The sequence below is a fragment of the Misgurnus anguillicaudatus genome, chromosome 21 (genome assembly GCF_027580225.2).
Source record: "Misgurnus anguillicaudatus chromosome 21, ASM2758022v2, whole genome shotgun sequence".
NCBI lineage: Eukaryota > Metazoa > Chordata > Actinopteri > Cypriniformes > Cobitidae > Misgurnus > Misgurnus anguillicaudatus.
In genome coordinates this window covers 25,188,389-25,260,477 of record NC_073357.2, presented here as the reverse complement: position 1 = coordinate 25,260,477, position 72,089 = coordinate 25,188,389, and the positions used below count along the sequence as shown (strand labels likewise).

Below are 72,089 nucleotides of genomic sequence, written 5' to 3'. Positions count from 1 at the left end.
AGACTCTCATTGGTTTATTAAATGTTACGCCCAAAACACACCCATTACTCATTACGAGAATAGGAACAACCCTTTTAGACTGTGTGCCAGGCCAAATAGACAAATTTTCTCTGTCATTAAACTAGCAAAAGTTGAATAGGAAACACAAGCACAGTGCGCTTTAGAACATGCACTTAGATTGTTAAATTAGGGCCCTCTGGGCTATTTTCAACCCATCGTTGGGTCAAAAAGGCCCCAAAAAATTATATTTGAACCAAAAAATATATTATTTGACCCATCAATTACGATTATTGTTATTAGCTCTTTTATCAATAAGAAAAACAAAAATGTGATTGATGCTGGGTGTTTGTTACTCAACCATAGGTTGTAATAACCCAGCAGTTTGGTTAAAACAACCCAGCCAGCATTGGGTTAAAACTAGGCATGGGCCGGTTACCGGTTTCAAGATATACCGAGGTTTAAAACAGTCAGGGCCCTATTTTAACGATCTGAAACGCAATTGCGAAGCGCAAAGCGCAAGTGACTTTGTGGGCGGATCTTGGGCGCTGTTGCTGTTTTCCCGGCGGGAGAAATAAGTCTTGCACCAGGCGCAAATCAATAAGGGGTTGGTCTGAAGTAGGTTCATTATTCATAGGTGTGGTTTGGGCGTAACGTCAAATAAACCAATCAGAACGCTATCCAACATTCCCTTTAAACGCAAGTGCGCAAGTTCAATGGCGGGTTGGTATTATTATGACGGATTTACCAGGCGCACGCCAGGAGCGGTTCACAGCCGAGGAGTCCCATGTTCTTGTAAGAGCAGTCAAAGACAAAGAAGTTGTTTTGTATGGGGATAGGAGAAACCCGCCCAAATCAGCGTCAGTTAAACAGGCGTGAGAGGAAATAGCCACAATTGTCTCATCAGCTGGCATCCCCATTGTTGCGCCAAGCGCTACAATGATGTCAGGAGACGGGGAATCCCAAGTTTGCCAGCATAAATCGGGCACGCCGTGTAACGGGAGGTGGATCTGCCTCTACACATGACCTGACGCCAGCAGAGGACATCGCTGCGTCCACCCTCACCGCTGAAAGGGTTTGGGGACTTTGAAATCGGACCCAAGAAACGCAAGCAAGATCCAACCCCAAAGTACACTTACAAATCAAGTTCATATACATTGAGGTTTCTTATGAAAACATTTGAATTATTATTTACATAAAATAAACGTAATACAGCCACACAACAAACTTATGAAAATATTTTAATCGTTATTTGCATTTTTTAACGCAGCCACACAATAAATAAAAACTATCACCACAATGCTCACCACAATGATTTCCCTTATCTCATGTGTTAATATTTGTTATTGTAACAATTTATGATTTGCAAAAATAACTGTTGCATCTGTGTAGATTAGATAAGCAAAGTGTGTGCACGTTGTGCACGCTATACATTATGGTCAAGCATGCGCCCTTAAAATAGCATAATAAACCACGCGCAACGCGCCACTGACTTTAGACTACTTTTTTTGCCAGTGGCGCAATAGTTTTTTGAAACTGCAAAATAGCATCAGGGATGGTTTGCGCCGGAACACGCCTCCTTTTTTGCGCTGAACCGCCCAGGGAGTGCAAGTTCATTCCCTAGTTTGCCGACGTGCGTCTGTGGAGGGAAAAACCCGCTGTGGGCCGGTGCAAATACGAATGATACATGCGTCACTGACAAAGTCAATTGCGCTGGGTGCCAGATAGGGCCCTCAAGGTTTCAAAACCACTAACATTTTCTGTAATACCGTTTGCAAGGCATGAGCTGGGTTTACACAAAATTAATTAAATCATTAAGTCATGTTATTGACATTTATTATATATTACAAAAATATATTTTTATATAATTTAAAAGCTTTATTTTCACCCAACATACATGTTGTATGTTTTTTAAAAATAAAATGCATTGTGTCCAGTTAAAAAGTTGTCGGTATATGTAGATGTCTGAAAATAACACGATTGTTACAATTGCAAAAGCGCGATACTTTGAAACCGTGGTATTTTTGCTTAAGGTTATCATACCGCCAAAATCTCATACCGGCCCATGCTAAAACAACCCAGCATTTTTTTAGATTGTGGATTAAAGGCTGTAACTGACATGATTAGTAAATGGTTATTGAAATCTTGATTTATTTATTTATTAATTGTGTACTCATACAGACTTATGTATAATAATTTGGCTAAGCAATTCATTCGTTTAGATCAGTGGTTCTCAAACTTTTTCAGCGTGCGGCCCCCCTTGTGTCCAGTGCATTTCTTCGCGGCCCCCCCAAAGAAAATTTATGACAAATTTGTGCTAAAATGTATATAAACATATAAAATGATTCAAAGTAGTTCTGTTGGTTAGTAACCTTAATTTTTTTGGTTTAATTATACAGAATTCATGATAAATTAATGTATTTTATAAAATCTCATAAAACTGGGGCCCCCCTGGCACCATCTCACAACCACCCAGTTTGAGAACCACTGGTTTAGATCATCACAGGGTCATGACAAATGGCTTTACTTATTCATAACATTCACCAGCAAGTCATTTCATGATAGTCAAGCTTTAATAGATTTTACAATTTTCGTACTGTACATGTTTACTCAAGCACGTTTTCTGTTAATATGCCTGTTCACAGTGTAAGTGTCTTTCCTTACAATTGTCAAGTCTTAACATGGTTCAAACTTAACTTCTGCAAAGTGTCATTGTGCTGTAAGTTTGAACCCAGACAACAGTCCCCACATCGTACATGACATAGAGAATGTGTGATTAAAATAATCATGACATGGGTGGATATTATCAGCCTAGGATGAGTCAAGTGGATCTGATTTGTGAGAAGGTCAGTGAGTTCACAAAGTCAGGTATGATTGACAGGACCCTGCGCCGTAACTGTCTGCACGTCGTTGCCCATTAGCTTTTATGTAAAAAGCAACAGGCCAATCTTAGACTTACAGAGGCGGAGCAGAAGGGTCAGATTTATCTTCAATCATGCAATCCCTGTTGTCATCTCTGATGGTGTGTATCTGTGTGTGGGTGTGTTTTGCATAAACCAATGTACGAAAGCACCTAGTGTCACTGTCGGACATTTTTGTCATTAGTGTCACTGCTGATGGGTTTGTGTAGTTATCCATCTTGTTTTGAACAATACAACATGACACTGAGAGACTAATTCGCTTACACACTTTGTACTGGCAAACTTTTAAGATGACAGAGAGTTTGTATACTTTATTGAAACTTAACTAGATTAAAGTGTGAAATCAAGAAAAAAAAATAGAAATAAAATTCACAAACTGGATTACAAATTAGGAGTATTCTTAAAATAGATTATTACTTTAAAGGGGACATATTTAGAAACTCTGTCTTTTTCCATGTTTTAGTGTTATAATGGGGTCCCCAGTGCTTCTATCAGCCTAGAAAATGTGAAAAAGATCAACCCAGTAACTTAGTTTTGGTAAACCATTCTCTGTAAGCATGTGAAAAAATAGGTAATTGAAATTTGGCCTCCCTTCTAATGTCAGAAGGAGATAATACCACCCCTTAATCTGCACTATCCAACCACAGCACTGCCATTTAGTGCAAAGATCAACCTATTTGCATTTTAAAGGACACACCCAAAAATGGGACATTTTTGCTCACACCTAAAAAAAGTATATTTTAACATGTTATAATAATGATCTATATGGTATTTTGAGCTAGAACTTCACATAGGCATTCTGTGGACACCAAAGATCTTAAAAAAGTCTTGTGAAATGTCCCCTTTAAGCCAATGTTAACCATAAAATGCATTTTGTATTTAGATAAATATGTATTTATTGACATAATCATTTAAATTAGGCCTTGCAATATACAGGAGAGACTAAATATAAATATGCTTCCGAGTAAATCAAGTTTACCAACAGTTCAACGATACAAACACACGCACACACATATAGTAGCCTATCTAATATATAATATATATAGCCTAAATCTTTTAAATGCCCTGTATGTTGCTTCTTGAAATGTGCTTACAAACATGTTTTATTACATTCACTCGTCTCTTGATATTGCGTAATTTCATAATTTAACACAGTTTCACACATGCTTGTGTTAACTGGTGCAGATCCCCTTATGTGCAGATTTGATTATATGAATATTCATATAACCCTGTGATTGCAGAGATGTAAATAAGTGGAAAGATCCAAAATTGCAAGCATCTGTCCGTGTGTGTGTGTGTGTGTGTGCGCGCGCATGCGTGGGCGTGCATGTGTACGGGAGGGAGAGTGAAACCATGATTGTGAAAAATTATTCTCATAATTTTCCACTAACGCCGAAGCTATGGGGTACATTCCCCTCCCTCCCCCTGAGGTTATACTTTAATGACAATGATCAAATACATACATGTAAACAGAAGGAGTAAGACATGAGTAGATATGTGCAGTGATATGTCCTTCTTGCTGTGTTTGTACGTGTGTGTTCTGAGGTGATTTATGTAGCCTTAACAGAGCAAGAGGTAGAGGATACTGTAGACTGACCTTAACAGAGCTCTTTCTTTTTCACAGTTTCTCACCAGGTGGCTCAGCTGTGTATCATGTTCAGTTTTTCGGTACGCTCACTGAAACACAGACACAGAAGAGATAAAGCACATGATCAAAGCCTTGTGATGGTTTCAGGGGAAACAACATAAACAAACAGCTTTTGTGGCCCAAACTTAAAAAACAAAAAACTTTTGGAAACTAAAACATTTTAATTTTTGTTTATTATTAATTTTGATATTTGTTCCAGAGATCAGTTTAGTCACTAGCCAGACCGATAAACAAACACAGATTTCAGGGCAGGTGTGTGATTCACGCCTCCACCCTAAAACACACAGGGGCGGTTTCCTGGACAGGGATTAGCTTAATCCAGGACTAGGCCTTGGTTTAATTAGGAAAAATAACTAGTTTTAACAAACATGCTTTACTAAAAACATTACCTGTGTGCATTTTGAGGCAAAACAAAGGGCACTGGTGTATTTTAAGATATGTCCGTTCAAATTGTTTTTAGTTTGGACAGCTCTTAAAAATGTTTTAGTCTAGGACTAGTCTAATCCCTGTCCGGGAAACCGCCCCCCATTTTTTAAAGGAGTCATATAATGTGGCTAAAAAGCACATTACGTTGTGTATTTGGTGTAATACAATGTGTTCGTGTGGTCTATGGTTAAAAAAAGCATTATTTTCCACATACCATACATTTTTTTAGCTCCTCTAAGTCCCGCCCATCTAAAACAGGTCTTTTGGTACAAAGCTCATCGTTATGAGAAAGCACGGTGTCAACGGGTGTGAACTGATTGGCCAGCTATCCAGTGCGTTGTGATTGGCCCAATACCTCAATAACGTAAACGGAAATATGAATTTTGGAAGATGAGCTCCCAAAACAAAAGTGAAAGCCACGAGATACTATCGTATTTACTACTACCTTATAAACACAAGCCTGAATCTGACCCAGAAAACACAGATGGCTAAGCTAGTCGATCAACTTTGCCAGCGCGATGTGAGCAGAAACACGAGATACTATCGTATTTTCTACTACCTTATCAACACGAGCCAGAATCTGACTCAGAAAACACTTTGCCAGCGCGATGTGAGCAGAACGCAACAGATTGGTAAGGTAAGGATACTAAAACATAAACCATGTTTGCAGTTGTGAACGTAGAAACAACAAACAAGCACTAATCTGCACTTTTCAAATCTCGCGTTTGGATCATCATTAGTAAATGCATTAACTTATATATGAAAACACAGGCGTGTCTCTGCTCAAAACTCGTCTTTGTATCGTCAGTGGGGAAATTAATTAAATATGAAAACATTGGCTACTTACAGGATGTCGGTGTAGTTGCAAAGTTGCAATTGCTCCACTTTTTAGACGAAGCCTTTGTGTACATCCAGCAGTGTACTCCCCGATGTTTACAAAGTAATCCTCCTTAAAATGTGCAGCACACAATCGAACATTTGGGCTGTACTGTTCTGAAACAGTGTTGCAAATAAAACCTAACCACTGGTTTCTTTATGTTTACTCTATTGGAATGCCAACCAAAGTAGTTTTGCAACGAAACACAGTGTCTGCTCGACATGGCGGAAACAACAATACTACAGCGTGATTGAAAGTTACACCCTCTGTCTTTGCGTATATATGAGGGCGGTGTTATGAAAATGTTCAAACCAGTATGACGTCTAACTGCATGGGCGTGTTAAACAAGCAACTTTTGTTGCAGTTTTCAGCTTAATCACTCCTCAACTTGGCCCATCTTTGTTCTCACCGTCACAAACGAAAATACCTATGACGCAGTTTTTTACACCTGACGGGAGGGGTTCTAGTGGACCAATCACAGCGATTGTGCTCCGTGTAGAACTGACGTGCTGTTAAAAATTTGCCGAGGTACATGTCAGGCTACGCAGAGGCTACGGATAACCTACGGCATAGCTACGGTTAGGGTGGCCATTCGTGCCAGTTCCACCGGACACGTCCCGAACATGTTTTCGGGTGCGTTCTCCGAAAGTCGTGTTGCTCGACCCCATACATTATCGAGGTTCTCACATTTCAGTTAAAATACATTAGAAAATTAAGATTTATTTCTTTTAAGACATACAATCATTGTAGTTTCATTCTTACCTTGAAATTTAATGGTTGCTTTTCTGAAATTAAACCCGAAATATTAAACCTTGATGACGTATGCGGTCGAGCAATGCAACTTCCAGAGAACGAACCAGAAAACATGTTCGGGACGTGTCCGGCGGAACTGGCACGAATGGCCACCCTAGCTACGGTGTAGACCTTACGCACGACTATAATTGGACTTAAGATCCATGAGATGGAATGATATTTTTTATTTCACGAATTTTCATTAAGACAGTATTTTTATTAAGCTGAAAATAGAAAATAATCCTATTCTATCATTTCTATTCCTAAGGTCAAGTTTCATCATCACAACATAAAGCGTAATTTTAAGTCCCTCGTAGGATCTACACCATAGGCTACGGGTGGGCTGTGTGTAGCTCTGCGTAGCCTGATGCGCACCTTTGCAAAAAATGTGACAGCGTGTCCATTCTATGTGGACCGCAAATGCTGTGATTGGTCCACTAGAACCTCTCCCATCAGGTCTAATAAAGCAAAACCCACAGTCATTTCCACACATGCGCACACACATGCAGACACCATTTGTTCTCAAGGTCACACTGCTTGTACGAAAGCAGAAGATAACTTCATAAGTTGTGATTCTGACATCTGCCACCCCCACATACAGTCCACACACATATAAACACACTGCTCAGTTGTTAAATCTTCACCAGCTCAACGAGCTTTGAGGTCAAACTACCTGATCACTGAGAAATACATAGATAAACAGCATAACAAGTCACATTCATATGCACAAACACACCTACCTTATATCATTTATTTATGTGTTTGTTGTATATGCTGGTGTACTCCTCCTAAACACCTTTACATTGACATTTATGGCCAATTCAGAATGAAGGACCTATTGATTGATTCAGTGGTCGAGTGATTTTAGCCACTGGGTCTGTGCACTACAGGTCATGTGAGTAACCCTGTCCTCTTCTGTATATGAGCATGAACCATACAAAGAGTTGTGTTTCTTGTCTATGTGGCATTTGAGCTATAACTATAGCCTGCAGTGTGTGTTTATGTGTGTGTGTGCTTGAGGCATTACCATCTACGGCCTTGGATACATTGTGAGATATATGTATATCAGAATGGGGGATGACAGTCAGAACTAGTGCACTCACTTATCTGATGGCCGGCCGGCCGGCCACACACACACACACACACACACACACACACACACACACACACACACATATAACTTCAACTACTGTTTCAAGCAACTAAAGCTCTCTGATTTCTTAGACTGGTCCCCAGGCTCGGTACCAACCATTACCTGTGCAGTAATAAGTAAGATGAGTCACTGTACTGTGCCAAACACAAGAGACAGTGCTTTCTCGTGCTGTGTCTTTAAATATCAAGGTAAAAGTTGTGCTCTGTATGCCCTTGTGTCTTATACACATATTGTTTCTGTAGTGAACTTATTTATGGTGCTTTGCCATTGCATAGTACCCCATGGTTTGGTTTGGGTCAGGTCGGCAGTGTTGGGAAACTTCACTTTCTAACTAATTCATTCAAAGTTCAGTTCACAAATTTTAAAAAATGAACTAGTTCAGTTCATAGTTCATATTTCCAACTAGTTAACAGTTCCAAAAATGAACTAATTTATAGTTATTTTTTCCCATATTATTATTTTTTAATTATTGCCATATAGAACCACAGATTATTATAGGGCTTATTCGCAAACACTGGAAGTCGCTAGCCGTGGCCATCTTGTTGACATGACATCTGTCCTGCTCATAGCCGCACGTAGATTTGAGTCGAGGGGAGCAGTAGCCTAATGGCTTAATCTCGTCTGTATTAAGAGAAGATGAGCTTGATTATTGTGGAACAATATCAAATAGACCCAATAGCCTTAAGTAAAGATCCGTCCTTATTGCCAGCCGTAACTTATCCGGATATTTATTACTATATCGTTCATACAGTATCCGCATTCATCATACAAGCACTGAAGGGCCGTTCACATTATAACTATAACGATAACTATAATGATAACTATATCATCGTCCACATCACCAAATAATACGTTTATGCTAATTCGCTCACGGCACTCGCGCAAATCACTTGCCTTTAATATTGCTTGTAATAAAAACTTTTGCAGATGTCCTCAACGCGCTGCGTTTCGCGTAACTCTAAACAGTGAATCTAATAGTTTGTGTAATCTCTTACCTTTTGGCATAACAGTTAGTTAATGTAATAGATTAAAAAGCATTACGTAGTCAATTTTCACAGCAACTGGAGGTAATCTAATGTTATAGACTTCAGCAATGAGCTTCACTGTCATTTTAAGTGGCCGTGCACTTGAAGTTCAAATAGATTTTAATGCTATCAATGGTTTATCCTTCATCAGCTGGGAAAAATCGCTCAGAAAGTGATCCCAATGATGTCGTTCATTGTATCTGTACCGTTATAGTTTTGGTGTGAGCTCCGCTATTCTGTTTAATATAAAACGATTTTCAAAACTATGTGACGGGCCTTAATTCCCTACCTAGTATCAATGCCAGACCTATTATTATGTTCATATAGTTATTAATACTAATTTAGTAACTGTCTCAATGTGGCAGCTTATTTGAAAGAGCAGTTTCAGCCACTGCTTACAGCTAACCATATGTGATCAAATTATGGGGACAGACTTTGCTGTGAGCATATATCCCTAATGTTACCTGTGGTAAAATGATGGGGACAGACTTTGCTGTTGGGAGTCTCTCCTTCGCTGGTTCAACTCCTCTGTCTCCTTCCTTTCATGTTTTCTGACAGTCGGTATCGCATAAAAACTAATTCCGGGATTCTTTTTGCTGTTGTTAGAACATCCGTGTATTACACCACACACCATCGCGCGGTTTTAAAAAAAATACACCGAGAATACCATGCATAATACCCACGCTGCCTTGCTTGTCAATTGACAGACTGACAGATTTATGTCAACAATATGGCCGCCGCGAACATTGATGACGTAGATCGAATAAGCCCTATACAGCAATTATTTTAATTTTGTGCCAGTTCCGCCGGACACGTCCCGAACATGTTTTCGGGTTCGTTCTCCGGAAGTCGCGTTGGTCGACCGCATACGTCATCAAGATTTAATATTTCGGGTTCAATTTCAGAAAAACAACCGTTACATTTCAAGGTAAGAATGAAACTACAATGATTGTATGTCTTAAAAGAAATAAATCTTAATTTTCTAATGTATTTATGTGAGAACCTCAATGGCATATGTAGTCGAGCAGCGTGGCTTCCGGAGAACGAACCCGAAAACATGTTCAGGACGGGTCCGGCGGAACTGGCACGAATGGCCTACGCACACCAGGCGAGAAGCGCTGCGCGGCATCGCATGTAGGACAACTCGCAGGTATCACACACCGCACGTGCACAATAAATAGTGGAGCTTAGTCAGAGTCTATTTCAAGATCCAGAATATGCGTTAGCAGCCTATGTTAATCGTTAACCATTTGGGACAAATGTGATGTTATTTAATGTAAAACTATGTGAGTGGCACGCTGTGGTGCGGCGGGGATTTCATTAGTGTCCAGAGCTGCGTCACCTCCATGCTGCTTTTTGTTTTGATGACGCATGCAGCTGTGAAACACTGATGGCTGGTGTTGCCAGATTGGGTGTTTTTTCCACTACACTTACAGTGTGTGTTTTAGCCGGGTTTTCGCCTGGAAGACTACAGAAATCTGGCACTCTATTGAACGACGTTAAATTGAGAAAGCGTGCCGTTTACAAACACCAGAATGAACGAGTTCACAGTAACGTTAAAAAGGCAGTAATACAGTATGTTCAGTTCACGTTGCCCAAAATATGCAGGTCGGGTCAGCTCACCTCACTTTGGCTTGGTTAGCTTTTCCATCGCGTTCAGTAACACTTATAGGCGTGTCGTTATATTTGCGCTGCCTACTGATGTGACATCATACTAGTGAGAGCATCATTGTACATTCCCATACATTCCATTATTTGTCAGTCCGCCACAAATGTAAAATTGACCACCACAAATAGATGTTTGCACATCCCATTTATCACTACCTCTGTCTCACATGACAGGTTCTGTACAAACACCCGTGGCGTCAGTCAGGGGCGGCGTTTGCGTATGGCAGGGTATGGCAGTTGCCATACCCTAGCATTCAGACAAAACACCAGAAATCAACAGGCTATAATGATGCTCATTAAAGATAATTTTTAATATTTTCAGTAGAACATATCTGAATATTGGTACATCACTAATATGGATAATTTACACGTGTGCTCGACTTCATGCTATAATACAGAAACCGAAATGCGGATGACATCAACGTGCCGCGAGAGCGGTTTGAAAGCAAACTCTTCCGATGATTTCTCGCCTCACCCTCGCGGTAATTTGATGTCATCAGCCTGTCGTTCTTGCTTGCAGCACAGCTTGAAGTCCTTGCAGGAGGTTTCATGATGACCGCTGCTGTTATCTTTATTTTCGCAAGTAAACTCCTTTTTTTGTTTTAACATTCAAACAGACTCACGGTTCTCCCCCACACTCGCGCAATAATATTGCATACATTATTCCAGAAGTAAAATGATTTGTTCTCTGTGGATAAACAAACATGTTCCACTAGGAAATTGTAGCGCAGTCGAAGTGTATTAATTATTTGCGCGCGTTTTTGAATATGGCGACTTGTGCAATAAAAACTGCACGACGACAAAAGGTAAGACTTGTTTTTGCATTAAGCCCTGTTTTACTAAGAGTTTTATTTAGTGTTTTAGTCTTAGTTGGTTAGCTGGCTGAGTAAACTACGTGTGCTCTATCACATCATTAAAAGTCTTCATTGTGTTTAGTGTTTATTGGCGGCTGTCATGACAAGATTTCTGAAGGGATGTTACAGCATGTTTTGATATTATCTTGTTTTAGTTCAATTGTATTGCTTCCGAATTGTTGTCAGTACATCCGTGCAATCATAGTATGATTTTGTACAGGTTGGTGGAGTATGTACACATATGGATATAATGTGGTTTCATAGATTCGTTATTTGAATGGCCTTCTTGTACAAATATAATTTTTGCCATACCCTAGGTTTTCGTGAAACGCCGCCACTGGCGTCAGTCGACACGCTCTGCTGAGCCTCATTTAAGTTGCATTTAAGCATAAATGCAGACGTCCCTGCTGAAAAAAACAATAAAACTATTACAGAAAATTGTAATGTCCATTAAAATACCAATAGGAACCATTAGCTTTTACCATTAAAGGCTCTCTAAGCGAAATAATGTGCGACGTCACTTCCTGTTGATGTTTGAACTGTTTTCAAACAAACGGAGCGTAGCTAACGCCTCCCCCTCCCTCACCCCTCCCTGCTTTCATGAACACGCCCAACCTTTGTTGTGCTAGGTTTGGCCACTATGTTGTCTACGTTTGTCGAGCCTGAGGTGTCTACAGAGATCGCATTTTTTACAGTTTGATCAGCGGACAGGCAGCAAGCAGATAGTGAGGGGATGTTTGCTGTATGTAACAAAAAATATTTTATGGTCTAAAACACGTCAATTCGCTTAGAGCGCCTTTAAAACCACTACACTGCAGTGTGTTTTGGGGCATATTCCATTAGAACCAATACATATTCCAATAGAACCAATACATAGAACAAATAGAACCAATACATACCATTAGAGACCAACAAAAACCAATACACTGTAGTGTGTTTTGGGCCATATTCCATTAGAACCAATAAAGTTCCCAATAAAACCATTAGAATTTTCTGTAATGGTTTTATTGTTTTTTTCAGCAGGGGTGAGCTTCGCAAATGTGCTGCCACAAACTGCAAAAAAAAAACTGGTATGGTGTTCCTGATTCTCAACCTGTAGATGTTTTTCATTGCTAAAAGAGAGTTTGGGAACTCATAGCAGAGCACAGAGACAGTGCAAGCATCTTTTACATTATAGGGAGGCTGGTAGTGACGATTCTCTAAGACCAATCAGTGATCTGCAGTGTTTTTGTGTAATGCTTTGGTATCAGCTCGGCTCACTTGGAATCCCGACTGAGGGGATACTAAACAAAGTATCTGGTACTACGTACTTCACCCAGTGGAAAAGCTCACAAAAGTAAGCTGACCAAACCAAACCGTGAGGTACTATGCAATGGAAAATTACGCCATTATTTATAAACAAACCCAGCATAATGTAGGTTAATTAAACAAATGCATAGTGCGTAGTGGCAAAGTCCGCTTGACCAATTAAATCAAGTATTTCAAATGATTATAGTTGCTATACATATTGTTCATATTGCTTCAATGGTAGTACATTGCACTAGCAACACAAAAGTCATGGGTTTGAGTCTGAGATAAAGCATGGATTTTTAGATACTTTTACCAATTGCAACTTTATCAGTATTAAAGGGGTATTGCATGCCATACCTTAGGACGTACAGTGCACACCTTCCCAAAACAACCCAATATCAAAGTTTCAAGACTGAATTTTAGGTTAAAACTACAAAACTGTCATGTATGTGATGTAAATTCACAGTTTTTCAATAAACAATAACAGATGCTGCTCTACCACATCACTGCTCCAACCAGTCTCTGCGTCCATTCCTATTTGCCTCCATCCTGTCTCTTCCTGTCTTCTCCTCTCTGCTCAATGTCAGGTAAAGGGCAGCGATGACGGCTCTGTCTACCATTACATGGTTCAGGGTTTGGCCACCCCATTACAGACTCCATTTTTCACTGACAACCATCTCGTTTCAATTACGGTGTGCATGTTTGTTTTTTGTGCACCGTAATGAACCGCTGTGTGTATTTGTGTGTATGAATGCCACGGGAGTGTGTGTATCCATTTAGTGTGTACTGTATGTGGATTCATGCACATAAATTGAGTGCTTTTTCATTTCTTCTCAATGACTTTCCCTTCGTGGAATCAATTTCACCAGTGAGGTGGCCAGAAAGAAATGCAATTGGTGGGAGGAGCATGTTCACCGGTTCAGAGAAAAGGATGGTAGGATGGAGGGATGGAAGACACAAATAAGTGATATCCCATCATGTCTCTCTCTCTCTCTCTCTCTCTCTCTCTCTCTCTCTCTCTCTCTCTCTCTCTCTCTGGCTCCAAAACGCAGCCCTATTATCCTAAGTGCAATAATAAATACAGCAATGATCCAGAATTAGTCATGTTTTCCTACGTCCACAGGAGAGAGAGAGTATAAAGTGAGTTCAGAAAGAGATGAAGGACAGAATAAAGAAGCAGAGAGGAAATACAAACGATGGCAGTGGTTTCAAAATATAATATCCAGTACTATTTATGGATGGATTTTAACCCTATAAGCTAAAAATCTAAATGAGCACAACTGAATCCAATCTGATTGGCTGCTGTTGTCTATATGCAACCTGCTTTTCTTACATACATGCACTTCTCTCAGACTCAAAGCTCTTTATTTACACCTGGGGAATTTCCTTAATCTCCACCGGTGTCCACTATGCAACTGGATAATGTTGACAACTAAATCCAGATACTTACCGAAGAAACCAGAGCTGTAGGGTGTTAGCAATTGTGGTGTCATTGATTTCAGATTTCCCTAATAAATCTGAAAGACATGGCTTCAGACATGCACCTGTCTGCTGTCTGAGATGTCTGATCTAGTTCAATATGATTAGGGTTATGGGTGGGTTTAGAGGCGTGATCACGGATATTATACGGGTGTAGGTGGCTGAATGTGCAGGAAGCTAAGAATACAAATTTGGAGCCAGTCTCAATTCATCTGCTCCTACATATCACATAAAAACAACTGTGGTTGGTCAATTCACATTTTGACCCCGAGGTAATTGAGCTATTTTAACATATAAGTATTTTGAGAGTGTCAGTAAAATCATTCGTATTTGAAAGGTCTAAGTCTTGCCCTTTACCCTGCAGGCTGATGGTTGTAATGGACTAATCAATAGTGGCAGCCATGATAAATCCAAGCAATAATAGCTGTTAATAAACAACAAATGATTGATAAACAAACAGCACGGTAACCGGATTTCTGCTTGGGCTGAGGTTGATTAGGGACATTGTTGTAAATTACTGTGGCATAATATTTTAAAGGGATAAAGTCTATGGCACCCATTTCACTGGTTCTTAGCATTACATTCTAATTGGTGCACTGCTGTTCCTCTAGCTCAGTTGTTGGAGTATTGTATTAGTAATGGGTTTGATCCACAGGGTTCACACATACTGAGCTTACAGTAAATTCCCTGTAAGTCGCTTTGGACAAAAGCATCTAATTTATAAAAAAATTATACTCTTGCCTACATTAAGGGATAAACTAGGGTGACCATACGTGCCATTTTCCTGGCCAGGATTTCGGGTGCGTCTTCCGGAAGTCGTACTTTTTGACAACATACGTCATTGAGGTTCTCACATTTTAGTTTAAAACATCTACAATCATTGTAGTTTCATTCTTACCTTGAAATGTACGGATTGCTTTTCTGAAATAAAACCTTAAATAATAAACCTCGATGACGTATGCGGTTGACAAATACGACTTGCGAAAGACGCACCCGAAATCCTAGATAAACAATGGGTCTCATTTACTAAGCATGCGTACGCACACGTTTGTGCGTGAGATGTGCGTACGGATGTTTTTACGAACAAATCGTGATTAAGCAAAAACTTTCATATCAAAATGTCTTCTACATGTACGCAAAATTCAAGAAAACCTAAAACCACTCGTACGCAATAATCACGAACATTACATTTAGTCTCAGCCTTAAACGTCACGCCCACAGAATGTTGGCTAAATGTCTGATGTTTATCGTACACTTTCCTGGAAAGCCTGTGGGAATGTCGTCTTTTGATTGGTTGAAAAAAAAAAGATTTCCAGGAGACGCGAGTGTCGCGATTAGTTTTGGTCCCTGGAAAACAAAGCTATGACGTTCCATTGAGGAAGAGAATCAGTCGTGTTCACGTGGATAATAATGACCAGTTATCATGATCAGCTAAACATTGGATTCTCAAAAATATGTAAAGTTCGCAGCATAGACTCTCTAAAAGACGTCCAAGAGTTTTGCTTGAGGCAGTTAGTGGAGTCAAAAAGTTTGGTTCTCCTGAATTGCTTGTAGGTGTTAAAAGTGGAGAGATATGCTTCAAACAGATGTTTAACGGGAGTGTCTCATTGGTGTGGCTGTTGATGAAGTGGACAACGTTGTTCTATGGTGAGTAATGTTGTATATTTAGATGCTATTCGATTGCGGCTGGTTATTTCAATAACTGACCTGTTACCAGCTGGCTCGTTATTGTGGGGAGTCCGAAATGTGACGAAACATGCGACGACACAAACTGTGATTGGTCAAACAGCTTGTGGGCGGGCTGTGTCCAGAAAAAGCAGCGAAAAAACACTAGACCTTCAGTATTGAACGTCTGGCTACGCGAGACTACATTACATTCAAATACTAGGCTATAATTTTAATGTTTATAATAATGTTGATATATAAAATTTATATGATTATATTTGAAATTATAATATTTTCTGTATTATATATTACATGATTTATATTATTATTATATACATTAAATTATACATTATTATAGACTACTTATGACAAATCACGTGTTGTGATTTAGGAAGAACGTTTTCGTGAGAAGTTTAAGTGTGCGTATAAATACGAAAAACGTACACAATTATTAGTGAATGACACCCAGTGTTTGTAATTAAATCAAACTTAACAGTGTTTTGTATGAAAGTTATATAATAAGTAAAAATGTTAGATGTACACAAATCTTAATTCATATTCATTTAGTTCCCAGTCTGTTTTTTCCTTAAGCCAAAGAGCACTGTGTGATACTTGTCTGCCTCAGGTCCCTAACAATGCAAGGCTCAATAGCTGGAACGTGCAACGCTGTGCTTTACCAGCTAATGCAGCATGAAGCCATTATTTGTAAACACAGCAAGTGTATTTGATGTCCGCAGGGAGCTAGCATGGTTAGCGTTAACGTTAGCGTATTGATTGTAACATTTGCACGTTCAGTCCATTAGCCACTGCTGGTGCAGGTGGACTCGTCACCAGTCTCACATGGCAATAGGTTGTTTGTGTTTGCTCTTGAAACAGATTTACTGTTCAGGTAAAGAAGTAGCCTGCCCATGAGTGTGATTATAACAAGCATGTGTCAATACGTAAATATATATCCAACTATGTTAAAATTTGGATATTATACAACATACACAAGCAATAATGGGGTCCTTTGATTTGTTAAAATCAAGGGTAGCAAGAAATTAGTAACAGGGGGCACAGGTCAAAAACAAACCTGTGCCAACAGCTCCAACTACACACACTATTTAACTCTAATATTGGCAGTTGGTGGTACCCATTGACTTTCATAGTATTTGTGTTTTCTATTATGGAAGCCAATGGGCATCAACTGTGTGTTTACAAAATATCTTCTTTAGTGTTCATCAGAATAAAGAAATGAATACAGGTTTAGAACAACATAAGGTGAGTAAATTATGACTTAAAGGGACACCATGAAACTTTTTGGCCACTAGGGGGTGCTAGACACGTATTTTTCACTTCTAGCGCCCCTAGAGCCCACAAGCGCCGCAGCACTGTCGCAAAGGAAAGGAACTGGCCAACCTTAAAACTAAACTAAAAACTAAACATTTAAAATGCTAAACGATCAACATTTTGAGACAACAGGGAGAAACGCAGTCATGTTACAACTTTCTGATGAGGAACTCGTCGTGGCAGAAGCCATTTCTCAATCTGAAGGTTGCAGCCTCCGGATGTCGTATTTCTAAGCTGTATACGTCATCAAGACTGTCTTATTTCACAATATTAACAATTACAAAGTTGACTATTATACTTAGTTAATCGTAAATTGTTGCAGTATGCTTATGACTTGCGAATGTTATGCTCAGTTTACCTTAATAAACCAGGCTTGATGACGTGTGCAGCCTGCATATTTGACCTCTGGAGGCTGCAGCCTTCCAATTCAGAAACGACCAGACGTATTTCCTTGCCTTTTTCCAAACAAATATTGTTGCATCCTCTCTCTCTCCCCCTCGCCATCAGGATTTTCCGCAATGGCGCTCGTTATTCCTCTTTTTTGTGTGAAAATCACTCCAAATCCAAGTAAACCGATGCGTTTAGGTCTGCCGCTTTGTAATACGTCACGCGAGTGACAGCGGAACGCAGCAAATGAGGAAGAGAGAAGAGAGAAACGCTCGGATCTGATTGGTGAATGAATAGGGTTTGGTTTTACACTGTGAGCAAGTTTGAGTGCTATAGCATCCTGGATTGTAATGTAAATATATCATAGACACAGTAAAAGAAAGGTAAATACGTGAACACAGCATCTGAATACAGGGAACTATATGCAATATAATCGCCGTAATTTATAAAGAACATCGCATTTATGTATGAATCAACAGTTTATATAAAAAATTGCCTTAAAGGGGAATCGAACCCGGGTCGCCCGTGTCATAGGTCCGTGACACTAAAGACTGTGCCACAGAGTCACATAATAGAAACTGCTCTCTACACTCCTTAAGTAGCTTCCAGCAAAATTCACGTTAAAAACAAATTGTGTGGAGGAAGTGACGTATGCCGTAAAGCAGTCGAATTTTGTAGTTTTTTTTGTGCTCTGGTTACTACCAGAAACCCTAAGTTTTAAAATACGAGTAAAAGTGATACAGACCCCGTCAGGCTATGGTAGACATGTCATTCAACCTATTTAAAGTCGATGTACTATCACAAGGGTCTTGAAAATTTATTATGAAGGTTGAAAAATTACATGGTGTCGCTTTAAAGGCGGAGTGCACAATGTTTGAAAAATGCTTTGGAAAGGGAGTCGGGCCGATTACCAAAACACACTTGTAGCCAATCAGCAGTAAGGGGCGTGTCTACTAACCGTCATCCTTGCATGGGTTGCGTATGTGTGGGACGGGTCTATCAAAAGTAGGTCCAGATTCTATTGGCGTAGGGGCGTGTTTGTTTAGGTGATTTCAAATATCAACATTGGCTTTCAAACATTGTGCACTCCTCCTTTAATTAAAATTTTAGGGTGAACTATCCCTTTAAGTGTAAGTGTGTGTATTTGTTTATGGATAGGAACAGTGTTCCCTTGTCTTTATCTACATAGCATGAGGCAAATGTTGTGTGTGCATGAGCATTCATGGTACGTCTGCTGCGGCTCAGGCGACAGGAGCAACAGAAGGCACAGACTGATGCTTCATGTCTCAGCAGCCTCGCCCTTCTTCTTGGGATGATATTAACGTTTTAAACGCACACTAAAGCAACCAGGCAGGATTTAATGAGCGCAATGAGCATCTTCTTTCGCCCAGAACTTTACATTCATACCACACTTTCCACATCTCGCATCTGTAAATAAATCAGAACTTCTTGTGATGCCCAGTTGAATTTGTTTTGTTGGCAAAATTATTCAGTCTGGAGATTCATTATGGGTTATGCAATAATATTGTGTTTTTTAATAAAATCAGCACATTTTACCTACCAATCTTTGTATCATAGTGTCCCATTAAATTACATTTTCAAGAATATTTAAGTGGTACACCCCATAAACTCATACAGACAGGGGCTGCGTCCAAAAGCTCTAAAATGCCGCCTTCGGAGGCAGCATTCCAAGGCATGAAGGCATCAAGGCACGTCCAAATCCAATGTTTAGTTTACTTCCTGTCTCCTGACATACCTAATTCAATGTGTGGGTGTGCCCAGGGAATGTGATTTGTCGAGCCTGGTCGAGTTCAAAAATTAGAATGGCGGTCAAGAAAGCACAAATTTAGTGTAAATAAGACCACAAATTGTTTGGAAGAAAAAAGCATCTACTCTCATCCAGAAACAAATTCAACTGTATTCAGTTTGCCAGACACAATTGGAACATAAAATGTGATCTGGTTCGATGATCAGATCAAACCAAATAGAGCTTTGTGTCAATAAACACAAGAGGTGGGTTTGGCGCACACAGAGATTTAGCCATATGGAAAGTAACTGATGCCCACAGTTAAATATGGTGGTGGGTCTTTAATGTTTTGAGGCTGTTTTACTTCCACAGGGTCTGGCCATAGTTTTAGGATACATGGCATCAAGAAATATTAAAGGCAAGGTATCTCATTTGATCCAGAAACATTTTAGTTATGCTGGTTAAAAGTCTCCTCACATCCTGATAACAATCACTATGTTAAGTTGTTTAAATGTATTTGTAGAAATTTATGTCATCTGTGAAAGGCGTAGGACCAAAAAATGTTCAACCAATCATAGATCTCGGTCCGAACATCTGTTGCCTTTTTTGTCCCTCATTTGTAAGCGTAATTTGAATGCCACCGCGCAGCTTGTTCACGCAGACACCATACGTCATCACCGCGTTCACGTGCCCTCACCTCCCATCTGTAAACAGACTTCCTGATGAATAACCTGCACATGAGCCACAAAACGTAAGACATCTTTTTAAACAACAACAGCAAAAACTGCCTGGATCACCAAAGAGCAAAAACCCAAATTAATATCGGTAACTTTACTGCTTTGCCACAAGATGCAAACAGCTGCAGGAGGCAAAGGGTCTGAAAGGGTCGTTGCACTGTTTATTTTGGTAAGGTAGGCCGAGCCGGCGCCAGACCATAACTGACAGGGGAAGGGGGCACGCGGCTTCCAACGGGGGGGCACGCAATTAGAAACAATAACTTGCAAAAACAAGGCATTAAAACAACAAATACAGTGCAAGCACACACTTATACAACCGTTACAGACTGTCAGCTCATTACAGACTCGTTACAGACTGTCGCTGCGCTCGCACTTTGCTCGATGCAACAACAAACCGCCCTCACACGGCGCAAGCCATTGAAATGAATGGGTTTCATAGCGCAGCCCAGCGCACATCGCGTCCTAAGTAAAAGCCGTTATGAAAGCCGCTTTACCATAATCACGTCGCGATGCTGTTAACGGTCTATAGCCACACTTCACATTTAAGCTTACGTAAATTAAAACAACGCTAACTTACTTTTAGAAAAGCTGAAGCCGGCATGTACGAACATTAAACTTCCCTAAAACAGTGTCCTGTAGATTTGAAAATTCCACCTCAACCTCTAATCTCCGAGTTTGAGCCAATTGGTGTTTGCATGAAGTTAGATGGAGCAGGCGGTGCTGGTTAATTCTAAATGTTCTAATATCCATATTTTACACGATCCATAAAATGCCGCGAAAAAACACGTTGCTAGTATCAAGTCACAAATATGCTAAAGCCTAATGATGCATGAGACCCGGCAATACAACCAATCAGAGAAACGGGTCTATTTTTATCAAAGAAAACCTATATCAACTATATTTTCCTCATTTGATTACATTAAAAGTCATGAAACATTCAATGTTTAATTTATTTGAAATATTCTTGATATATATTAAATCAAAAACTGTGTAGGGGGCACAGCAACCTGTTTGGGGGGGGGCACAGCCCGCGAATGCCCCCCCTTGACGCCGGCCCTGAAGGTAGGTATGTGATATGTTTGTATTTAGATGGATTTAAATATTCTTCTTTGATGAAACATTGTTTTGCTTATGAAATTATGTGTTCGTTTACGGATTAGCGTAGCGATATAGTTACTACGTCTACCAAACCGAAAGTGCGTCATATTTGTAGTTGAAATGTAACATACATTTTGAATTTGGTGCCTATTTGACAGAGAAAAAGTGTTTGTAGTCTTACTCCTTCAACAAAGATATTGGACTTCCTTCTTTCAATGATGCAAAATGATGATTTTTACATCATTGAAATAAGGAAGTGCAACACTGAAATCTGTATTTCTCCGGTCTCAGTGGCAACTGAGAAAATTATGCATGACCATTCAAAAACATGACTGGGGTTCTAACTAAAGCTTAATGCAAATGGTGAAGATTCCCTTTAACTAATTTTGATGTAAACCAGTTGTTTATGTTGGTTATTATAATGTTTTTCACTTTGTACTGCAAAGTTTTCTCACTGGTGAATGAGACATGAGATGTGGACATCTGATCTGTTCGTGTTCATGTGTTTTGAAAGAGGCATGACTTTGGATGGAGATTTGAAATGGAGGGTGGGATCATGATTTCATTGCTAGTCAGCTACAATTTGCATTTTTCTAAATAGATACCCTACCTTTAAATGAACACCTGATTGCCTCTGCCAGAAAGCTTAAAATGGGCCATGGTTGGATCTTCCAGCATACATACAGTACATGCATCAAAACACACCAAAAGCAACATAAAAATGGTTTTGGGGTGAACTGAGGAGAGGAGAGTCCACCAGAGTGGAATTTGAATTCTGAAGGATCTAGAAAGATTCTGTATTAAGTAATGGTCTCAGATCCCTTGCCATGTATTCTTCAACCCTATCACCCATTATAGGAGAAGACTCAGAGCAGTTATCTTGGCAAAGCGAGGCAGCACAAAGTATTGCCTAAAAGGGTGCCAAAAATTGTGGCAGACAAATATTTAACAAAGCTTTTTTTATATAACTATGTTGTGATTAGGGTTGCAAAATTCAGTGAATTTTCAATGCTGAAAACAATCCATTGGAATTAACAGGAATATATGGGACTTTGAATTGCCTATAAGAGGGAACGTACAGTTGTGTTCAAAATTATTCAACCCCCCAATGCTGTTAAGGGTTTTAGGGAATTTAGTGTACATTTGTAATTGTATTCAGAATGAAATCCTACAATGACTTCTTAAAGAACCATATGCAACTAAAATGACATCAATTGGTTTTGTAATATAGTAGTAAATGTTTCTTTTGTGAATTCTTCATTGACACAATTATTCAACCCCTTAAAGAACTACCACTCTGAAGAACAGAGGTTCATTGAAGTGTTTTCAATCAGGTATTGAAAACACCTGTGGATGTCAGGGAACAGCAATAAAGCCTAATAAGCACAAATTAGGCAGCTTTAAAATGACTGTGATACTCAACTCCTTCTAAACATTTACTGGTGTGGTTACAAACATGGTGAAGTCAAAAGAATGGTCCAGGAAGACAAGAGAAGAGGTGATTAATCTTCACAGGAAGGGCAATGGCTATAAGAAGATTGCAAAGATGTTAAACATACCAAGAGACACCATAGGAAGCATCATTCGCAAATTCAAGGCAAAGGGCACTGTTGAAACGCTTCCTGGTCGTGGCAGAAAAAAGATGCTAACTGCGACTGCTGTGCGCTATCTGAAGCGTAGAGTGGAAAAAAGTCCCCGTGTGACTGCTGAGGAACTGAGAAAAGATTTGTCAGATGTGGGTACTGAAGTTTCTGCTCAGACAATACGGCGCACCCTGCGTACTGAAGGCCTCTATGCCAGAACTCCCAGGCGCACCCCCTTGCTGTCTCCAAAGAATAAGAAGAGTCGACTGCAGTATGCCAAAAGTCATGTGGACAAACCACAGAAGTTTTTGGATAGTGTTCTGTGGACTGATGAAACAAAATTAGAACTGTTTGGGCCCATGGATCAACGCTATGTTTGGAGGAGGAAAAACAAGGCCTATGAAGAAAAGAACACCTTGCCTACTGTGAAGCATGGTGGGGGGTCAATCATGCTTTGGGGCTGTTTTGCTTCTGCAGGTACAGGGAAACTTCAGCGTGTGCAAGGTACCATGAATTCTCTTCAGTACCAGGAGATATTGGATGACAATGTGTTGCAGTCCGTCCCAAACCTGAGGCTTGGGAGACGTTGGACCTTTCAACAGGACAATGATCCCAAGCATACCTCCAAATCCACTAGAGCATGGTTGCAGAAAAAAGGCTGGAACATTTTGAAGTGGCAATCGCAGTCACCAGACTTAAATCCGATTGAGAACCTCTGGTGGGACTTAAAGAAAGCAGTTGCAGTGCGCAAGCCTAAGAATGTGACTGAACTGGAGGCTTTTGCCCATGATGACCTACACATGCCTCTTTGATGTAATTGTAAGCAGGATGACTGAATGATCAAAATCAATGTCAAACCGGCCAAAACAATCAATTTCAGTTGGGGTTGAATAATTTTGAACACAACTGTAAATGTAGTTAAAAAAATCTTGCAGCATAATAATGTTTAAAACAAGATTTAATGCAATTCCAGTTCAATTTCTACCCTGGACATACCTGTCACATGCAGACAGCACACTGCTTACTGAAGGACCATTGAGGCCACACTCCTTGCATAGTACTTGCATTCTTCCATAACATGCACAGATAATTTCTTGAATCTTGCACACAAAATAATGTCAAAATGTCATTATTATAATAACTATAATAATGTTTATATGCTTTTGTGTTTTGCAATGAAAGAATCAATAAAGTTCTATTACAATTAAATCAATCAAGACGTCTTTTTTAAAAATGTTGTATTACCTAGCATGCATGTCTGCTTATGATCAAACAAAATGTTTATTTATATTTGTATAAGATAAAGTTTATATAAATTTCCCTAAATTTCCAAATAATTCCCATAAATTCCAGAATATTTACAAAATTCTCATGGAAAGTTTCCGGAAATTTACCGGAGAGTTTCCGCTCCTTTGCAACCTAGTTGTTTTTGCAATTGTTATTTTTAAATGAAAGCAAAGTTCATTTATTTTTTGTTAATATTTTGAGCAAAAGATCAAAAGGATAAACAATAAAGACATTTTTTCACAGCCTTCGTTGCTCATATTTACCAATTAGTGGAGGGCACTGTATGAACACTTTCCAACGTTCCATCATGTAAAGGTAAACAAAACGCAATTTCAATTTGTATAATATGATATACCACCAGGGGTTTTCAAACCTGTCCTGGAGGACCACTAGTACTGCACAATTTGCATGTCTCCCTCATTAGACACACCTGGTTTAAAGCTTCAGCTCATTAGTAGAGACTGGAAGACCTGTGCTGAGTCCCAATTCGCATACTATCCGTCCTAAATAGTATGCAAAACTAGAATTAGTACGTCCCAAATCGTAGTATGTTGAAATGAGTATCCCAAAGATACCCGGATGGTCTATTATTTCCGGTTAGAATTCAAAGTGCAGATCAATGCAAACGGCTAATATTGCCCACAACCCATTGCGGGAGGGAGGGAGGAGCTTAACCACACTGACTTATTTGCAGTAATACTGTGGCTGTACAAATGTTAACTTTATTAGTCCAACCAAAGAAACATGGTTACTAGACTTTTACTATAGTTAAAGCATGGTTGATTTTCATCGGGGTATTTTTGAGTTATATATATAAGTATAAAATACGTTAAACAGTAGTTATACTATAAACTTTAAATATTTTGACATTAAAATAAGTAGCTTTCATTACACACATTGAACATGAACGTCAGAACCAGCCGCCTCACAAACGACCTGAGTCTTTTGGTAGAACACATTGTAAAATGCATTGTAAAAAAAAGAAGAAATAAAGATGGGAATAGTAAATACAGTTATATTGGACATAAGTTATATAAGAATGAATGAATATTGTTAACAGTCATGGTGTGCGTAACCAGGCAACCACGTTTTCATTCATGTTGCATGATGTCATGGAAGTATGTCCCAGAACGTGCATACTCTTTTGCTACACACTCAAAAGTATGTACGTTTTACTAACAAAAACAGTACATACTTTTAGGTCGTAGTATAAGTAGGCGAATTGAGACTCAGCACTGGGTGTGTAAGGTAACTGAATGAGGTGTGTCACAAAATGGAAACATGCAAAATGTGCAGTACTAGTGGTCCTGCAGGACAGGTTTGAAAACCCCTGTGATATACAATATAGGATATACATGCACAGCAGTGTTTCCCACAGATCTGAAATTTACTTGTGGTGGTAGCTCGTGAAAAGGGCAATCATTATATCCACCGACAAAAAATGGTCTATATGTGACAAAGAACTAATATTGTGTGACACAACACAATACTTTGATTTATTAAACATTAATATTAATTTCACATTATAGTTCATTAATCTAACCACCCCAAACTTTCTTTGCCATAAACAAAGCTGACACTGTTTGTTAAAGCACCACGAAAACACTATGTTTTTGCACTGATATATGAAGCAATTTGATGACCCCTTTTATCAAACTCAATTATATACAATACTATGTACAGTATATTAATAGACAGTGCAGGTCTATAGATTATAAATGTGACTGATGTTATAATGTTAATAATTTCTATTAGTTAGGCAATTTTACTGCTTCTGCTTTCTATTTCCCTTTTGCCGATTAAAAAAGCTTAATCCACTCATTATTTCAGATTTAAAAGTCTACTTGCTGTCCGAATGACAGACTTTACATTACAGCTTTGCGTTTTTTATATCCTGAGTCAGCTAGAGCTTTGCTCATTCAGTATTAGCACTGCTTTTTGCTACAATCTCTGTTCAAACTGTTTAGATTTTAGTAAAGATATGGTCTATTAATTGTAAGATTATAAAAAAATGGGATAAAGAAAAAAATGAAGCGGCGCGTGGTCGTGACAAGAGCCAGCTGTTATCGCCAAAGAAACCGGAGGCACGCTGAAACAGCACTCGAGCTTTGCGCTAGCGGCCGTTCTCCGATCGACTCGGGTTTTACACACAATATTAATCAGACTTGGGACCCGAAGTAATGAACTAGGACCGACCCGGCTGACCATTTAAAATATAAACCCGGAACCGTACGGGTCCCGCGTCCTCAGTGAAGAAAGACCTCTAATGGTAAAACTCTGCTCAAGTTCAGAAACATGAAAGGATACAATGTGACACTGAGGTTGCTTCGCGTCGCACCCAATTCATTGAGAAACAGAGAGCACGTGAACGGACACTCAACGGGAGAGACACAACGTGCTTGCACGCAAAATGAAGCCAACTTGGATGCTATAAACACATATGCACATCAGCATATGCGACCATTTTGGTCGCAGTGTAGTTCCCTGGCTGCTCAGTTACCTCAGTATGTGCTGCAGTTGATCCAGTTTGCCGCGCTGGATGATGAGTTTATGACGCGTGCATCATCTTCACGCGGTCACCCGGCCCCCACCTTTATATCTCTCGCTCGCGCGCGCTCTCTCTCTCTCTCGCGCTCTCCAAAACACGGGTCATCCAGTCGAGTTCAGAAAATACGGAAATTCGTAAAGTGATTTTTTTTACCTGGGCGGGTCGCAATTTACTTGGGCGCACCGCCCAAGTAAAGCCTATGTATGGGAAACACTGCACAGTGACTATTCCATAGACGGTAAAAAAAGATGGACAATGCGACGTCACTTCCTTCTATTGTACTGAATTAAAGCCAAAAATGTCCGACTATGGGCGCTGCCATGTTACGTAAAAACGTCAGTTTGGAACCAGGGCATAGAAGGAATCATCTATGGAGCCAGAGGCGGAGCAGCGGTATCAAACTTCTGCCCAAATGCTCCCATGCCCAATTCAACCACGCCAATCATAACGACACGCCCCATTTCTATAGCATCAAATTACTGCCTAAAATGAAGCTTATCACAAATGAACAATTGAACATATATCAGCATTATAACAACTACCTTAAAGGGACACTCCACATTTTTTGAAAATATGCTCATTGTCCAGCTTCCCTAGAGTTCAAAAATTTAGTTTTACTGTTTTGGAATCCATTCAGCCGATCTCTGGGTGTGGCAGTAGCACTTTTAGCATAGCTTAGCATAATTCATTGAATCTGATAAGACCATTAGCATCACGCTAAAAATTAACCAAAGAGTTTTGAATTTTTTCCTATTTAAAACTTGACTCTTCTGTAGTTACAGAAAATTAAAAGTTGTGATTTTCTAGTCAGATATGGCTAGGAACTATACTCTCATTCTGGGGTAATAATCAAGGACCTTGCTGCTGTAACATGATGGCTGCGGGAGGCGCAATTATATTACGCACTGCTCTCTGGTTATTTTTTAGCGCGATGCTAATGGTCTAAGCAGATTCAATGGATTATGCTAAACTATGCTGAAAGTGGTGCCGCCAGACCCGGAGATCCAGACTGTCCTCCAAAAATTACGACCTAATAGTTTGTTTATGCATACCCCATAATACGACAGATAGGGACGTAGTGCCCTCTTAGCAGCCAAAGCTTATACGACATCTGGTTACGTTACTTTGCCTTATACGTCAGATTAGATTCATTTTATTTTCTACATTTTTAAAACATTTATGGTTTTAAAGATATTTTGGTTTTAAAGCATCTAAACTCACCCTTTCTCTAAACCCAACCAGTTTTTAACCTTATAAAACACAACACGTACGCAAAAATACAGTCACCGGTGTTTATTGGATAAATTGACCAAAAAAACAGCAGTATAAAAGTATTAAAAACAATTTGCGTTGCAAACCTTGTGAACTGAAGCTATACGATCACTTTATATGAAGAAATCCATGAATGCAAGGCAAACAGTCTGATCTCATTCAAATATAAACCGGAACATAGATCATGACGGAGTCGCTCACTTCCGTTTCATAGCTAACGTAATGATGCAATCGGTCACAAGACACATGAGAGCCAATGCTATTTTACAATCAAAGATCGTATGGGTTGGAGGAAATGTTGCGGAGATCAGCTGAATGGATTCCAAAAAGGTAAAAATGAAATGTTTCACTCTAGGGGAGCTGGAAAATTAGCAATTTAAAAAAGTGGAGTGTCCCTTTAAAGGACCAAAACCATCTTTCGGAAAATTTTATTGGAAGTGTAAATATTTTTTATTTAGAGCCGAGACACTTTCATTTGCATGGAGAGGGTGGGGCTTATGACTTGTACTGCAGCCAGCCACCAGGGGGCGATCAAAGAGCCAGCAGCTTCACTTTTCAAGATGTATGATGCATACCCGAACTGCATACCTGTAAAGTATCCCGTTTTGGCCGGGAAAGTCCCGTATTTTACCCTTCTTTCCCGGCGTCCTCCCGTATTAGTATTTTCCCGTAAATCTCCCGTATTTTAACCTCCGTAATTTCGCACGCAAAGGTTGTGATCTATAAAAAAGATCCTAAAAATCGCTAAAGATCCACTGATTCCACTAATCCACTTCGTGTTTTCCCGCCCGCACCGCAGCATCTCTGTGTGCACTCTCTGCCTGGAGAGCGAAGACGACAGTTTCTGAAGTTCGTTGCATTAACAGGTGGATTTATTACATTATATCAGTTGTTAAACCGCAGAATTACTCATTTGAAAGTTTGTTTATGTATTTCTTCCGGTAATGATTTGCTTTCGGTGTTCTAAAAGTGCTAACAACTTAGCAAGCAAACAACAACAAAATATCCACATTCTTACTATTATCGCTTGTCTAATGGATTTAATGTTCCCAATCAGATCTAAGTTAATATAAACACTAAATTTGCTGTTGTTGGCACACTTTGTAGGCAAAAAATAAAAAAACACAAATGCCTTCACAAAATAAAGACAGAGAACGGAAAGGGAGGCTGCTTCTAAAGGCAGTTCAACATTGCAAACATGGATTCAAAGCTCCATCAAGCCAGCAGGTAAATCATATTGGAAAATTTCCCTTATTTTCAAATCTAAAACTTGACAGGTATGCCAAACTATTCTCATTCAGTACTCAATCTAAACCCTGCCTCCAGAGACAAAGGGGAGTTTAGATGTTCGAAAAAGTATCAACATCCAGCATACAGCCATTGAGAATTTCTTTCTCCCCTCAGACGAAGTTCATTCTTCTACTGCGACTAACATATATCGGGGCCTTAAGACATTGCTGTTATATTCTGTGTGATTAATGACTAGTCAAAAGTTAAGAGTCTATTCTCCAGCTACCAACATTTTGGTCCTAAACCTTCTTTAAAGGTGGTCAATTACAAAAGTCCATAGCACAAATGTGCTGAACCAAAAGTTTATGTTTTATAATACTGATGTAACATATCCGGCATCTCTAATAAATGGAATTTTTGGGAGTTACTATAAAACAACAAAGCCATATTAACGGTGACTCACACATTGACTAATGATACATAACAAAAATGCTGCATCAGTAGTGCTGCCTAGATACAGATAAGACCAGGGACGTGCACAGACATTTTGAGGGGCAGGGGCTCAAGTGAAATAAAGGGCACCTTTTATAATTATGTATTTTTTTTTAAACAAAAAGTATATATATTAACACAATTCTGACTTCCTTTTTAAAAAAAAAAATATTTAAAAAGTTAATTAATTTTATCTTCCTCAAACTCACGCAATTGTTTAAATTTCAAAAGATGTCTACAAAATAATCAGTTCACACAGACACCATGGTCTCCTTAGTAGTCTAGGTTTATAGAGCAGCAAAGTAAGCCATTACACAATGTGCATGTTTTGAAAACATTAAATTACACATTAATTACAAATTTGTTAAAATGCTAATAACAGAGTTGTGACTGCTGAGTTAGTGCTACATGCCAATAAATGCTATATCATATGCTAGCGTTTAGCTGATTAGTTGTTAATCAAAACATATTTTTGTCTGATAAGGGCTCAAAATACAGTATAAGGTCTGTTTACTAATGTGAGCTTCTGGCATGAGCCTCAGAGCAGAGCAATCAGAGCAGAGCTCAACATTATTATTCATGACCCTTTCAAATAGGGCAAAAATAGACCATTTAATTAAAATGACAAATTCTAGAGTTGTAAATAGACATGTAAAAACGTTTCTGGATAATTTTTGCACTTAATAAAGCAACATACCTTCTATGTAATTGTCAAAGAACAATTTAACATATTATGGCAACACCTCCTATGGCACCTTTAATCTTAGGTTTCATATTTATTAGGGTTACACATGTCAAAAACAACAAATATAGATTAGGCCTATTTTATTTGTATTTTATATTTTACTTTTTTGTGATGTCAGTGAAAATTCTGACTGGGCAAGTAAAATACTGAACCATCAGATTTCTTCCCAATCTACTCCAGCACTCCAGTATAACACATTATACTTATTTAACAGACATTGCAAAAAACGCAAACAAAAAAGCTTACTACTGCAGTTAGCAATTATTTTATTGTTTGTGCTTTTATTATTTTATGAGCAGTCTGTTTAAACTACATAGGCTACACTATACTGTTACAAGTTTGTAACCCTTCAGCTTAATATGGGATTGCCATGGAAAACAATGTCCCTGAATCGTTATGTGTAACAACGTGTCCCATATTTTGTGCATAAAACTGTTAATATAAGAATGCTTTCTTACTCACACACTTACCGGTAGCTGCCTGCATAATCATGCACATCGCGTCTCCTTCAGGCTGACTTTTGGCGCTTGAAGCGCGAATGATGCAGCACGAGTGTAGAGAAGCCAATCATAAAGCGAAGTAAGTTAGAAAGGCGGGACTAAGGAAAGGTAAAGCCAATCATAATAGCGATGTGAATTTTGGAGGCGGGACTCATCTGTTAACCGTTTGTGTGCCACAAATAGCGCTATTTTTCTTTATATAAGAGTTTAAATCTCATTTAAATGATTCCTGAATAAATTCATGTTAAATTAAATAAGCAACAAGTAAAAAACACAAGAAACAGACAGACATCAGTTGTTATATGAATAAAGATCATATTATTATTATTTTTTAAAACACCCCAGAAAAAAAGGGCACTTTCTCTCTAGGAATAAAAAGGGCAGGTGCTCAAGCCCCCTTTGATGTCTATCTGTGCACGTGCCTGGATAAGACAAGGTGTCACTTTATCCAGCAACTGAGATAATGAACTAAGTAACTACAGATGGGCCGACAGTGATAATGATCAAAATGGCCAAGCAGTAGAAAAACAGAGGAAATGTAATTCAAGTAAGTCCTGTTTTGTCCCCTAGGAAAAAGAATGAAAGAGACAAGTCTGCGAAAAACAAGCAATCACCAGGACAGAAGATGAAAAAGAGGAAGGAGAGAGAGAGAGAGAGAGAGAGAGAGAGATAGTAACCTACAGCAGCTCACCCCAGGACAGGGACAGATAGGGCAATGGTCTGATCAATAAACTTTAATTGCATTCAGTGAAAGAAATGATCCACATCACCATGCTCATCAATGGCACCTTCCATCTTTTTTTATCTTATCTCCATCACATGACCTCTGACCACCGATCAGGGGCCACAACAGCTGGGTTAAATATAATTGGTCTATAGAAGAAAGTAAAGTGTTTTCAGTAAACACACACACATACACATAATGTATGACTGCAAAAAATGCAAGAAAAGGTAAAGATCTTGAAACAACAGACACACATTCTCATACATTAAAAGTAACACAAGCACACTATTCCAAAGGGGAGCCCGGCTAGAGGACAGTGATTAATATCACTTTCATTCTTCCCTAAAAAAAAATTATATAAATGCTAAATCAACTATACCACCAAACATAATGACAACTTTAAAATGATGATAAGAAACTCAAGCAGAAAGATAGAGACGTAAGACAGTTCTAAATAAGGTTACGAGGAGGAAATAAAACAAAAGTAGGAGTTTAAGAGTGGGAGGAAAGCCCCACAGCCTTGTTGAGCATCTTTGAAAGTAAACGGGGGGTGGGGGGGAGGAAACACTTTCTATTCAGACCCTCACTATATATAATACATGTGCATTTCTAATAGAGATAAATGTAGACTTTTATACCAGCAAGTATGGGGGCGGGGAGTAAAAGAAAAAAGAGAGAGATAGAGAGGGAGTAAAGAGATGGGGTGGTGGGGTGGGGGGCACTACAGAAACAGAGAAGGATAAAAGATGGATGGAGGGAATTAGCAGAAATTGTTGTGGGAGTAAAGGAAAGATTGCTGTGGAGGTGGAGAAACACAAGTATCTCCGTCTAGCACGATAAAAGAACAACACTTAAAATAGATGCTCACTATATGACACACGCATGCATGCACTCCACTTTCCCAAACTACATTAGCTTAAACTTTAAACAAGTCTCAAGACTGCAGCTAAATATCTCTGCAGAGGATTTTATGTATAGCAGCATTTAAGTAAAAACAGTCAATAGCTATATTATAAAGTGCCACGGGAAATTGCCATAAAGTGCCGCAGGTAACTAGCAATAATGGCAGCTGAGTGGTGTACCAAATAGTACTGTAAAAATCATGAGGAAATACTGAGCAGAAATGGAGCACAGGTAAATGTAAGCCATCCAGTGACTTAAGGTTACAGATACGGTTACAGGGTGCCCTAATTTCTTAGAATGCCCAGGGCTCATTTCAGCCATTTTTACAAGAAAGGTAATAAAGGAAACACAGAGAAAGCACACTGCACTTACACAGTTAGGCTGCGTCTGAAACCACCTACTTCCATACTATATAGTAGGCGAAAAGTAGGCCTGGCAAGTAGTATTTACGAATTCATAGTATTCCAAAAACAGTAGGCGAAGTACCCGGATGACTACTACTTCCAGTTAGATTTTAAAGTGTGCATACGACATACACTTTAGTATCCCATGATGTCCCGGGAGAGGAGTTATTCAACGAAGAAGGCATCGTAATATTAAGAAATGGCGGAAACGGCGATGCGGCTGTATTCGCGCTGGTATGACATGATGTGATGACGACGTATGTAACGTGATGTATCAACATGGTGGATGTAGTACGCAGGCTTGTGCACAATTCAGAATTTCAGAATTGGCCTCCATTCAATTCATGAATTGGAATTTGAATTGAATTGACTCCGCCCTACAGGAAGTTGAATTTGAATTGGAATGACAGGAAGTGGAATTAAATTCATGGCAATTCAAAGAAATTCCACAAACAAAACAGAAAGAATCTCACATACATTCAGTGTTAGGAAAGTTACTTTGGAAAATTGTTTGGAAACCATTTTAAATACTTGGTTAAAGTAAAACATTCTGAAAAATGAAGTCCATCGTGTTACACAAAATTACAATTACAAAAAATCAAAAAAGTTTTGAACATTAATTGCTGGGGGAAAACATTTTCTGTTAATGTAATCTGTACAAGTAGTTCAAACTAATATAATTTATAGATTATGTAATGCAGTCATATCTGACATATACTGAAAGCTTTATTTTTAACACTTTACTTATTTTATCATATGGTGTGAATTTCTTTGAATTTCTATTGAATTGCAATTCTGCTTCCTTTAATTCAAATTCGAATTGTGATTCTAGATCCTGTTTTTGACATCAATTCAAATTCAATTCAAATTCAAGAATTGAATTGGAATTTAGGAGTCATTCTCAATTCAATTCTGAATTGTGCACAAGCCTGGTAGTACGTCCGAATCTCATTCATACTACCAGGATTCATACTATACAGTACCTACTGTTTCAACAGTCAGTAAGTAAGTACTTCATCTCATTTACGTACTGTCACAGTACGCGGTTTCGGACACAGCCTTAGTTTTATTTATACCACGGGCCTGTTGAATGCTTTACTGTGCATTCACACCAACCGCGGAAGAGGCGGCAAGCGCGGATGATTTACATGTTAAGTCAATGCAAACACGCGATTAGGCATCCTGCGGCGCGGTACGCGTAGGTAGCCGCGGCGCGGAGGGCGCGGAACGCGCGGAAGGCGCGGGGCGTTCCGCGCGTTCCGCACGAATTGAGCGTTGCCGCGGGAAACGCGCAAGTTCAAAAATCTGAACTTTGGCGGAATTCCGCGCCGCGTTAACCAATCAGGAGCTTGCTGTAGTAGTGACGTGATTACAGGAAGCGAGCGGAGTGGTGTAGTCTCCGGGGAGTCGCAGAAGCCCCTCCCTTGACGCGGATTTCCGCGTGAATTTCTCGAATGACTAGAATTTCACCCTCGGCTTTCACGCGAGAATGAAGCGAGTGAACTCAAATATTCAAGCGGCCAACTACGCGCGAATAGCGCGTTTTTGCCGCCTCTTCCGCGGTTGGTGTGAACCCACAGTTATTCAAAATGCTAAATATACGTTAGCAGCCAATGTTAATCGTTAATGATTTGGGACAAATATGATGTTATTTAATGTTAAACTATGTGAGTGGCACTGTGTGGCGCTACAGGGATTTGAGCAACTTCCTGAGTCACAGCTTTGCGGCGCGGACAGGCGCCGGTGTGCGTATACTCATAGAAAACAATGTGTTCGATTTTTTAGAACGGCGCTGCGGGGCGCTGAGCTGCACGGCCGGTGTGCGATCCCCTTAAGGGAACCCGCAGTGTATGTTGATAAAAACGCCTCTAAGGTAATAAAAACATTAAAGTTCATTATGTATGGTCTTTAAACACCACTGAAAACATAGTTATGTATAATATATTGCATTGCTGTCAAAAAATCCTTCTAAAATTTACAGCACCTTTAACAAAAAAAATTGTATTCTGTCTGTTTGTGGTATTGATTCATTTATGAGTCATTCTATGATTAGAGCTACATGTCATGTCCATGGACTATATTATCAATTTTACAAATTTTTCATTAACTTTTCACTTCAAGCAATGGTCACTTTTATATAGGGGACTTTTTTAAATACAAAAATCTAAAAGATACCCATCTTAAATCTCGCAAAATCAGCATAGTCTATGCTGGAATTTGCTGTTTTTGTGCTGTCTGATGTGGTAAATGTCAGGTTTTGTTCTTCAGATTAGCTCTAAAATACATGTTTTTGTATATATTTCTTTAAAGTATTTGTCCAAAATGAACATTAAATTATGAGAAAGGTGTTTTTAAAATATTTTGCTCATGCATCTTAAATCATCCATTTTGTGTATGTCTGAGAAATCAGTGTCAACTGAAAACCCCCCCTATAAATCAGCAATGGTGTGTTCCAAACTCACAAGTCTAAAAACAAGGGATGTAATTTCCTCGTCTTTTTAGATGTCATAATTTCAAATTTGTATCTATATTATTGTCTGCATATAGAGCAGATTATTTTCCGTTAACAATGTTATCAACATGTTCTAGCAAACTTGCGTCACATAAATAAGTAGAGAAAGAATATAAAAACATAAGTTAATCAAGGTCATGTACTAACTAGTTAAAGGTCAGCAGTTTGCACAAGGCCCTTAAATTGCCCTAAAATGTCAACTGTGTTACCTGTCAACTGTGTTACCATCAACTGTAACACAATTGACAAGGATTAACGCATTAGAGCTTAAGCTTGCCAAATATTCATTATAAAACGGGCAGCTCTGGTTCTTCATTCTGATTGGTTGAAACGCGTTCTAAGCCGTGATAAAATACACCGGTTACCTCACGGTTCAGACCACATTACATAAGTATCATTGCGCCACTGTTGCTGCGTACCGATTTATGAAAATAAACACCACAGTCTTTAATCATATTTTTTATTTGTCTACAATTGCACAATTAATGGCGATATCCAGATAAATGTCAATAAATATTGTTGAGTCATCTCGTCAATAAAGAGAAAACGTTGTCTTAGGAGTTTATAACTCAAGTTCATACGTCCGCTATTATCCACTGGGTGGCGATCTTACCCAATTTAAACACTGACACTTTCACTCAACACTGAAAAAAGCGTATTTTCATCAGGCTCTGAATCTGATCTCTTACAAAAGTTCTTCACCAAAATGGAATTATCTAAAATTTGAGAGGTGATAAGAGAACAAATGAAGGTCGGATGAAAGTTTTTTTGTTTGTTTTTGTTTGAAAGCGGATGGGTGATTCTCACGAAAACTTGGTTTTAAAAATGTCAAGCATGAAAATGTAAAAATTGCTTAAATTTACTTTTTTCTCACCAGACATTGAAAAACAAAATTATCTTACCTGGTAGCCATCTTGAAGTAACTGGTTAATGTGCTTGGTCACTCAAAATCAAACTTTATTAAAATTCTGTATGTGTGCTTAAACTTTTCTCAAAAAGTGTTGCGGAGGATGAGAACATCAGGCATGGACACATCATTTTCCTAATTTTTCTTCATTATTATACATGAATATTCAGTAAATATTTTTTCTGTCATCTAAAGTAGTCTAGCAAAACATCCATTTATTTTTTTTCTTAATATTTTTGTGTTAATTTGATTAAATTACAACATAACGCATGTTCAAACACAGCCGGACACATTGCGGTAATGAGAATTTCAGCAGAAAATGAGATAAAATTTACAATTATAAATTCTTATGTTGAAATCACACATTGTGCAAGGTAGAACACAGTATTGTGTTAATTCTGATGCTTTTTAATGTTACTATATTACACATTTTAAAGCTAAAATCATTAGTGCTGTGGTGTTGCAATGGTTTCGTGAGAATCACCCGGATGGTCTGTTCTTGCATTTGATATTTTATGTTTATTTAAAGAAGATAATTTTTCTGTAAGGCATTAAACTAAAACTGGGTGGCAACTTAAAAAAAAAAAACGCTGACGTGGAAAGAGTTCAGCATGCTTCCAAGAATATTTGATCATCACTTCAACAGTTGCACAATATAAATGTTAATGTATAAATTAGATGAATGGTGATTTATAAAATAAACCCCACAGTCTTAAATTGTGTCTTTGCTGCATCTCTGTTTCTAGGGAACTGCGCTCTGTTTCAGTCACACTCGATTCTGAGGAACTACTTTGTTTCGCGGAAGAGTAATATTTGTACTAATATAATTAACCAATTTGTACTAATTAACCAATTAGTTTACTTATCAAAAAAAGAATACTGATTTTCTGACTTTCTGGCTGACACAAAATGTACCCCTAAATATAGAATGACTCCTATGTTATTATGTGCTACTGTTAGGTCAAGCACTTCAGTTTGTTGCTTTAAAATACAAAAATATGTTCTACTGTATTTTGTTTATATAATGGGAAATCATATTTATAAATATTAGTATCCATCTAATGGTTAATATTGTATCACTGCAGCTAGTGAATTAGTTTGGCCCTCTGTCTGGATCCTACATTACAATATTTTGCCTATCAAAAGTGTTTAGGTGAGATATATTTCGGTATTTTTATGCCAGCTGCTGTATGCCAAAACCTTTTAGCCAGAAGGGTGGCTTCTGATCTTTAATAACAATCCCTTGTAAAGCATGAAAGCTTCAATGCTTTATCATTGTAATTGCACAAAATAGAGCAACAGTACATTTTTCATATAAGTCATACAGGTCTGAAATGACATTATGGTGAGAAAAATATCAAAGGATATTTTTGCCACTTGAGAACTACTGCCGTGGAGGATCAAATCTCACAACCCTGCTCGACCCTGAGTGAATTAAGTCAAGTTGGTGTGTGCAATAATGCCCACCAAGAACAAGGTTACTATGACAATAACTGAATGATTGACAGACAGACAGGATGCGAGTGTCCCATTCCAGGAAATCTTCTCGTGCCTGATGTGTAATCCTCTTTATGAAACGGGACATCAGCTGAGGTATAAGTGAGGCTGTGTGTGTCCAGTATGTGAAAAGAATGAGGCGTCATCTTTCTCAGCTGTGTTTACAGGATTCATTTAAAGGAAAACACCACCGTTTTTCAATATTTTACTATGTTCTTCCCTCAACTAAGATGAATTAATACATACCTATCTTTTTTCAATGCATACACTTAATCATTGTACAGCGCGTCGTGAGTGTGTTAGCATTTAGCCTAGCCCCATTCATTCCTTAGGATCCAAACAGGGATGAATTTAGAAGCCACCAAACACTTCCATCTTTTCCCTTTTTATGAATTCCGATAATGAATTGTGTTTACAAGTATGTTAGTATTTTATTTCACCCTTCTTTCAAATTGGTTTCACCACAAAAATCAATATTTAACCTCAAGCTGTGCTTTTAAATTGTAGTAGGCATAAAATGTGGAACATAAATAATGGTTTAATATTTTAAATGCTAAAACAAGTTAATTAGGGTTAGGTTTAGTCAATATTATATGTAATCTGAATAAAAAAGAACCTATGATTGACAATCGGAGTAAACTGTGTCAGTTTCTTAACATAGGACAGCACAATTTGCTTACAAATATGTAGTCACATAGTACATAACACTAGGATTGGGGCAGTTACAGACTCATCTGAATCAGGTCTTGTCTCCAGAGTTGTACAGTATGTGTACAGTAGAAAACGGAAGATTGCAGTTCACTTTACAATCTAAGAGCACCCTCTGTTGGACAAACAATACATTGCACATTAGGAGACATTTGAGGCAACTGGGGGAAATCTTATTTGACATTTCCTCAAGTAATACAAATTATTCTTATTATTATTATTTTTTTTGAAGTTATGTGACACCAGATTTGGCAAACATGAAGGCTGTGAGCATGACTAGTTTCATATAAGGCTTTCTGTACATTTTTACAGATGTCAAATATGAACCAAAATACAAATCCTCAAAGATTTAATGTTTTATTTCATGCTACAACCATCATCATCATCATCACACACACACACACATACACACAAAACAAAAATGATATAACTAAGAGGACAAACCCCCTTTGAAAAGAAAAGCTATTTGATAAACAAAAAAATAAGAAATAAATAAATATTTGGTATTATTTAAATATAGACCATTCAGTTTTAATTTGTGAGACCACATAAGCATCAATAAAACATTGAAAAGAATAAATGCGCTTTGGTTTCCTTATAGATATTTCACCTGACATTGATTTTCCTTAAAGATTGAATTATCATTGTATAAAATGCTAATAGTAATTATCACAGCCATGATAGCGCCTTAATATCACATTACAGATATGATTTTGAAATTGCATAGTATCACTGTTTATTTGATATCAGTAATTGTGCTAAACAGCGATCACAATATATGCAGAAAAAACATTACAAATCTTATCAATATTGATTTCAGGCATTTTACACCATTTGAACCCAAGTAAATAGGCATTTTAAGGTATACAGTGTCGAACACTGACAATATACAGCAGAAAAACATCCAATTAGGGCTCCATAACAACCAATCGCAACCAATCGTCTGCAGAACAAAAGCCTCTGTTCACATCATATATGTGTGCATTGTGTATAATGTGTGTGTATACATATACCTATATATATATATATATTTATTATACACAATACACACACCACACATATATGTTGTAAACAAAAACTTTTATTCTGCAAATGATCAGCTGCGACCAGTTGCTCTGCAGCCCCACATCCAATGCCTTCATACACTCTCAGAATAAAGGAGTTGTCACTGAGACTTTACCTTTTAAAAAGTCCTGTACAATTTTAATACAGATATATACTTTTGAGGAACCAGTATACTATTAAATTTCTGAGAGTGTAACACAAACATCATTTAATCAAAGCAACCAGACCTTTATCTTTCTTTGGTGTATTATCCTTGGCGAACAGCAAACAGTGCAAGTACCACATCACATTACACGTAATGCACATAGTACCACGGCAGCAAAATACTACACAAACTCTTCAGTAGTGCCATCTCACAAATTCATGCACACATTACAAAACAAGAATATAAATCAGTAGAAAATCTCTTTCAGCCTATTCGATTTTGTAGTCATTCAAAGGCAACACTGTTACTGATTGCTCTGCATATATATACAGCAGCCATGACAGCAACACATGAATAGTCTGCCAACTCTCAAAGGGGGCTAATGCGATTTATGCTCAATAGATATTGTTCTTCAATCCTTGAGCATGATGGAATATTCAGACATGCAGAAACAATTAGGTTGACAGTAACCAAATGAGAAAATGGGGGCAGTCTGTAGTCCCGGGAGCACCACTGGTTCAGTCTAATCCATCTAGTGGACATTGTGTTTGACTTTTTCTATCCATCTCTTTCACAGACACCAATGCAAGATAGGAAGCAAGAACGTTTCATGTGTACACCTATCCCTGAAGATACATGAGACAATGACTACACACTGTCAGAAAAAAGGGTGGGCCGCTGGGGTGGTTTTGTACTTTTTCAAGTACACTAAATATTATACAATGTAGGACGTTTTGGGGTACATAACTGTACCTTAAGGGTCTATTGCGTCCATTTTAAGGTACACTTAACAGTTTAGTACCCCTAGAAATTAACTGGTACTAAATTGTTCCTTAAAGCGTAACTTCAGCCAAATATCAAAATTACCCCATTGTTTACTCACACTCAAGCAATCCGAGATACATATGTCCATCTATGGAGGACCACAAGAGTCATGCAAAATGCAATAAAGAACCTCAACATTCAACAACCACATGGACAACAAAAATAGCAATTAATAGATTTGTTTAACAAATTCATTAATTAATCTGTAAATAAATAGACAAAATTACAAAAAAAGTTATGCAACATTTTATTAGGCAATAAAAAGTGAGATTATAAAAATAACATAGAAATTAAATATTAATCCATTAATAAATAGTTTAGCTATTTAGCTTTTCCGTGACTCTTTGGGTCCTTGCAAATGGTCAAATGAGAAATGCAAATTAGCTATGGCCAGGTGGATGTAACAAGCTCGCTGATTGGCTCTGATTGTACGTTATGCGCCAATATAGATCTCGGATTAGGACCCAAAGAGTCACGGAAAAGCTAAATAGAGAGGCTAAAACGAAAAGCAAATCGAATAGCGAAAAGAATAAGGAGAACCATCGGGAAAATGAAAACAGAAATGTTAAACGAAAATGCCCTTTTAAATGCCTAATTTAAACCTCTATTCGTAGTTAAATTTGTAAATCCAGTTATTTCTTTCTCTTTTTAAATCGCTTTTTGAAATACATTTTAAAAATTCCTTTACTTAATTAAGAATTTGTAAATGCAATTTAAAATGATGAACTTATTGAGTGTTTTATGTTGTTTTTGTAAATTGTTATATTAATTTGAACTATTTATTAATCGGTTAATATTTCATCTCTATGTTATTTTTATAATATAACTTTTAATTGCCTAATAAAATGTCACATAATGATTTTTTTTGTAACTTTGTCTATCCATTTATAGATCAATTAGTGAATTCCCAAACAAATATATTAATTGTCATTTCTATTGTCCAGGTAGTTATTAAATATTGAAGTTCCCCACCACACTCTGCATGACTCCTGTGGTCCTCCATATCCATCATCTTTCAGACAAACACATTTGGAGTCGCTCTAGCAAATGTCCTTGCTCTTCCAAGCTTAAATGGGAGAAAACAGGGATCAAGGAACAACTTGTGACTTTGAAGCCCAAAAAGTGCATTCATTCCTCACAGAAGTAATCCACATGGCTTCAAGGGTCAATAAAGGTCTTTTGCGGGTAATGGATGTGTTATTGTAAGAAAATTATCCATATTTCAAACTTTATAATAACTAGCTTCTGGTTATGATGCCTGTTTACTACCATTATAAAACTTGGAAGAGCAAGGACACTACCAAAACAACTCAATGTGTTCATCTGAAAATGATGGACATATGCATCTCGAATCGCCCGAGAGGGCAAATCAAAGGGCAATTTTGATATTTGGCTGGAGCATCCCTTTAAGGTACACAATAGCTCCTAAGGGTATAATATTTTACCCCAAAATGTACAACATTTTAGTGTGTTGTATACTCACACAAAAATTTACTTTTAAGGGTACCACCACACCGACAGAAAATATACAGCTAAGTACCCTTTTTTGACAGTGTATATGTGTGTCATCACACATTCCTTTAATCTGGAAGCAGAATAGCTGATACCCAATCAGTGCCATCAACTTAACCAATCACTATCGAGAATCGAAAAAATCAACAGTCTGTGCCATCGAATCATTGTCAGCACACTCTAACCCAGATACCCAAAAGTACACAAAAATAGCTACAAAAAATAATTTCAACAGGCTGTACAGCAGCTTCTTACTTATAAAAGACAAGGCATGTGTTTGAGATATATTCCTCGTCTTTTTCTCTCTGTGCTTTTATATATACTGTAAAGCATTGTTTAAATCTTACCAGTTAAAACAAAAAAAGAAAAGTACCTGAGAAAGGTGCAAGCAAGGTAACCGAGAAAATAAAAAATTAAAGCAAGAGAGTATTGTAATAAACAAACCTAAAACTTCTCTACAAAAAATTACATTCGGTTTCATCATAATGTACCTTGGCCTAGTTGGTTGTTCTGTTGAATTGCCCTTAGGCTTTATAGTGAAACAGCAGATATGTAATCTCAATTCTCAGTGGTATCAAGCATCAGGACACGGTAAAAACCCTCATGAAATCCCACAGCACATCATCATTGGCTAAGTCTACTTTATGTGCAATCTGTCATCTGGGGATTTTCGGAAGGATGCTATTGAACCACCATTTGAAAGACTTTTTAGTATATAAAATCCATCTGTTCTCCTACTGTTCCGGTTCGCCCTGACTTGTCTAAAACCTTTGGATGAGTGAAACTCTTACAGTTCCTAAATGGAGAATCAAGCAAGCGCTTCGATTGTAGTCTAGCGGTTTTGAGTGTAAAACAGTTTTTTAAGATTTGGTGTAATTCATTAAGACAGTCCTCCTATTGTAAGTTTGGTTGCACTGGGTTCCAACACCCTGGGAAATGTGTAAACGTTGGTTGTCAGCTTAGTCTGGTCAGAAGAATTTGTCATCAATGCGGAAATGTGGCCGTGTTACGTCATCTGGGTTGAGGAAGACTGAAATGGACTTGCCAGGGTTCTCTGTTACCAACTGTTGTAGTCGCTGTGCCAACCGGTCATCTTGTGGCGATCCTGCACCATAACCATGCTTAGGCGATGATAACCCATGCCCATTGCTTGCTGCTCCCGCTGCCTCACGTTTAAGCTGGCTTGCCTGCCGTGCCTGCTCTAATGCTGCCCTTAAGTGTTCACTAGGATCCGAGCGTAGATGTGCAAGCTTTCGTGCAACCAATAGGGCAGCACCATCTGTGAGGTGCTCCAGCATGTTGCACTGGGGAAGGAAATAATTTGGACAGTTTTTGCCCAAAATGCAGTGTGCCAAGTCATCCAGAAGACCAAGGAACAGCCGGGAAGGTGTCTCGTGATCTGGGCAGCCAAGGTAAGTGGTAGGCAACCGGTCACATGCCCAAAACATTAAGGTACGTAGGTGGTAGAGACTAAGGCCAGTGCGAGGACGGGCTAAAAGCCTTGACAATACAGCTTTGGCTGCTTGGAAGGCCTGTGCCATTGGATGGGGCACACATTTCTTTAGCTGAACCTCACTGCGGGAGAAGGCAAGTCTCCACTCACGGTCAGGTCTGGTAGGAGGACTGGCAGCTGGTGAACAGCATGGAAGCAAGTAAAACCCACTAATGGCCTCCTCTTCTGTAATTTTACCATCCCAGAAGTGGTTTGTCGTGAGCCAACCTTGTGCAATAGCTGGCCAGCCACGAAATGAAACGACCGGAATCAAATCGTAGAGAATACGGCTAGTCCCTGCTGTGAGAATTAGTGTTGTCAGTGGACCATTCCGCTCCACCCGGTCAGGAACAGGAATCCCCCTCTGAGGATTCCGCCGCAGCTCTTCCACCGCCGTCCCAACTACACTCCAAAACCAATCAGTGACCAACAAAGGCGAAAAGTAGCATCCATCTAATAACTGGGAAGACTGCAGGGAGGGAATTGAACCTTGTGCAGCTCCAGTTTCTTCCTCCTCATCCTCATCTTTCTTCTCGCTTTCATTCTCATCTTCACAGCAGATATTCCAACGTGACAACATTGCAGAATCACAGAGGCGCAGACTTAGCCAAGAATGGCATGCTGGAGAATGCCGCATATCCAACGTTACAGGCTGATTGCGATCATGCAGCTTCAGTGCAGGGACCAGTAAAGTGAAATCAAAATCAAAGTCAACTCCTTTGGCATAGTCGCCTAGATCTTCCGGGTTAAGGTCAAGAACACCTTCCCTTGCCCCACCAGATAGCAACAGGTACTCATTTGCCACAGGCAGTCGCTTGTCAACCTTTTGCACCAGCCCTGTGAAGTAAAATCAAGTAAGTAAGATAAAATAAACAAAAAAGGAAGACTTGTGTAATGTTATATTATAATGAGCAAAACAAAACTGTGATCTGGATGTAAGCTTTCAACATGGGAAAGTTTGTTTTCCAATGCTTGCCAACAGAAACATTGACTAACACAATATGCCAGATAGGGTAAACATAATTGATGTAGTATAAGTATTACAGAAATGGAAATACCTGTACATCAAGAAAGTGTAAGAACTTCTTAGTGTTGACTCATTAGCAAGAGCATTAATGTGATCATACAAAAAACTACAAAGAACCAAACATAAGGACACATCTCCTTACTACAGATAAAAACAAGCAGCCACTGTCAGATGGTTTAAAAAACCCATAAAAATCAATGTTATCACTTTTAAGTCTTATTTAGACAGTCTTAGCTAAAATGACCTGCTGTTTCTGGCTAAAAAAACAAATATAAAAGGATTAATTGACAACAGGCCGTTGACTTTTTCGAAAATAATGCAAGTTCGTGTTGTGCCGTTAGACTGCGGGTCTGCATTATTTTCAAACAATTCATGGACCGGAGTCAACCACTTCAGTTATACCATGGTTGAAATAATTGACGAGGGGCCGTTGAACTACAAGAAAACAATGCACACCCAAGGTGGTAATGCGGCACAACGCGAAGGGAACCTGTGGTATAAATATTAGTGGTCGATCGATATTGGGGGTTTTATGGCCAATGCGATATTTAAAAAATATATTTTAAAAAAAAAACGGTATGGCCGATTGGCCGATATGAGGCCAATATAAAACAAACGTTATTACAGTAAATAAGAGACAAACAAAAAATTTGTGAAACTAAAAAAAACATTTGTTATGCCCTTTTGAAGTTCTTAAACAATATTTACAAGACATAATTAATCTGACATCTCACGGTAATGTTTGAATAAGTATGTTACACGACTAGTGTGTTGTTGTGTGTGACACAACATAACGTCATGTTAAAAAGTGAATAATGATTGGTCATTTTACTGTCTATCAGACTTTGAGTGAAACTGAGTGTCTTTTTATTAGGATAGCGAAAACTAAAAATTTTCTTGACCGACCACCGAGCCTCAATAGCTGGTTGAAACCGGTTAACTGATGGGCCTATTCGTTTAAAATAGGCTATGCTACGCTATTTGAAATAACAGCCATTTTGAGCCGCACCTGCAATTTTGAAATTGCCGCTCTGCCTCACACACACAGAGCGGCGCTGCCCTTCCACTCATCACTTTTTTTAAATGCCCTACAGCGCAGAACATAAGTCCCGCAAATGTGGCGCCGAATCGGAGGACAAATGGCTACTTGGTTTCGAAATGTTTTAGGTACAAGGTGATCGCGTTGAAAATAAAGGCGTTTGTCTAGCGTTAGAAGCTTGAAAATTGCTGTGGCTCATATTAGAAAATGACAGCTCCGAAGAGACGCTGTAGTTTGAGGTGGTGCTAACAATAATAAAGAAAGAGGATGATCATCATTAATTATCTGTTACCACTGAAATATAGATGTAATATATTTCCAAATCTAAGCCCATCTTATGCAGAATGTTGTTGAATAGACTGCAACACGATAAAACCAATAGATAAAACGGGCACCTTCAGAATGCGTAAAAGATGCAACGGCCAAGGTAGGTCTAACTCAATGTGTGCCAGAAAGCCCTTGTCTGTTCTAGAACAAATGCAACAAAGATATTTAATGCTAATGTATGAGGCATATAGGCCTACGCTGAGTTATATTCATTTATGATGAGGTGCGTTTTAGTTAACAATGCAATGCAAGTGAACGCGCAGTGCCGGCACCTTCATGCACGGACCGGTCATTATATTCTCTGCTATATTTGTTTTTTATTTATTAAATACATGTAATTGGTTGATGAAACATTTATTAAAATTAAGATACAATTTATACAAAACGAAATTCACTTTAAAGTAGGGATGCGATAGGATTTTTTTTTGGGCCGATACCGATTTAAACAGACAACTTCTGGCCGATACAGATGCCGATATTAAACACTTGTATACAATACTATACAGTTGGTCTATTAGCTAGTTTATATCTGCATCAAATTATTTTTAGTGAACATGGATTGGATCTAATTAACATTCAACTGACCAACATAATAAGAGAGGCACAAATTAAGCTAAAACAAATATAATAAGACAACATGACAACCTTCAAAGGTGGTTTTTGCTATTCAGCATTTATTTTATTAACAACATTAACTCATTTTTTACATATAATGGATTTCTTTATGCAGTTAATTAATAAACAATCGGTATCGGCCTTTCTCGTGCTATTGCCGATATGCCGATGGTTTCAAATTCATCAAAAATCGGCCGATAAATATCGGCGGCCGATACATCGGTGCATCACTAAGAAATGCTTTCTACAAAGCAAAACTTAATTTAGTGGTAAAAATCATGTCTGAGGATTTACAAAAACAAAACTTTATCTGCACTTTACTGTTAGCCCAAAAGACGTTAATGTTAAATTATTTGGAAAACAATCAGGAGAGACTTTAATTTTAATTATTTTATTGCTGTATTTAATTTACTATTCGAATGAAGGAATTTACCAAAAAATAGCCTGTAGCATTTACTTTTTGCAAACCTTGTGAGCATGCAAACCCAAACGCCGTGACCTTGCCCCAAATGTTTTTATTGGTTTATTAAGTACAAACAGGCGAGTTAAAACTGAGTGTGAGGGATTTGTTCACTTCACACACAAAGATCTTTGAAAGAGATGACTAACTGTAGTAGCGTTTAGTCCACTGTCTATAATTTTTTTCTTTTATTTTTTATAGTAACCGACAACTGACAACTTTGACCGGTTAACGTTGATACGGTCAACCATCGGTCAAACGGTCATCGGTTAACATCCCTAGTTTTTATTACTTCAAATTTAAATAAGAGAGAAATTTACTGGCGACTGAAAAGATTTATCGTCCGATGCCTTTAAAAAATATATTAAAATATCTGCCGATATATCGGCCTCTGCGATATACTGTCATCACTAATAAATATATATATATACATTTTCAGACCTTCTCAGTGACTAAGAACTACAATTGACAACATAAAATGCAATAAAATGAGTGGGATAAAATAAAGCTTTGAAAAAGCGAGGGTGAAAAGAAAATTATTTTCCAGAGAAGACTAAGATCTCTTAGAGCCCCTTCTCAGTTTAGGTCAGAGAAAATCTCTCAAGTTCAGAAGAAAATAAAATCTTTGTGACCAAATTATTTACATCCCTCAATTCTGTTTACAATTCAAACCACTGATCTCACTTTCAGATGTGTCCTGGCACTTTAATAGCTTTTCAACATTTAGAAGTTTCCAATCCCCAGGAATCTTTTTTATATTAAAATGCAAAAACACACTTCCTTCTAACCCACTGTAATTAAAAAAATGTACTTTTGACAGAAAGACAATTACTGATTAAGTACACTTGGTGTACAAGTCTCTTATCTAATAGAGCTTTAATGTCCCATAATGCAAAAATGATCCCCATAAGGACCTAAATGACAGGAATCGTTTCAATGGGAATACAACCAACAACAGTTTTAGTAATTATCAAACTATAACTGCAAATCAATTCATGTTTATCAGACCCATCGGGTGAATTTCTAGGGGGAGAACTCCATCAAAGGGTTACTATTATTGACCACTCAAAAACAGAAACAAAATAACAATACTTTTTAATCATCACTCTTCATGACAGGTGCCAAGGGAAGCTGGTTAGCATAAGCACTTTTTACAACAGTTATTAATTAGAGCCCAGCATGCACTGCTGTCAAGTCATGATTTACAAACAACCCACCTTGTGACATTTTAATTTATTCCTTGGCTTTTTACAGCTAAAATTACCACGTTATGGATTTAAATTAGATGAGACTCCTTGTCATACATGAATGCTGATTTCATCACCAAATGTTAAACACCCTACAAACGTGATGTATATTATTAGCATTTTGCTTTTATTGTTTATTCATATAATTGCATTCAAAGTGACTTGGAGTGCATTTAACTATACATTTTATTATTTTTGTACCTTGAAAATCAAACCCTTTGCCTAGGTGTTATTAGTTAGCACCATGATTTAGCAGCTACAGGAATCAGACTCTGTTTGGGGAAGAATTGAAGAAAACAAGAGGTCGACCGATAGTGGATTTTACCGATACCGATAACTAAGTTGGTCTCTGCTTGCAGATAACCGATTAATCGACCGATTCTTTAAATGGATACTGGATAAAAATTAAAAAAAACACTCAAAGTGAAACTGTAAGTGCTGAAATGTATTACAAAAGTAATAAAACGACAGTACTGAACAATGAAAATGTGCTAAATGAAATAAATAAATAAATAAATATTAATAAGTATTGAAGTAAATACTTCTGTGAAATACTCCCACTAAATGTAAATGATATGTGTAGTCTTGTACTTTATTTTTTCTGTTTTAACACTTAATACTCATCTAATAAAATCAACAAAAGATGTATTGTTGTGATGATAAAAATGAACTGAAATCAAATTTTGATTTGTTGGATATGTTAATGATGCCGACAGCTCCATATAATTCGCTTTCTCTCGTTATTAACTTAAAATATGGATAAAAGTAACCCTCTGGAATTAAACAAATGCAAATCGATTGTAATAATCATGACATTAAACATTTGGGATAGATGCATCTATTCAGCAAATTAATTATTTCATAATGATATGAAGCAACGGACGCACCCGGAAATACTATCGGCATGGATTTTTAGTTCCACCAATGAATATCAATGCCGATTAATCGGCAAAACCGATTAATCGGTCTACCTCTAAAGGAAACAACTATGTGGGTATTTAATAGGGATGCATGATATATCGGCCGAAATATCGTTATCGGCCGATAACTGCTTATTTTTAATATTATCGTTTATCGGTCTGATAGCAAAATTAGGCCGATAAATGAAAGCCGATAAATTATGGATTATTTTGGTATGTTGAACCACTTCACTTGCTCATTGCTGACCATGTGGAGTTTTGATTGGTGCTTTCTGTGACATAGCACAAAGATGACACGTGTTGCGGGCTTAAGAAGAGTATGCTAGTCTAGCGCAAAGACAAGATGTCCGCGGTCTGCGAGTTTTTCATTGTGAAAATAATCTGAATATTTATCGGCCTATAGATATCCGTTATCGGCCAAAATTTTCATATCGGTGCATCCCTAGTATTTAATGAACAACCAACAAAGACATCACTAAGGGAAAACGATAGCGTAACAACATAATTTATATGTTGGGGTTCCAGTAGTCTAGCCTCATTTCTGGATTATAATCAACCCATCTGCATTAGCACATTAAAATTGCAGTTTCAACGGAGTTTCAAAGGACTCTAAACGATCCCAAACGAGGCATAAGGGTCTTATCTAGCAAAACGATTGTCATTTTTGACAAGAAAAATAAAAAATATGCACTTTTAAACCACAACTTCTAGCCAGCGTGACGTCACGTAATTGCGTAATGACGTTGAAAGGTCACGTGTTACATATATGAAACGCACATTTATATGCACAAAATGCAACACTTAAAGCAACACTATGTAGTTTTTTTACCTTTAAATAATGTCTCTAAAATTATTTCAGTGATAGAACAACTTTTAACTGGACAAATTGTACTGTTGCTGCAACCTGAGCAGCCTCCTAGCTGCTACAAGCACACTCTGAAAGTGTCGGTGGAGGGTAGGAAACACAGCCCCGCCCCTCCCCCTGCCTGCAGAAGAGTGTCTGATACCAGGCACTGTTGCGCTTTTCAACCACATGGGGGAGCTTTAAGTCATTTTTACATGAAAACTACATAGTGTTGCTTTAAACTATGTTATGTCTCTGTTACTGGACAGAAAGTTTAATTACCATTGTTGATGTCCACCATAAGAGTCAAAGCATGAGCTTCATAACATTAAGCAGCTTTTGCTATCATTTTAGCGATTAGCTGTCATGTCGTCCTCTCACCTGTTCTCAATCAAGATGTAATGCTCGTATGGCTCTTTGGTATCTCTTGACATTTGATGTTTAAATATGAGATGATATGAGGGAACTTGTGACGGCGCCGTACATTTAGCATCTGACTGACTGTATTTTTGTCCTAGCAGAGTGAATCCCAAAACAGCATCCTTTTAAACCATAGTGCCTTATTTTTTCTGTTTTAACACTTAATACTCATCTAATAAAATCAACAAAAGATGTATTGTTGTGATGATAAAAATGAACTGAAATCAAATTTTGATTTGTTGGATATGTTAATGATGCCGACAGCTCCATATAATTCGCTTTCTCTCGTTATTAACTTAAAATATGGATAAAAGTAACCCTCTGGAATTAAACAAATGCAAATCGATTGTAATAATCATGACATTAAACATTTGGGATAGATGCATCTATTCAGCAAATTAATTATTTCATAATGATATGAAGCAACGGACGCACCCGGAAATACTATCGGCATGGATTTTTAGTTCCACCAATGAATATCAATGCCGATTAATCGGCAAAACCGATTAATCGGTCTACCTCTAAAGGAAACAACTATGTGGGTATTTAATAGGGATGCATGATATATCGGCCGAAATATCGTTATCGGCCGATAACTGCTTATTTTTAATATGATCTCACTTCCGGTTTCACGCTGAACAGATCGTGCATCGGAGCTCCGTCGAGTTCTTCATCTAAAAGCCTTTTTTACTATCTTATTCCTATTTATATATTAAGTTTTACCTAGGAATACTTTACCGTGAGGATTATTGAGCAGTACTACCACGTGAAACTATTTATCACTAATAAACACCCACAGTGTTAGCATATAGCCCGCTAGCTTCAACAAACGCTGCCGACTGAAGCTAGCATTTTCCGATCTAATGGCGGATTCATCTGATATATGCTTTTCTGACCTGTCCTCGCGTGAGCGGGAAGCTGCGAAGGAGTTGATCGGTTTGAGCAGATCCAACGCGAGCTACAGCGCCCACTTCACCATGTCTCCGGACGTCCACAAGCGACCGAGGAATGCGACAAACGAGTGCTCCACGCGATGCAGCTTTACGGACCGTAAGCGAGTGAACGGAGACGCCATTGCCCAACATGAAAGCGATCGGGAAGCTGTGGAGGAGCCGCTGCCCGGCCTTCGCAGATTCAGCATGCCCAACATCACCCTGGACCCAGACGTTCGCAGGCGACTGAGGCGTACCACAACCAAACCCCCAACGCGATGCAGCTCCGCGGAGCGCGTTCGGGTAAACAAAGACGCCATCGCCCAGCATGAAAGCGGTAAGAATCCGCTTGTTATTGTAACATGTACTACTTGCTACATGTATAGTTTAGCTTCTGCCGTTAGCATAGATGGGTTTACATGCACTAAGTGTATTGAAGTAATAAGATTAACTGAGAAGGTTGCTGAACTAGAATCGCGCATCCGAACGCTAGTTGAGGATAGCAAAACCGCTAATGTTACTGTTGTAAATACTGTATCGAGCGAAAAGACTAATGGCTCGGTTCCGACATCAGATGCTAATGTAAACATTACAAACAATGTATCGAGCGCACATAGTGTTCCGACATCAGATGCTAATGTAAACATTATAAATACTGTATCGAGCGCGCATAGTGTTTATCATAATACACATGGCTCGGTTCCGACATCAGAGTCAAGTCGGCGGTCTAACTGGGTGACTGTCAGGCGGCATAGTCATATACGGCGTCCATCTAAGACCCATAACGTTACGGTACTTTCTAACAGATTCGATCCCCTAAGGAATACACTAGCTGAAACATCTGTTAAAAGTGCCCTGGTCATTGGAGATTCTATACTCAGGAACACTAACATTGAGGCACCAAACACCCTAGTTGACTGTATACCGGGAGCCAGAACGTCTGACATTAGATCCAAACTTAAAGTGCTGGCTAATGCTAAACGGAAGTTTTCTAAGATTGTTATTCACGCCGGAACAAATGACACCAGACTCCGACAGTCGGAAATCACCAAAGATAATATTAAGGAGATGTGTGAAATTGCAAAAACAATGTCAGACAATGTAATATGCTCTGGTCCCCTCCCCGCCTACCGGGGAGATGAAACACATAGTAGATTAGTGTCTCTCAATGGCTGGATGTCAAAGTGGTGCCCTCAGCATAATGTAGGGTTTATAGACAATTGGAAGCATTTCTGGGGTAGACCATTTCTCCTAACCCGAGATGGCCTTCATCCGACATCAGAAGGAAGTGCTATACTCACCAGAAATCTGATTAATATTCTTAATTCTGATATAGTATGACTATCCAGGGCCCAGGTCAGGAAACAGACGGATCAGCTTAACTGTCCGTCTGTTAGCTGGCATGATATGTCTAGATTACATATATCCCAGAACTTCGAGTCGATCTTACCAGAATATCAACACATTTCAACTGTATCTGTTCCCCGAACAAGCAAATACAGAGCACCGCTTGCCACATCACGTACAAATTTGACCAACATAAAATTAGAAAACAATACATTACAAGATGAACCTCGAATGTTAAAATTCGGCCTTCTTAACATTAGATCGCTTACCAATAAAGAACCTATTGTTAATGAAATAATTAATGACGAAAACTTAGATGCACTCTGTTTAACAGAAACCTGGCTTAAGGCAGACGACTACATTAGTTTAAACGAATCCACCCCACAAGACTATTATTATAAACACGAACCTAGGTTAAAGGGGAGAGGGGGTGGTGTAGCTACAATATACAACAAAATTTTTAAAGTAAACCAAAAATCTGAACTAAAATTTAAATCATTTGAACTAATGTTGTTAAATATGGAAATAACTGATCGTAACCACAAACAGCTCTCTTTTGCCTTAGCTACAATCTATAGACCTCCGGGCCACCATGCAGATTTCCTTAAAGAAATAGCAGATTTTCTGTCTGAGCTTGTAGTCACTGTAGATAAAGCTCTTATCGTTGGTGATTTTAATATTCATGTGGATAACCATAAAGATGCATTAGGACGTGCGTTCTAACACATTGGATGCCGTTGCTCCCATTCGAAAAAAGAGAATCAAAGAAAAGCCGCCAGCTCCATGGTATGATCAACACACCGCAGCTCTAAAAAAGGCAACTAGGAAAATGGAAAGAAATTATAGAAGCACAAAATTAGAAGTATGGCGTGCAGCATGGAAAAATAGTGTTAAACACTACAGACAGGCTATTAAAACCGCCAGATCTTCCTATCTTAGCAAGCTTATAAATGAGAATCATAATAACCCTCGTTTCCTCTTTAGCACCGTTGCAAAACTGACTAGAAACAAAGAACAAACAGAAACCAATAGTAAACTCCAACACAATAGTAACGACTTCATGAACTTCTTTTCTAACAAAATTACGGCTATAAGGGAAAACATCGTAGCTACACAGGCAGCCACCACTCTACCCGTTAGTTCACTTAACACTAGACTACCACACGAACATCTTGATTCATTTAAACCTACTACAATAGAAGAGCTCTCTAAACTAGTAACGTCATCCAAATCATCGTCCTGTATATTAGACCCCGTTCCCACAAAACTACTTAAAGAGGTATTTCCTGTAGTGTCAACCCCGGTTCTAAATATCTTTAACTCATCGCTAGAAATAGGATACGTTCCAACATCTTTCAAACTAGCAGTTATTAAACCGCTGATTAAAAAACCACAGCTTGATCAGGGAGAGCTTAATAACTTTAGACCAATCTCAAATCTCCCTTTTCTTTCGAAAATATTAGAAAAGGTAGTGGCAAGCTAATTACGCACATTTTTGACAAATAATAGTACATATGAAAAGTTCCAATCAGGATTCAGGCCCCACCATAGCACAGAGACAGCGTTGCTTAGAGTTACAAATGACCTCCTATTAACATCCGATCGTGGTGAAATCTCAATTCTTATATTATTAGACCTTAGTGCAGCCTTTGACACAATAGATCATACAATCTTACTCAATAGACTAGAAAACTATGTTGGTATCAGTGGTCAGGCGCTAGCATGGTTTAGGTCGTATCTAACCAATCGCTATCACTTTGTTTATGTAAACGAGGAAGAGTCATATCACTCCCTGGTTAAATACGGTGTACCGCAGGGATCGGTTTTAGGTCCTATCCTGTTCTCGTTATACATGTTACCTCTAGGAGACATTATCAGGAAACATAACATAAGTTTTCACTGCTATGCGGATGATACCCAGCTTTACATCTCCTCACATCCCAGCGAAACACACACGTTTTCTAAGCTAACAGACTGCCTTAGCGATGTTAGTGACTGGATGGCACATAACTTTCTTAAGCTGAACTCCAATAAGACAGAGATACTTATTATTGAACCGAATCGCTACAAACATAATATGTCAGATTACAAGTTGCACATAGATGGCTGCACTGTGGTGCCATCTTCCACGGTTAGGAACTTAGGTGTGATGTTCGACAGCAACTTATCCTTCGATAGTCATATCGCCAACGTCTGCCGCACAGCATTCTTCCATCTTAGAAATATCTCGAAAATACGACATATACTGTCTACATCTGACGCAGAGAAGCTTATCCATGCTTTTATGACCTCTAGAATAGACTATAGTAACTCGCTACTCGGGGGATGGCATGCAAATCAAGTAAACAAGCTTCAGCTAGTTCAAAACGCTTCCGCAAGGGTACTTACTCGATCTAAAAAGTATGACCACATAAGCCCAATTCTGGCATCTTTACACTGGCTACCAGTTAAATATCGCATACAATTTAAAATATCACTAATCACCTACAAAGCTTTAAATGGCCTAGCACCCTCATATCTTAGAGAATTACTATCAGAATACAATCCATCACGCACACTACGGTCGCAAAATTCTGGTCTCTTGATTATCCCTAGACTATCAAAAGTGTCTAAAAGTGGAAGGTCATTTTCCTACTTAGCCCCTAAGCTCTGGAATGATTTATCAACCGATGTCCGAGAATCAGACACAGTCGATAATTTTAAATCTAGACTTAAAACTTTTCTCTTCAACAAAGCATTCGCATAATTTGTCTAGTAAAAGTACTTAACTCGAAATAGTTATCTGTACGGAACAAAGCACTCGCAGTCATAACACAGACCAACCAAATAAATAAATAAAAACCTTATCTTAACCTATAGTCGGATTGCGATTTTGGAACTTTCGTGTTCTTGTGAATAGTATGCCATACAAACCCGTTTGCCACTGAACCTGCATTAATGACGACAGTGGGGCCTCCAGCCTTAGTCAAACGGGTTGGCACGTATGGTTGGGTTGTGATTTTGGCGCTTTCTGTGTCTTGTGAATAGTATGCCATACAAACCCGTTTGCCACTGAACCTGCATTAACGACGACAGTGGGGCCTCCAGCCTTAGTCAAATGGGTTGGCACGTATGGTTGGGTTGTGATTTTGGCGCTTTCTTTGTATTGCGAATAGTATGCCATACAGACCCGTTTGCCACTGAACCTGCATTAACGACGACAGTGGGGCTTCTGGCCTTAGTCAAAAGGGTTGGCACGTATGGTTGGGTTGTGATTTTGGCGCTTTCTTTATATTGCGAATAGTATGCCATACAGACCCGTTTGCCACTGAACCTGCATTAACGACGACAGTGGGGAGTCAGGCCTTAGTCAAACGGGTTGTCACGTATGGTCGGGTTGCGATTTTGGCGCTTTCATGTGTCTTGTGAATAGTATGCCATACACACCCGTTTGCCACTGAACCTGCATTAACAACGACAGTGGGGCCTTCATCCTTAGTCAAACGGGTTGACACGTATGGTCAGGTTGCGATGTTGGCATTTTCTCGTGATCTTGTAAATAGTATGCAATATAGACCCGTTTGCCACTGAACCTGCATTAACGACGACAGTGGGGTTACAGGCCTTAGTCAAACGGGTCGACAGGTTTCATTTTCTCTTAAAGATCGGAAGGTGACCCTTAGTTACCATATATACCGTCGCAGTGGGCCCCCAATTTGCAAAATCCTCAACTGTGGATAATATAATTATGCCGCAATAGTTAGTCTGTCTGAAACTAAGCTGATTAAACCACATCACTGTGTGACACTTGCATTACATGTGAACGGCCCCTACGCTAATATGATTTTGTTTTTCTCTCCCTGTCCTGTCCTCGACCCTGAGGACAATGGGACAAACAGACCCAGTTCCGGTAGATGTGAAAGTTGACTCACCTCTGATCTACTGGTCGTCCATCACTGTGATGCCCAGCTGATGCCTGACCAACGACCACCGGCAGAACCCGCTTAAACCCCGCTTAATCCCCGCTTAATCTCCTTATCCGTTTATATGTGTTTATATACATATATATCTCCCAAGGGTTTTTCCCTCCTAGGACTTTTTATTTTTTTTCCTCGGCTCAACAACCCGGGGTTTTTGTTTTTTTTCTCCTAGGGGGTTTTTTACCCCGGGGAGGTAGCCTGCTTGGGCTTAATTTAGCTTCTTCTCCTAGACGTTACATTAGTAATACGCTCGTTCATAATGTCGAGTCATAGCCTCAGCAAATTTGACAGCTTATGCTATTGTGTATTATGTTGTGCTATCTGTCATTTTTCTGTGCTTTTACTGCTTCTATTAATGTAAAGCTGCTTTGAAACAATTGAGTATTGTGAAAAGCGCTATATAAATAAAATTGAATTGAATTGAATTGAATTGAATGTTAAGTGTGTTTAGGCTTCACAGCATTGCGCGAAGTGGTGGGTTGCAGCGACGCGGGTGCACAGACTTTATCGGTTTGCTTTTGAATCATCCATTAACGTTACTGATGTCATACGCCGGTCTGCGTAGCTCAACACAACGTCTAACACGCGCACCCAGTCTTTACTACCACAGGGGCTTGTAATTCTAACCAGACATCCAAATGCTGCCATAACTACAATAAAAAAAAAATAAACCCACATGATCATCGTTTTCGTGATCGATCATAGATGCCACGTTCGGGTTCTCGAGCAATCGAGTACTCGTGCCCTCCCTACCATTAAAGTCCATTAAAATGAGAAAAATCCTGGAATGTTTTCCTCAAAAAACATAATTTCTTCTCGACTGAACAAAGAAAGACATCAACATTTTGGATGACATGGTGGCAGGTAAATTATCTGGATTTTTTTTAAGAAAATGGACTAATCCTTTAAGTGCACAAGACATAATTTTGTGTAATCATGCTAATGTCATTTTCTGAAATGTTTCATGTAACTACATCCGAAATTGGGTGTCTCTGAGAAAAGTCTGTCCAAGAAGTCACATAAGTATAGGTATCTCTATACTGCAAAGATCCAAATATAATGGTTGAACTATGGTCCCTGTAATAAATCAATGGTCGGTTTGTGGTTTCTAAAGTTTCAATACAAATACCCATAGTTAAACTATGGTAACTAGGGCAAAACATAGCAAATTCTTGTAAGGGATGAGCGCTGTTTCTTTTAGTTATAGTGCTACTTCATGTTGGTTTAGACAACGGCGAACGTGCCAAGTATAAACTCCTTGTTCATTCAAGTTACAAATGCAATTTTGCCTCCAGAGTTAAGACATCAAGTGCTCTGCCCATGGAAGTGAGTTTAAGGAAGTTTAGGGACTTTAGATTGGAATATTTCCATGAGCTAAAACCTCTATATGACCTTTTATTAACCTAGGAGAGCTTTTTTTAGGCCAAGCATAAGTATTTAAAATATTCAGGCAAAAAGGCTTATGGGTATTGATTACATTAGAATTTTTAAGTTTATGGATTTTGTAGGTTAAAAGGTTAAAGAGCACCTATTATCCGTGTACATATTAACAATAAGCAAAAGTTACAAATTCCAAAGTAAACGATGACGCAAGTTATCTGTTCCAACGTAAATCTTTTTTCTTGGACTACAACAAACACACGGATTGTAGGCAACAGTTTACTTCCTGGGCAGGTTAAGTGGACAGGAAGGTCAGTATCATAATTCCACCCGCTTCTGAAATACAGCCTTTAAGTAGTCTATGTTATTATATTTAAAGAATTTACTTCTGACTGAACCATGATTTAAACGCAAGTTTTGAGCAGTGCAGAGTAGCGCTTGTTCGTTGTTTCTACGATCACAAATGCACACTTGGTTGTAATGTTTTAATAATCCTTCAATACTTGGATCAAAAGGACAGTTTAAATGTAACCCTGATTATTTTAAAACAAATAAAATTATTAAATAAGCCTCGATTAAAACCAGATTTAAGACTAATCCTTGTTGGTGCAACCCACCCTAAGATTTTTAAAGTGATGTCTACTTGATCGCTTGAGTAAATGGAACATTTGGGTTTGCAGTGTGGAAACAAAGCTGAACTGCGATTTGCTTTGCATGTCAGTCAAGAGCCTCTTGGCCAGTCCTTGGTCAATAAAAGCTGCTACAATGCAGTCTGAAGGTCTGGCTATGCGAGACAAGGGTCACAGTGACCTTTACTTTAACAAGACAATGAAGCTCAATAATGAGCATTCTTTACATTTCTGCAATAGAAATGAAGTCCTTTGTCCTTTACATTTTTAAAATGTATACCACTGGTTCAAAATAATTAGCTCTGCTGAGAGAAAAAGGGTTCATAATCTCAAGTAGTTACCTTTACTCTGAGATTTTAGTATGCATATGGTATGTTGCAGTTTACAAGTCAAGCAGGTGTGGGATGCTCAATGAAGCAAACATGTTTTAATTACAAGAAGTTTATGTTTAAAATTATTCTGTTTTGGCCTTCAGAAGTGACAACATATAAAAGGTCTTCATATGCCGATCACCAGTTGTTCAATCATACATGAAAGAATCATCAAAATTAATGCTAAGGAGCACCTTACCAAGCACAAATATAAAAGCTTTCTACCCATCACTGTCAGTGGGTGTATGATGAATGCAGATGTAAACAGCAGGTGGAAAAAAAATAAGAAGGAAGCTTTTGGCTAAACATCAAGGGGTTAAAGGAGAGACAGATAAAGAGAAACTAAACAATTGAAGGTGGCAGCAGGCAGATAAAAAGTAACAAAGGACAGATTGCAAAAAAATCTCAAATGTTAATAAACACAAGTCCAAAAGTAATATAAAAAACAAGCAAACTATACAGAAGAAGCCTGGGTAGCAATGCAACAGATGGGACAAACAATAAACAGAGCTAGAGGGTAAAAGTTTAAATAAGCTGTAGAGACCGCTCAAACAGTTAAGACGGCTCAAACATGCATTTTAGTTCGGGACTAGGCTTAGGTGAAGGGATAGTTCACCCCAAAATGAAAATTCTGTCATCATTTACTCACCAATCAGAAGCCCCATTGACATCCAGAAAAAAAGAAAAAAGTAGAAAAAAGTATCCTATGGAAGTCAATGGGGCTTCTGATCGGTTTCGTTTCAAATATTCTTCAAAATTTCTACTTTTGTGTTTATCAGAACAAATAATGTATACAACATGAGGGTAAGTAAATGATGATAGAATTTTCATTTTTGGGTGAACTATCTCTTTAAACTATATGTCTGGGAAACCGCCCCAAAATGTAAGAAGTAGAGACATCTGCTGGACAAAAAGGTCTGGTTGAGTCATACTCTTGATCAAAGACTTGGAAAACCACTTATGACTTGGAAAATATACTTATAATTAGCACTATTCAACTTTTTTAACAGCAAACAATAACATATTTTATATATTTTGAAACATTAGCAACATATGACTAGTTTTTACTGTAAAAACTAACAGTGACATTCACTATGTACGTAATACATCAAAAAAAGTGCCATTTGTACACTAGACCTTTTCATATGCATTTGGCAGACGTTTTCATCCAAAGGGACAAACTATCTATCCATAAATGTGTTCCCTGGGAAGGGTCCTATGAACCATTAACGGTGACACTTCTTAGGTCTTTACTTTTGTTTGCCGTTTTTGAACATACTTTTTCAAAAGTTTTTTGTCTCAGATAATTTTTGGAGATTTGTAATATATGCATTTTAATTCACACAGATCACCCTATCAGAATAACCAAGTGTGTGGTAGCCTATATCGCATTAACTATACACATATACTTCAACGTTTGACAACCAGCAAGTATAATATATAAGTATTATCTGTGATATATATAGTGTTGTGTTTGTGGTCGCACCCAGCATGTTGAAGATAAAATCTTTGGCTGTGTGCACCTCGAGCGCCGTCTGGTCTCCAAACTCCCCCTGCTCCAGCTGCACCAGCTCCTGCACCTGCGCAGACAGCTGCTCAAGTGTCGTGCCCGAGCGGAAATCCACCTCGGACACCCGCTTCGCCGGTGCACGCGGGGCCACGGCACTCATGAGCGTCTCCATTGAGCATTACCTGAGAAAAAAAACGTGACACTATTTAACCAAACTGTAATAAAACTATGACAATTATCAATTTTATCAACAAATTTGTTCACCGTGTAAGATGGTGATTATGTGTATTCTTAATCATGCAGAGTCCCTAAAATAGAGCAAAAAACTAATTTTGTTTATTCAGTCTAACTTACACAGCATTTCAACCAACACGAGACCCGACTAAATCTCGGCCGCTAACTTCATCTCACCTTCGGATTACATTGTAATAATGACTAAATAGTTCAACACCCCTAGTTATTTACACCCACTGCATCGGAATGTAGGTCGAACAGTGGCAGATTAAGCAGCAAATTAGCCAGCTAATGTTTCTCCAGTGAAACAACTAAAACACTTGACAGTTCATCATTATAAACAACGACACCTTTGACAGTACGCTAACAAGGATTTCTCGCAAAATGCGTGCTGTAGGAGGGGGGAATATTTTTCAGATGATATGAGCATGTGTCCATACACATACAGTTATGCACGGAGATCAAGCAGCTCAAATTAGCTAACTAGCAGGTGTGGATTAGTAAATATATAAGCCAACGTGCTAACCAGCTACAGTCCACAAGATTCAGCGATTACATTCATTCATGAATTTACACACACCCTGGTTACCTAAGACTGGACGCTCTTTGCTTTAGACCCCGACTTGTTTGTTTTGATTTTGTATTTCAGCTCCCGTCATTTCCAACAGGTCCCCCCGCGCGCACCTTCCCACTGGCAACACCACTCCCGGAAATCGTGGACCTCCTCTGAGGATCTTGGGATTAGTAGTATTTTAAGGAGGGTGTATAGAAATAGTATATATACTGCCAGTAAATGTCTGATGCGTTAGCTTGAAATAAATAATCAATGTTAAATAGTGTCCAGTAGGCAGATAATGTAGTAATATACTCCGGTGCTGTTTAAACGTATTTTTTTATTTATTTTGCTTAATTAGTTATGGAACATTCTACGGAAATGTCCATATGTTATTTGAACAATTACACCTTCTTGAGCCATCAATGTAGCAATATTTGATTTTTATTAATTAATTAGAATTCCAAGCACCACAGAAGTGCTCATCCCCACAGTCGTGTACAGAGAGAACATGTTTTATTTTAAGATCAAAAACAGTGTTTTCTTCCATTTAAAATACAATAATGTGTCCATAACTATCAAATATATGATGTAAACTACATTAAAAAACAAAATGCTAAATAGATATGATAAAATATATAATGAAAGTAGTGGTCCCCTGGTGTCACTGGTGTTAGCATTTAACAAATCAGCTCTTATTTTTAAATAAAAATCACTCTGACGACATCACTTGACTTCATTCTTTCAATTTCCCGGAGATCTATGAAGAGAAGCCCATGGTAAGTCCACTGTCTCTTTTCAATTATCAGAAATCTTCTCATTTATCTCATGATTTCATATGAAGCTTTTAGTTTAAGTCACTGGTATGACGACCTTTATTGTTTGGTAATTGCAAAAAACTAAAATACAAATGGATTAAACTACTTAATTTAGTAGGTATACAATAATGGACAACATGTGGTTTGATACTTTGCAGCAGCAATTTTGTAAAATGCCGTTTTCATGAAAATTGTCACTGGTGTTACTGTCACTGCTGGTGTTACCTTCCTTATGGGTAACACCAGTAAAGATCAGTAACACCAGTGACTGGTGATTTGTTGTGTCACTGGTGTTACTGTGTTTTTTTTTCTTTTACATTAAAACAATCTTTCACATGTGACATGATGATAATTTAAAATTCACTGAATTCTGCTACACTTAAGAATTAAGCTTTAAAGCTGAAAAAAATTAAAAAATAAAATATTTCACAAACACTTTTAATATTGCTTAAGAAGGTAACACCAGTGACCAAAAAATGGTGTATGCAGTCTTTTAAGTACATGCACACAAAAAATAAAAAATCATTAAGCTGTCATTTATGTGTACTTATGGTCTAAGTTTAAATGTTAGAAAAAAAGATCAATTTTAAGCCATCTTGCCATACCAAAAGTGGATGTTTCTGTAGAATGACCCTTATCATGAATTACTTAATATTGTTCAATTTGAGTGAGGTTTTGACAATTATTTATGAATTTTTATAAAAATGTGTAAGAAAACTATGTTGATGTTTTTGTTTTGTTTATTTTAATGTTGAAGCGATAGAAATGGTCAGTATATAATTAAATGATATCAGTCGTTAATTTCTCTAATAATGACAGAGTAACCTTGATAGACTCTTTTAAAGTCCCCCTGAAACTTTTCCTCCTCACCACAACCATTTTTTCTATGAGGTGAAAAGTGATCAAACGATCTTAAAACGATATACCTGTGCCATTTCAACTCCATCTTATGTGGTGTCACATTGAAACACCTCCCCTTTGTAGCAGTATCTGAAACGCTGACACAGCAAATAATTGATGTCCTAAAAATGAACGGAACAGGCCGGAGACATTAGGAGCGATTCTTCACTTCTTTACCCTCACCACTGCATCATCCAAGTTGCCTACCTTCTATTTTACAACTGAATAACAATCTGATAAAATGTTTCTAATACAGAAGTCATACAGTTCTTTAGTCTCACTTAAACCACTTACTTCCCAGTTCCCACATAAATCTGCATTGGCCATCTGTCCATCAACTGATCATACGCGCAGACCGCAGTAGAGGAAAGCTGACTGGGTTCAAAAAGTATAGACAGCAGCTTATATATTAATTTTAAAAAATGATAACTTTTGAAATGACATATAAGAAAAAAAGAATGATATTTTATGAGGGTGACAGGGTTGAAGGGAGACTGATATGTTAAAGTTAAATTTTATTAACACTTTTTTGTGGGATGTGCTGATATGATTGATGCCTTGAAGAGGGAGCAGAAAAGATAGTACTTATGACAGGCCTTTGGTTAATCGTATCAGTCTGTGAGGGCTTTTCATTTAAAGATAAAAAATTATTTCCAATGCTTTTTCTCATGACGTAGCCCATTATGTGCACATGATTGACAACGAGTCTCACAGTGATTTTGACTAAAAATTGTATTGGGTGCCACTGCTGTGAGGGAATGTCACAAAACGTCAAGTGGTTTTCTGTGGAAGGAGGGTAAACCACATTGCTTCGATATACTGACAGAACATCGCATTTAACTCTTCGTACCTCGACACCCTGCTGCTGACCACTTCATCATAATCAAGTTAAAAGTTTCTTGCCCCCAGTGCTGTCCTGTCCCCGAGATGTTGCTTCAAACACAGAAAGATCATTCAAGCACAATGAGAATTTAACGACTGAATGACCACAGAGCCACTGCAATGCATTGCGTGCTTTAAACATTGATTTTTGCTGGCTGATTCTATCCAGACGGAGACAAGGAGGAGACACTTAACGTGGCCTCATGAAGCAGAACGTGATACGCTCTTATGGATTTTAACTAGGAGACCCTTATCTAACTTCAGTAATGAATGACTGGTGGAATTCCCAGTGCTACAAAAGTGTCAGAGAGGAGGAAGAGGAAACAAGTCGGAAACTTCAAAGCAGGCATCAAATTAAAGATCTTCAAAAGACAAAAACACTTTCTGGCTTGTTTAGGAAAATGACTTTGCATTGTTTGACTTTTCAAGTGTATGCACGAATGTCTTTCTTTTAACTAGCACAGACAATTTCTTATTCTTCCATCAGTGCGGCAAGGAAAGGACTAAAGTGGTTTGATTGCCTTGCCCTGATTTGCAGGGCTCTGCTAATAGTCAGAGTTAATGAGGGTTTTACGAGTAGTGTGATCACTTTATTGGGACGTGCAGCGTTCAATGGAAGCCTCTCGCCTCAATGGAGTTGGCTTATGAAGCTGCCCTTGCAAATTGACCTGAGGATTTATAAAGCAATTTTCAAAGGTCCCTAACCCAGCTATGCGCCGACAGTCCCGGACACTAGAATTAGAAGCTCATTGGATTTCACTTTCATTCTGAATAAAGATAAGTTTAGACACTGCAAGTGCTAAAAGTGAGGTCACCGGTAATGAAATGCTTTGTACTGTCATACTTACAGGAACAAAGCCTGAAGGCTATTGAGACATTTTATGATTGACCTGCGAGTTATTCGGCGAACACAGTTACACAAACCGCAACATCAGAAGGTCAAACTGGCAATCAACATCTCAGACAGCTTTATTTTTTCAAACAAAGAAAAAGTATGTACATAGACACTCGCTCACTCTCAGTAACAAGCAAAAAGCTTGCTGTCAAAATAAAGATGCCCGTGACAATTTGAAAAAAAAAGATGTTTGATCCCATGGCCTTATCATTACTGTCCAGACGTGACTAAAAAAAGTTTAGATAAGCAGTGCATTTCTCCACCCTTCTCAAATTTTGCCTCTCCAAATCTCTTCTTTTATTGTTTAAATGACAAACTTTTTTCTGGGAATACTGGAAGGTCACAGACTGTCAGATAAAGATTTTAAAGTTCAAAGAGCCATTGCTGCCCAGCCAACAATGAGTAGTGATCCCCCAATCGGTGCCAGCTTACTGAAGCTGGGGTCATTTGTTAAGGCCTGGTGATACAGAGGACCACAGAAGCAGCCCATGCCGGCGATGAGAATTGCACCTGCCTATGAAAGAAAGAAAAGCGTGTGTTCATTCATATTCTTTCAGACAAGCACACAACAGAATACGTATGTGACAGTTCAATACATGATGCATCACAATATCGAAAATTACTTTTGACAAATTATTCTGTTATTGTTTTAGTAAAAAATAGCACATTGTTAATGCACATGTATCTGAACAAAGAAGTACAGCAGGTGTTTAATATTAAGGAATTCCATCAATCTTATTTGTAGCTTAAACTGCATTCTGAAAAGTAGACGGAGACCCACCACAATATAAAAGATATACAAAAAAGCATCCTGGTCAACAATACCAGGAACACTATATACATATATTGTATATAAAAGAACTGAGTATTTATTCATTGAGTTCACTTAAAGTAAAATCTTAAAGTTCAGACAGATCCAATATCGAAAATGACCTGTATTGCAGTGTGTCATGTAGCTGTCACCGCGGTGAAAACTCGCGGTAAATCTTGTCCAGCCAGAATCAGTTTGACGCAGGCGTGCACATGCAACATAGTTATTTTGCACAAAAAGGCATTTAAGGGATAATGTATTGTATTAATTCACGGTAAACTTATTAGACAGATTTATTAATTTTTTTACCACAGAAATAATTTCAGGGACATGAAATATTAAATTGTGATTTTCAAAAATAAAACTTGTTTAAATGTTTTCAGTGCGTGTATCAGTTATTTTTTAACATTTCCATCTCATTTTAACAAAACCATGATAATATTGATAACCATGATAACTTTGGTCGCTATAATCATGATATGAAATTTTCAAACCGTCTCATCCCTACCCCGCAAAAAAAACCTAACTTCAACTAGTTAGTGTTTTAACATGATGTCAAGAAGACAGTGGGTCTCATTCACTAATCATGCGCATGGACAAATTTGTTTGCAAAATGTGCGTACGGAAGTTTTAACTTACAAATCATGATTCAACAAAAACTTTCAAACCAAAATTTCTACTAAATGTTAGCAAAAAAGCAGGAACAACTTAGACCGCATGTATGCAATAATCATGAACAGTGAAAAAGAACCCTATATATCTGTGTTATATATTTTATATATGAAGAGTTTGGTTCCAAAACGCAATAAATCCATTTTGACAAATTTCGGTAAAAACGTGTTTTCTATACCAAGAAAGTGACAAGATGAAAACCAGTATTTTCTGTTACAAACTTTCACATAGCATCTTTAGGTTATAAAAACATAAAAAATTCAAATCCATAACTTTTTTAAAGATTTATTATAAAAACTAATTCTTTTTCCACAAAATGCAATAAATCCATGACAGTTTTTTATTTCAAAATGCTATAAATCTATTAAATCAATGTATAAATGTGCATTCATCTTTACCATTTTATATTTATTTAGTTGACTAGTGGTATACAATGATTAAAAAATAAACATTAATGGCATTAACCAAAACACTTACTTTGTTATATTAAGAACACAATGTTTTAGCATGAGAAGCTTGATGCTGTCTGGAGAGCAAGCAACCGAGTGCCTCTCGCGGAAATTATTAGCTGTTGATGGCTTACGTTTCTTTCCCGTCACAAAAAACCATCACAGGTTTGGCAATGCTATTAAAGTATTATTTTGTTTTGTTTGTTGATCACGAAGTACAAAGTAGATGAGGAAAACTAGGACTCCGTGTACTCAGCGCGCCGCCATGTTTGTTTACATTGCGTGAATGGTCCGCTGTAATATCAGAAATGGATTTATTGCATTCTGTAAAAAAGGAGCTGTGGCGTTTGTCGCATTTTGGGAAAAAAGGGAGAAAAGATGACAGAATATCACGGCGGGTATTGGATTTTGCGTAAAATTAATTATTTACTTTTAACTACTGACCTGATATAATACTGATTTTGGCAGTAACTCATTTTTTTCAAAAATGGCGTTTATTGCGTTTTGGAACCAAACTCTTCATATATTTTTCCTTGTTCATGATTATTGCGTACCTGTGGTCTAAGCTGTTATTACATTTTTGCATACATTTAAAATTAATTTTAGTATGAAAGTTTTCGTGGAATCATGATTTGTAAGTTAAAACGTCTGTATGCACATTTTACCAACAAATTTGTTGCGTACGCATGCTTAGTGAATGAGACCCACTGACCTTTCAGCTGTAAAGGCAAGTTAGTGTTGCTTTCACTACCAAATGATGAAGATGTGAAGAATCAGTGGTTAAAATGATTTGTTCAAGGCGGGATTTGCTAAAGGTTTGGCCATGAAAGATTGTTTAGTACCCACTTTATTGCGTCTCCTAACCACAACCTGTAAGTATGATTATTACGTTATGTGTTTATTTTTCCCCCGAGTGTTCTGAATGTCTAGTTTACTGTAATGTCTTATCAGTAAGTTGTGCTAGCAATGAATGTTGCAGTTACACTGTTTATCTGTGGCCCGGTTAGCTTACTTGCTTACATTAGTGTAAAAATTTTAGTGTCTGTCGTCATTTTTATTACTTGGATTAATGATGAATGATGTGTATTGATATCGGTTTTCAAACTCGAATGTCTTGTCAGTAATTCAAGTTAGCACTACTGTAGGTCAGTGCATGTTGCAGTATTGTTGGACTGTGTGGAGACTGTGTCAGTTGGCCAGAGCAGAGTAAGCTACTGAAAGGTGGGGTTTGGGCAGACTGAATCTTTTAATGGGATCTCTTAGAAATGGGGTAATTTTAAATTTATATTTTGAGAAAATGACAGTGTTTGGACCTTGCATTGCATGCATTTAAACCCGTTTTTGGGGACTTCTTGACAATATTAGGAAGCTTAGAAATTGGACATGACTGACACTTTAATAAAAAACTGAAATTGATTGAAAGAAATCATCATTAGCTAGTCACATCATTACGTTTACTGTTTTTTGTTTTGTTTTGTTTTTATATTTCACAAAATTCAGTTTTACACTCCAAAGTGACCATTTTAAATTAATTGAAAATGTTACAATGTTAGAAAAATACATGCCCTCATAAAAGAAATGCCTAAAATAAATTGCTCCTTAAGGGAGAGTACTGAAACGCCAAACCGACGCCAACAAAGTACAGCAGACTGTAGGTTTGGCTCACAATTCCCGCATACTGGCTCCGTCTGGGTCTGACGTAAGTCGTTGCCCTGACATACCAAATGGACAGCGGCCAAGTAGCACAACCGTTATGCATCCATGTGCTACCAGCAGGTAGAAGTAGTTGGTATTCATTACTTAAAACAGGAATCAGGAGGAGCTAGTAAATGCTGCGATGCAAAACATAAACAAAGCAGCACTCCCTTTCCAGTTTCACACAAATCTCGCTTACCACAGACGGATTTGTGATTTATCTGTAATGACTTGAGCCATACCCGTTTTAAATATTTACGCATTGAAATGAGAGAATGAAAATATGATATGAGCGTTTTGTGGGTTCTTTTTGCGCACTGGTTGGCTATGCCGAACACCCAATCAGAATGATCAGACTCCCAGATGTGCGCCAACGCCAACTGGACATGCCAGATTCAATTATAAAGGTGACGGTAACTTGCTTTAGCCATCTGTACAGACCACGCTGAAAATCTGATGTCAGATGACACTCAAAACCTGCCTGACGACAACCGTAGGCTTGGCTTTTACCAAACTTAAAAAAGTGGAAAATGGAGAGTTTTCAAAATGCTGCAGATTCCATATTGGTTTGAACACTCTGGGAAAGCGTTTCTGTGTAGACTGACAAAACTGAGACTGTTGAAAATGATGGCATAGTCACATTTCTATTAAACTCTGTCCAAAGATATTTAATATTAAAAAGATGCGTCATTGATATAAATGGGGGACATCACAACAGTCATTATGGCTGCTCTAGTCCCGCCTTCCACTAAAAAGGCAGTTGTCAACCGTTAAAGAATAACATCCTCTGGGGAAGGGACTTTGCGCATGCGCAGTATATGATAAGTCTAGCCTTAGCAAAACCTGGAGGCGTTTCAAATATGACGCGACTTCCTTTAAAAGGACTCTACTCCTTCCCCTATCATGTGACCCTTACACTACTGGAAGATGAAAATGACCTGCCAGATGGAACTGCAGGCTTTGCTGACTTTGTTGTCGTTATAGTAGCCAATGTGCAGTTAAACTATAAGGGGGCGTGCACACCAAAGCTTTTACGCCCATGGCCGGCGCATGTTTTCAATTTTTTTCCAATGGAAGCTCAGTGCTTTTCAAATAAGCCAACAACTAGCGATTTTTTTTCATGCTGAAAGCCGGCGCTCAGCGGTTTTATTCAACTTTGGGTGAAAAGCTCCGCTCGTCAATGTCAGTACTCACAAGGCCGTCCAATCACAGTGGAGGAGGGGCAGGACATTACTACAGCAACCAACCGGCTCACAGCTGAAGTATCAGAGCTACCAAAGTGCTTAGCTTAGAAAAGCTGGCACTCAGCTGAAAAAAGCAGGCATTCGCCATCCTCCAGCCGTTTTCTACCGTGTTTAAAAGTTTTGGTGTGCACACCCCGTAAGACAAGCTATTATTGGAGCAGTCTGCAATATCACTCATTTCAAGCAACATTAGGATTAGGGTGCATGAATGGTTACGTGACATGCGTTTTCGGTGAGTAATATAGACCGTTTCATCGGACGCACGTGATACACGTCTGGATCCGAACCTTACTTCCGGTTTCGTTTTTTTAAAGGTCTGACTAGTTGCTAAACTGATCTCTTGAACAAATGCCTCGTCGAAAATAACAAATGTATTGGTTTCCTAGGTAATCTATGTGTTGGTTTTTTTGCTTGTTATATAAATAAACTACGTTTAAAGAACTTTGTTGTTATTTATTCTTAGCGGAGTTTACCGGAAGTTACGTGCAGCCACTTGTTTATGTTGTTACTGCTGAAACGGTCTAGTAAATAATGAGTTTTAGGGAAAACAATGCCTTTAGAATCCTTTTAATAATAATATGCAGTTGACAGGATTATAAAAATCTTAAACGAGTTGAGGAGGTAGAAACTCTATAACTTATGTTTACAGTTTAAAATGTTTATGACATTTTCTGAATTGTAAGATGGAAAGTGTATTCACAGTACCAGAGCAGGTTTTCTGCACCGAGCAGCTCCTAACAACGCCAAACTGTGATAGATATGGTACTTGTTTGCTGTATCATACAACTGAAAGTACAGAAAAACATCATCATCATTAATGTTACAGAACAAATAACTACAAATAATAAATCAGATTCAAAATATTTAGTGTCATCTTAAGTGTCAACGAAGTACATTGCAAAAACGCACAAAACTTGACTTATTATTTCTCCAAAGGCATCACACAATGTACATAATAAACTTTTTATGACATAATATAAACAAAACATAAATACCTCTTTCTGGTAATCACTTGCTTCACTGCGTCTGAAGCCTATAAGACAGAGAAAGTGAGAAAGGTTAAGTTTCACCAGACTTTATGATAACGCTGTCCCCCGTTTATATGATGTGCGCTCAGTCACGTTTGTTATGTCCAATCGCCAAACCGATATCCAATATTTTGGATCGAATTAATAAAGACCTGTCATACAGGCTCAGAAAAGACACTTACCGTGCGCTCCATATGCACCTGCCGCGATTGCAAGAGCTCCAGAAATGCCTGCTAACCTCTGAACCAGCGAAGAGGCGCTCATGACTGCAGAAAAGCACAGTGATGAACTGAAAGCAGCCTGCAGGAAACTGCTGTCATTACGGATCTAACAGGAAGAGCGACCCTATCTAACGGCAATTACGAGCTACGAGCCAAGATGGCGTCCAAGTACACAGTTGCACATCATGTGACTACAAAGCTCGATCCCTAAGCTCGGAACAAGGACGTAGAGTACAAAAACTGTAATTACAGTTACACAACATTATATAGATACTTTATTAAAAATAGAAATACACAATTATTATACATTATTAAAACAAATATTAAAAAAGTTCCAAAATACTTTAAATAAAATAGTTTGTTTTTAGTCAAGGTCAAATAAACAAGTATATGTTAATAATTTAATATCTCATGTACGATTATTTTTTAAGCCCCAGATGCAACTGCTTGACTGGTTAAACATCAAACAAGATCTAACGTGGCTGCTGAAAGACCATTACTTGCACTATTTATTAAACAGTTAAATGTGGGCCTTATAAATTATTATTATTAACCCTCTATTTTATTTTATTATTATTATTATTATTATTATTATTATTATTATTATTATTATTATTATCACTATTATTATTATTATTTATATTATTATTATTAAACTTAACACTCCTCTTTATAGCGTCTTTTGCATGTCAACAGAAAATAGTTACATTTTCCAGTGAGGGGCGCTATAATTTGCCTCTTAACATCTTTTTTTCAAAGGTAGGCTAATGTACAACATAAGCCAAAGCTTAAAAACACAACGTTTAAACTCCTGTTCTTGTGTAAAGATAAAATTATTATTAATTATTAATTATTATTTTAATAAGAACTTTCAATTGACTGTTTATATTCTGAGCTAAATGCTATTTTCTATGCCCTAATCCTACTTCTAAGCCAACTCTATACTTGCACTGACTTTTTATGTATTATTTAAAACATGAGTGGAAGAGAGGAAGAGAGGTTAACATGTTTTAAAATAGACTACATTCTTAATCTACAATTAGTCTGCTTAGGAAAAATGTCCTGGTTTTCTGGCTGTTTTGGGCTCAAACAGTCAAAATGGGAAGCACGACTTTACAACCATGACGTATTAACATCACAAATGCTCTTTTCACTGAAGCAATTCCTTCTGCATCCTGTACTTCTGGTCATGGTTGCCAGGTTTAATCTGAATCCT

At 38.2% G+C, this 72,089-nt stretch overlaps 2 protein-coding genes across 3 annotated transcripts; both read right to left on the bottom strand.

Moving 5' to 3' along the window:
- Positions 1-41,399: 41,399 nt before the first annotated feature.
- Positions 41,400-61,451, bottom strand: tmem102 (transmembrane protein 102). Of its 2 annotated transcripts, none has more exons than XM_055198661.2 (3): positions 61,295-61,451; positions 60,448-60,653; positions 41,400-44,281 (listed from the first exon to the last, which is right to left on the bottom strand). In XM_055198661.2, exons 2-3 carry the CDS (start codon positions 60,641-60,643, stop codon positions 42,921-42,923), a joined length of 1,557 nt encoding a protein of 518 aa, XP_055054636.2. In that variant the 5' UTR covers positions 60,644-60,653; positions 61,295-61,451; the 3' UTR covers positions 41,400-42,920. The 2 variants fall into 2 exon arrangements, with proteins under 2 accessions (XP_055054636.2, XP_055054644.2); XM_055198669.2 differs by having other exon boundaries at positions 61,286-61,440.
- Positions 61,452-64,803: 3,352 nt separating this feature from the next.
- Positions 64,804-70,994, bottom strand: tmem256 (transmembrane protein 256). The gene is made up of 4 exons (XM_055198646.2): positions 70,835-70,994; positions 70,620-70,657; positions 70,330-70,410; positions 64,804-65,267 (listed from the first exon to the last, which is right to left on the bottom strand). The coding sequence occupies exons 1-4, from the start codon at positions 70,914-70,916 to the stop codon at positions 65,124-65,126; spliced, it is 345 nt and encodes a 114-aa protein (XP_055054621.1). The 5' UTR covers positions 70,917-70,994; the 3' UTR covers positions 64,804-65,123.
- Positions 70,995-72,089: the final 1,095 nt, after the last annotated feature.

Bases quoted from the DNA above. Each gene is read 5' to 3' on its own strand.
- tmem102 (XM_055198661.2), bottom strand. From the start codon at position 60,643: ATGGAGACGCTCATGAGTGCCGTGGCCCCGCGTGCACCGGCGAAGCGG. The intron at 44,282-60,447 runs GTGCGACCACAA...TTTACTTCACAG, and splicing joins TTTTATCTTCAACATGCTGG to GGCTGGTGCAAAAGGTTGAC.
- tmem256 (XM_055198646.2), bottom strand. From the start codon at position 70,916: ATGAGCGCCTCTTCGCTGGTTCAGAGGTTAGCAGGCATTTCTGGAGCT. The intron at 70,658-70,834 runs GTAAGTGTCTTT...TCTGTCTTATAG, and splicing joins AGGTGCATATGGAGCGCACG to GCTTCAGACGCAGTGAAGCA. The intron at 70,411-70,619 runs GTATTTATGTTT...CTGTACTTTCAG, and splicing joins CAAGTGATTACCAGAAAGAG to TTGTATGATACAGCAAACAA.